General features: G+C 37.2%; 1 protein-coding gene across 1 annotated transcript; it reads left to right on the forward strand.

Moving 5' to 3' along the window:
* The first annotated feature begins 7,217 nt into the window (after nucleotides 1-7,217).
* On the forward strand, nucleotides 7,218-56,496 carry ZNF704 (zinc finger protein 704). Its single transcript, XM_070942177.1, has 9 exons — nucleotides 7,218-7,494; nucleotides 22,054-22,301; nucleotides 38,280-38,383; nucleotides 40,885-41,117; nucleotides 41,811-41,911; nucleotides 43,690-43,951; nucleotides 48,724-48,828; nucleotides 52,862-52,959; nucleotides 56,345-56,496. Exons 1-9 carry the CDS (start codon nucleotides 7,219-7,221, stop codon nucleotides 56,454-56,456), a joined length of 1,539 nt encoding a protein of 512 aa, XP_070798278.1. The 5' UTR covers nucleotide 7,218; the 3' UTR covers nucleotides 56,457-56,496.
* Nucleotides 56,497-72,089: the final 15,593 nt, after the last annotated feature.

Below are 72,089 nucleotides of genomic sequence, written 5' to 3' on the forward strand. Positions count from 1 at the left end.
ATAAAGAAATACTTTATATATTATCAAATATAAAATATATTATCAAATATAAAAATTAAAAATACCTAAGCATTCCATTCTATTATTATACACTATCATAACAAAGATGAACATACTGTGTCGTTTTCTGATTAGCTGAATCTATTGCATTTTCAAAAGGAATAAATTGCACATTTCCAAAATAAAATCCTTAATACCTACAATAATACCATCTTTCCAGTTTCTTAGAATAATTCTTTTTACTCCCTCATGCCTAATGCAATTTATAATTCCACAAAGACTGTCAGATTCCAAAGTTTGGGGATATAATTTAGCATCACATTAACATATTTAACATTTAGAAATTGCCATATAAATATACTTCTATACAGTGAAATGCTATCCAAAACAGAAGCCAACAGTTCATAATACCAGATCATATGGATCAGTGATTATTCAGATTTTTATATATTTAATAAAGAAATTACGACAGTGCCTGTCCAATGTAACTCACTGATGCCAAGGATGTCTATGTTTGCTCTAATAATTTCTCTTTTTTCAATTTTGAGTTTCCCAAAGAATATGCCTCTAACATTCATGTTTCAATTTTATGTAGCTTTATATATATAACTGATGTATACAGCAGGAGTCCCCAACCTTTTGGATCTAAGGGACCACCAAATTCATAATTTTAAATCCCGCGGACCACTAATACAAATCGAGTGCACCACTTACTGAAGCACCTGGACTCCCAGTGAAGGGATGGGGTTCTTTAGGCACTCTCTCTCCTCTCTGTCTCTCTCTCTCCCACTCTCTCTTTCTTTTTCTCTCTCCCCCCTCTCTTTCTCTCTGCCACTCATTCTCTCTGATTCCCTCTGTCTCTTTCTTTTTCTCTCTTTCTCTTTTATTCTGTCTCTTTCTCTCTCTTTCATTCTCTCTTTCATTCTGTCTCTCTCTGATTCGCTGTCTGATTCTCTTTCATTCTGTCTCTTTCTCTCTTTCTCTCATTCTCTCTCCTTCATTCTCTCTCTGATTCTCTCTTTCTCTTTCTCATTCTCTTTCTCTCTCTCATCTCATGGGCCAGCCAGTGTCTTGGGGCTGATAGGAAGTCAAGCATCTCCCTGAGAGACCAAGGTGCGCGGAGCACCAACAAGGGCCAGAATAAATGGCAGCGAGATCCAGCTTTGCTCCCGTTCTGGAATATGGAGCAAATCTCCATCCCCGGCCTTCCCCTTGCCAGACGAGGAGTGACTGGGAAGGGAAGGCAAGGGATGAGGACAGCCACTGGTGGGTACCTCATTCCGGCCAGCGAGGGCTGCGCTGCAAAGTTGCAAGTTACATGAACCTCCCTCTACGGCGGAGATTTACAGCCCCACCATGCCTGGCCAGTCCCATATTCCAGAGTTCTAGTCATAGGACTAGCCATTGCTCATCCTGGAGCAGCTCCTCCACCCAGGTGCGCCGCGGACCACCAACATTTTCTCGCAGACCACCAGTGGTCAGCAGACCACCAGTTGGTGACCACTGGTATACAGCATAGGCAACCTTTTTCATCATGGGTACCATCAGTTGTTGAACTTCTGAAAACTTTCCTCTAACATCATAAAAACCCTGATTACTAAAAGCTAGCCTTTGCTCTTCTTCAGTAGCTTTCAGGCTATCATCCAGCTGTTGGTATCCATATCTGAGTTATGTTGAGTTATGGCCCTATACTGTTCTGGTGACATTTTTTCCTGGATAATTCACCATTGCTTTTCCTAACCCTTCCCATTTATCTGGGCTTGAGACCAGGGTGGGTTCTACTTACCTTTACTACCGGTTCGCAATGGGACCACATGCACAGAAGCATTTTAATGACGTCGGGGTCAGTGGGCGGAGCCTCCCACTGGTTTTACTACCGGTTCTATAGAACCGATGCAAACCAGGGGCAACCCACCACTGCTTGGGACCGGCATATGGTTGATGAATCAAACATCAACATAATTTATATTTGAAGTAAATAAACTTCATAAAATAAAGTATCAAGAATTTGGCAGCTTGCTAGTTCACTTCAGGAAAATAAATTAATATAATTTATATTATATTAATATTCAGGAAAATAAATTAATATAAAGATCCAATATCTATCTGTAGTTCCTCAAAATAATATCTGGGACTCCTTTCGGCCTGTTCATTCTAATACAGAGTGTAGAGTGCTTTCAAGAATTTGCTCTGTCCCCGGCATGCTCGATTCTTGGCTTCTTCATTAGGTTGGAAGAAGTTATGATTAACTGGATCTGGGAGGTGATCTACATTTTCTTGTGGAAAGATATGTTATCCAGAGTTTTAAATCTGTGATGCACTTCTTTTTTAAAAGGCCCTCCTAGGATTCAATAGTTCTTGACAACTGTTTCCATGTCCATTTTCCCCTTTTGGTGAGAAGGTTGTTGAGGGTATTTTGGAACCTACTTCAAAATACCTACAGGAATTATCTGGACATTTTTCAATCAAGAGTTAGACCTAGGCAAGGGCTGAAACCACTCTGGTCATATTGGTACATGATGTTAGATTAGGATGGAAACAGTATGTTCATTCTGATCCTATTAAAACTTTCATTAGCATTCAACACCATCAACCACGATAATTTTCTGGATCATTTGTATAAATTGGGAATTAGAGGAATTCTTCTGTAGTAGTTCTGCTCATTCCTTAGTGGCTGGTTCCAGTTAGTGGTAGCACAGAAAGAGCATTTGTGCAATTAGAATGGCTGCTTTAATCTAGCATGCCATAGGTTTTGGTGAACCATTGTCTGACTTTTAACATTTACATGAAACCACTGAAAGAAGTCAACTAAGAATACACTCAAGTTGTCCTATTGAGATCTAGATGGGATGAAATATGCTAAAGTTGAACCCAAAGAGATGACGTTGCTGTTTCTCATGGTCTAACCTGAGAGTATCTTTCAAAAAGACAGGGCACTAAACCTATAGAAGTAGGTCTGAAAGTCTTCCTGGTTTACAGCTACTGCTGAATTAACAGTTGGACACACAGACTTTGCCCATGTTCAGTAGATACATCAATTATGGCCCTAAGCTGGAGGATACAGGTTGCAATAGTGACTCATCAATTCACGACTACCAAGTCTACTACAATGTGCTCTACATGGTGCTGCCTTTGAAGACTAAGCAGAAGCTTCAGGTGATGTAGTGCCTTGTGTTTTTATTATTTGGCATTCATCATCATGAGTACACTATGCTGGGCTTTCCACTGCAATTCCTAATGTTGGTTTTGAGCTATAAAGTCTTGTATGACTGAGGGCCCAGGACTGCCTCTTTTAAGCAGAACAACCCATCTCCCAATAAAATCATCCTAGGAAAAACGGTTTGTGGTTCCTTCATTTCACGAGGGATGTTAAGACAACATTTTTCAGGAGGACATTTAGAGTTTAACTAATGGATAACATTTGCTATGTCATAGATGAAAGCATTATCTATATATTATAATAATATATTGATGTTTACCATAGACAATTTACAGTTAACATGTTTATTATTAATACCGACTTTTTAAAATGAAAACTGCAAGGAATTGACTGTAAATCCAGTAATATAAAAATGTAATACATAAATGTATTTCTTAGCTGTTCCAGTAACACTGATCTTCTAAATCTGCAATCCCTAAGTACACATAATAGGAAAGAACTCCATTGGCCACAATGGAGTTTACTTCTAAGCACTGATGCATGCTGTGTGTAATTCTTAGTCTGGTGATCATTCTATTTTTATCACTTTAATTTTATTTATACTTTAAAGAAATCATGTAAATCATCATATAGGGTTTTATGGCGGAGGATACAAACATGTTGCATTATTTTTAACATTTTCTCTGAAAGTTCCCTGGCTGCCAACATTCAACAGTCTCAGCGTTTATGCCTTTCGTCTTCTAGGCACTGCTATTCGGGCTCTTGTTATTGTAACCTCAGTCCCAGATGTGGCGCCAAAAACTAGTGCACTCTATAAAAGTAACTGACAGCTCAGATGTGTGGCTTAGTGGAGGCCTGGAGAAGTTACACCAATGAGAAGCTGGCTTTTTCACAGAGCCACACATGTTTACAGTCTGCATTCTGCCGGTAGGAGGAACGGTCCAACTGAAAAGCCGTAATGGATTCATAGCAGGAATTAGGATTAATTTTTTTCAAATATCGAACAATCCAATTTCTCTCTTTAAGGAGCTACAACACAGTGAAATAGTTTTGTCAATTGAAATAAAGTCTCATTTGAATGAAATCCTGAATCTGACTGATATGCCATGGAAGTGCACAGGAAATTATGAAAGAGATTTTTTAAAGACAAAAATATCAATTTTCATATTCATATAATTTTTTGCTGAACATGAATTACCTCATGAAAAAGCCAATAATTGTCTATCAGAATATTATTTTGGAACATATTGCATGAATTGCAGCCTGCATGTCACAGAAATATTTATATTATTCTGACAACTATCAAGATATTGATTACTTCTTGTCTGCCCATATACAAATTAAAAAGTCAGGGTTCTCAGAAATTGGAAAATATTCCCACAGTATGCCTTTATCAAATTACAGCTAACTAATGCTGTACCATTATGTCCTGAACCTGATATCTCCAGATGTGTCATAATCCAATGTCTATCATCAAGTCTATATGGTCATGTTGACTAAAATAATGGTAGTTGGAAGTCTGGCCAGTGTCTAGGAAACTGATTTATATTTGTAACTACTGTGTCTTTGAAGTATATGAGCATTGCTTTCATGGAAGTCTCCTATTAAAGGTGTATGAAGGGTCATAAAATATGTATCCATGGATGCAGCACATGGTATCTCAACTAGTGGCCTGTTTATTGAAAGGTAATTCAATTTTGCTCTCAGGTTTACCTGTACCCTCATCTGAAGAATTTTTTTGACTCTGCCAATATTAATATTAATATTAATAGTAGGAATGCTGTTCATTTGGTGCATTTCCTAAATATGACAGATGAATGACAGTATTATGGTTTTAAACATAAGGAAGAATCTATTCTTGTTTGAGTTTGAAGAAAACAGTTCATTGATAAGCATCCAAACAAGTGTAAGAAGTTCTTTGATACATGTACAATGTATTTGCATGCGTGTATGAATATATGAGAGAAACCTAACCTAACCTAACCCTATACTGGAATGAGATGTGGAACATTTAAGGGCTAATGTGATGTGAGGCAAATGTGGCAAAACACACTTCATGTTTCATCTCTCTGAAGTGGTTTAGGGATGGTAAGCAACTATTATCATCCCTATCTTTAATTATCACAAAAACAGAACATTGGGTCTAAAAGCACAATTCAGGAGTGACTTTTGATGTTGTTTTAAAGGACTGAGATTTTTAAGGATGTCAATGTAGCTTGCCTCCAGGAAATCCTCTATTATAGGCGCTCTAGAATGACTTTTAAAATGGTTTGGATTCTATAGTCAATTCTGCAACTATGATCATGTTATAATAGGAATAACAGCTTTTCCTATCTGCGAACTTTTAAACTTTTATACTGATATAAAATATAGATTCTACAAGATTCTACTGGTATAAAATATAGCACCTGGTCATTGTCTATTTGACAAACATTTGGGATAAAAGTGGCAACAGAGCACAGGCTTGTACACTCGCTTGTATCGGGATAAATTTGGCTTTGATATAAAAATACTTAACAAAGCAACACTTCAAAATGAATACATAGGCATGATGTATGTAGGATTGTATAGCAATGGGAAACTGTTTTTTCACATTTTCTTCTTGAGATTTAAAAACAAATAAAGGATTCTCCATCCCATTAACCACGACAAGAGGTGAAAATTCCTTTATCGTAATGATGTAAGTCTGAAAGGTAGAGTTTATTGTGTTGTTTGGTAGAGTTTATTGTGTTGTTTGTTGTGTGGCTTCAATTGCTAAGCACTTTTCTTTGGGGAAGAACGTCAGAGTCATGATTATTCTATTGCAAATGTTTCATATTTAATGGTTGGGCAATAGGATAAATTATTATTTTATTCAACTGACTAATATAATCATTTTTATACACAGGGCAAGAGTGTCACCAGAGGCACATATGATATTGAAATGAGTCAAAAGGTCAAGTATCAAATTAAAAAACAAAAAACACTAGCCCTAAGCAATACAGGCACTGATTTCAGCCCATTAAGAATGGTTAAGGCATCACATTAGAAACAGACTGTCCTGCTTCAGGTACAAAGCCAGCTGTTTACCTAAGGCCAATCACTCTCTCAATCTTAGGAAGCCGGCAATGGCAAATCACTTCTGAAATGCTGCCAAGAAAGCTACAGGGACTTCTGCAGGAAGATGCCAGAAGTCAACACTGACTCGAAGGCACCACCATTGCCCCCAGCGCGCCAAAACCAAAAAAAGTTTAATGGGAACAAGACTGCAAGGCATCGGAATGTCTTGGCGTGTCTTAAATAGCGCTAAAAGAAGAACCTAAGAAGTCGTTACTCGATCAGTGCGATGCCTGCCTGGTCTCCACCAATCTGTCCTAGCAACTCTCATCCCTACCCTAATATGAACGGTGCCCGCAAGTGGCTTTCTCCGCAATTACGGAAGACCTCTCCCGCCTCAGCCCAAACCTGCCTTTGTAATCCGCGCCTCTTATTCCACAGCACGTTGTATTGTTGTCACCACTTGTTGCTTGGGCGCTTCAGGGCACTGGAGAGGCGAGGAAGGCCGTAGCCGGCGCTCCCAGCCCAGCAGTCCCTGAACCTACGCGGGTTAACTAGAGCGGCGGCGGGCAGGCGAAACTGCCGCCGTTTAGCATTTCAGAGGCAGTCGACTCCAGTCCGGGTTTTGGGGCTGAGGACTAGCGAGCCGCAGGGAAAGGCTAGCAAAAGACCCCGCTCTGTCCGTCCACCCAGCTCGCCCGCCCTTTCGCCAACATCTGGGAAGCGGCGCTGACCTGCAGAGGGGAGCTATCCCAGCAAGGTCCCTAAGTCCCCGCCGGGCCAAAGCGCCCGATGGCTGCAACGGCGCGCCCGGCCTTCCTGCCCAGCCCAGCGCATCCGCTGTAAGCGGCGGCGGCGGCTGCACCACCTCTGCTGCCTTGCCGCGAGTGCCTTGGCTGTAGCGGCAATAGCCGCCGCCGCCGCCGCTCCCGCCCCCTCGCTCAGCCTTGCCCACCGCCCAGCGAGCCGAACCGAGCCCACTCCTCCTCGGTGCGGCGCGCTGAGCGGTGCTGGGCGCGGCCATGCAAGCGCGGCGTCTGGCCAAACGCTCCAGTCTGGGCAACCGGCGCTTGAACACGGCGGGGCCGCCCTCGGCCGCGCAGCCTTTCCCGGAATCGGGCGGCCGCGGCATAGCCAAGACCGAGAACTCCTGGAGGCCGCCTCGGCGAGAGGGCTCGGCTGCCGCCCTCGAGGAGGAAGACGAAGAGGAGGACGTGGTGGTGGACGTCGAGGAGGACGACGACGCCGACGAGGCGGAGGAGTTGGCCGGGTCGGGCAAGGGCCACGCGGCCGCCCGGGTAAGCCTGAAGGTGCGTCGCCGTCGCGAGAAAAGCGTCCCCGCCGTCAGAGGCTCCGCCTGGCTCGGTTGTGGGAGGCGGGTGAGGGGCTCGGGGGCTGGGTGGGTCAGTGCGGCAGGTTATTGGGGTGGGGTAGGGGGGGAACCTTCCTTATTGATGACAGCGGGGTCCTTCCTCGGGCAGCCGCTTGGAAGTTGAAGGCAGGGTTAAGTCAGCTCCAAGTTGCAGTCAGGGTTAGAAAAGGGGAGGAGAGCGTGCAAAGAGCAGGAGGCGTCTGAGCATACCTAGAGTGTCTTTGCTGCGCGGAAGATTTAGGAGCCGTTTCCACCCCTCTTTTGTAACAGAAGAGCAGAGCTGCTTGATCCTGTCCTGGTGGTCGGGGGCAGTTGTATCCTTCGCTGATTTTCATTCAGCTAAAATGTCTAGGTCCGGAGAAGGGATTTCTGTGCGAGTCAGGTTGTATAACAATAGGCTTCATATTCAGTATTTATCTTATTTTGAGAAGAAATGATGTTCTGCAAGGCGGGGGCAAGGTGTTCCCATTTTTAATTTTTATATTTCTAAAACGCATGGTCAGTCGAATTTAAACAAGGAAAGAGGATAGAATGACAGGCTGGCTTAACAGTCCTGCAAGGTTGGCATTTGCCTGTTTTGTTCCCCAACTCAGACAGTTAACTCGTGTAGTGCAAATAAAGATGGCTGTTGTTTACAGTATTTTAAAAAAATCAACCCTTTTAACAAAGTCTGTTGTGCCTGATCAGATAATTTATCCACCGGATGATTGCTATGATTAGACCAAAATGGGTGTCCAGAATTAACAATTTTAATGGAATTAAAAAGGCTGGCTGATGGAAGAGGGCAAGATTGGAATGACCATTGGAGAGAATGATAAAAAAAATAGCCGGGATGTGGGCACACACAGCTTTGAAATGCATGCAGCTAAAGCGTATGTTACAGAAACAATAGTAAAGCTTTAAAAGGCCAAGGGGAATGCCAAAAAGGGAAGAAGGTAAAAATGACATCAGCCGGTAGAACTGCTGTAGTGCAGGAAAACCAACTGTATTTAAACGCTGTAGTTCTAATACATGCTTAGGAGTAGTTTGTGTATTACAGCACCCAAAAGGTAACAGTAAGTTCAATAAATCTTACTCTCAAATAAATACAGGTTACATTTTGGGTAGATGCAAAGAACATCTAATATATTCTATGGCATTAAAATAAAAGATATATTAGAAAAGCAAAAGCAATTAAAGCTTGGTTATTGCACGAAAGTTGGTGTGTGAGTGTGTCCATCAGAGAAACAAATCTGTGCAATTTCTGCAGCAAACCTGTGATTTTCTAGCTGGATCAATACTAAGAATTTCCACGGAGCATTTTAAAATCTTCACTATAATTAGATGCAGAAAGATCGGCTAAAGCATAGTTACATATTTTATAATTTAAAATATTAATAAGGATAAATGTATAAAGTATTTTGAAGTAGCAAGCATGACTCTTGAGTCAGCATCATGGATTAAATTTGGCCCCAAATAACTCTGACAGACAAAAGGTTATCTCTTGATCTTATTGATCCAAAGCTCAGTTAAATTGAAGATTCTGATTTTTGGCTTTTAAAACCATAACCTTGAGGTTCTGTTCAGATAATGAACTAAAGTAGTATGCTTAATTATAGCAATAGTTTTCCAGAATGAGTTTTTATTCGGAAAACATCTTTCACTGCTAGTTAACACTAGTTAACATTTTGCTGTTTAGAAATATGCTTAAGGGAAAAAAAAGCTTTCAGTAGTAGGTAACCCTGCTGAATATTTTTTTTAATTTACTTTTTTGTTTTCTTGCATTTTGTTGTGTAATTTTGAGACAAAACATCCTTCAACACATGTTATAGCGATTTGAATTTTATTGTAAAAGAAAAATTGGAATATATAATATATCTTGCTGGCATTTTACAGGGTTTTGATTAATGTATTAAATCTGTTCGCTCATATCTTTAAATTAGCAAAAATTAGAAAATTCAATGTCAGTGAGTTTTGCAAAAATAGGTCAACTTAATTAAAAGTAGAAAGATGGCCTATTGTTACAAGTTTGGTAGATGGCTATATATGATTGCTCATTATGTGATTTTTTTTTTTTACTTACTATTACGAATTTTTTGATGCGTAATAAGTTTATATATGGCATTTAAGAAAATATGCCTTGTTTGTTTTTGGCCTCCATTGTGAGTAGTAAACTAAGGGTCTTTGTTGTTTTTCCTCTAAACTATGAGAAGCTAATATTATAACCAATAATGATTTAGAATAGAATAGAATAGAATAGAATAGAATAGAACAGAATAGAATAGAACAGAACAGAACAGAACAGAATTATTTATTGACCAGGTATGATTGGACATAGGGTACAAATAAGCAATCAAATTATACTAAGAAACAATCAATATAAATCGTAAGGATACAAGCAACAAAGTTACAGTCATGCAGTCATAAGTGGGAGGAGATGGTGATAGGAACGATGAGAAGATTAGTAGTAATAGTAATGCAGACTTAGTGAATAGTTTGACGGTATTGAGGGAATTATTTGTTTAGCAGAGTGATGGTGTTCGGGGAAAAAACTGTTCTTGTGTCTAGTTGTTTTGATGTGCAGTGCTTTTTAGCAAAGTGTGTGAAATTAAGCTCCTGTCTTAAAAGAGCAGTCTAAGACTAAGCATAGCCATGTTATTAAAACTGTAAAGGGACAAGTTGAGAAAAAACACAACCTGTATTTGGCTTCTTCACAGACTTTTCTCAAAGAATTATATTGGTAGTGAATATGCCATATTTTTATGCAAGTTGCTAAATACTTCCTGACACATAGTAGTTGCTTGTGGAGCCAAAACTTTTTGCTGTCATCAAGAATAATCTTGACCAAAACAAGAAGTAACAAAGTTTTTGTGTACAAAAACATTTTTGTGCTAAACTATGTAGCATATAGAAAAGGGTCAGATTTTCATGGTGCAAGAAAGGAAGTAGTTCAGTAAACTTAGTATCCAGTGGAAATGCTGATTTGTCCTAAACTGCTTACAGCAGAATTTCCTCAATATATTTATATACATTTAGGACATTAAAAAAAATAAAGTGGGTATTCTGAGTAAACAACTAGACTACTTAGAGAAAGCTGAAGAAGATATTTGTTAGCAAAAGAACTCGGTGTATGTGTGTGTATATTTTTAACTTCTGGTGATTGGACTAGTTCAGATACTATTTTCTGACATCTGAATTAGAACTAGTAAAAATTTAAAAAATCTATGGAAAAGCGGGGGGTGGGGGGTGGGGGGTGGGGGGGAATAGAAAGATTTTATCTCCATGATGCTTTCCAAAGGCATTCATGGAGAGATCAAAAAAGTTTGAATGGTAATCACAACTGCATGACTGAAACTCCACCCCTTTTGTTTATGAATTAATAAACATACACAAAGTGATAGGGCTTCAGCTGCACAATTACAACACTATCTTGGCTTTTTACCCCTTCAGTTTTACTCCTTCATTACCCCTTGCAGAAGTTCCTGGGGTTTTTCTGATGTACAAAAACCATGTTCTATAGCAAAATTGTTTTTTAGAAATTATTCTGGTTAAAGAAAAGGAAAGGTACAATAAATAGTACTACTTACTTAGTAGAAAAATATACAATTATAGAAATAAAAGCAAGTTCCTATTTTTTTTTTTTTAATTTGATTTATATGCCGCCCTTCTCCGGAGACTCAGGGCGGCTTACAATGCGCTAAGCAATAGCCTTCATCCTTTTTGTATATTTATACAAAGTCAGCTTATTGCCCCCACAACTGGGTCCTCAATTTACCTACCTTAGAAAGGATGGAAGGCTGAGTCAACCTTGAGCCTGGCGAGATTTGAACCTGCAGTAATTGCAGACAGCTGGTCTTAATAACAGGGTGCTTTAGACCACTGTACTACAAAGGCTCCATTACATCCTTTGCCACTAGTTTATAGTAGTAATTTTTACCGCTATCTTACATTTAGGAACTAAATCTTAGTTTCAAGTAACCTGAAAAGAAATGCAAGTAGTTCTCGACTTATGACTACAATTGAGCCCCAAACCTCTGTTGCTAAGCGAAACATTTGTTAAGTGAATTTTGCCCCACTTTAACAACCTTTCTTGCCACAGTTGTTGAATCACTGCAATGTTTAAGCTAGTATGGTAACATGATTGTTAAGTGAATCTGCCTTCCCCATTGACTATGCTTGCAACAAAAGGTGATCACATGACCCCAGGACACTGCAACCTTCATAATATGAGTAAACTGCCAAGCATTTGAATTTTGTTCACATGGCTATAAGGATGCTGCAACTGTCATAAGTGTGAAAAAAGGCCATAAGTCACTTTTTTCAGTGCCATTGTGACTTCAAATGATCACTAAATGAATTGTAAGTCTATATACCAGTGATGGTGAACCCTTTAGACACTGAGTACCTAAACGCGCATGCCCAAAAGGTGTGTGCGCATGCATGCGAATACGCACATGCACCAACATGCATGCGTGCATGCGCCAATGTGGGCATGTGCAGCAGAGACCCAAAGATCAATTGGCGGGTGGGAGGCAGGGCATCCCAACACCAGCAGCGCGGAGCTTCTGTTTCTTCGTTTGCAGGGAAACAGAAGCCCACGAAAGAAATGCCACAGAGATCTGACCTGGGGTGACGGCGCACATGTCAGCAGAGCGGGCTCTGTGTGTCACCTCTGGCACGCATGCCATAGGTTCGCCATCATGGCTATATACCAAACTATATACTGTTTGATAGATGGTGGAATACCATTCAGTGGTGGGTTGCTACCAGTTCGCCCTGGTTCAGGCAAACCAGTTGTAGCGCGGCGGGAGGCTCCACCCACCCGCCTGGATGTCATCAAATACCCTCTGAAGAGGCACGCAAGTAAGCGAAGCAAGTGCGCATGCGCGAGTGAAGCAAGTGTGCATGCGCGAGCGAATCAGTAAGTGAAACCCACCACTGATACCATTCACCATTTATCATAATAGAAAAATGGGAGCAATTAGGGACTAGATTGGGCATATCACTGAAGATCAGTGTTGTTGAATGTGATTATTTTGGGTAGTAAATTGCTTTGAAAGTCTTTCCTGATACACAACATTGCAGAGAGGGGACAGTTTTACTTACAAATAAGTCTCTCTTGAGTTGAGCTTAACCCTCGGTTGATCATGTGATCATGTCTATGTGGTTCTCCTTCTGAAATATGGAAGGGATATATTGCCACTGCTTTTGATTTTTATTTCCCAGCCTAGACTATAGTTTAGATATTTCCTATGATGTCCCTGCCAAGCACTAACCAGGTGTCACTTTCCTTAATTATTTTATGAAGCAACCAAAGTTAGCTGAGGGCTGTAACTAGTTTTCAGATACTTATTTGATATTTTCCCAGAACTGTTAGTTCTGAAAGTACATATCGTAATAGATATGTAGATGTCTTCCTCATTTTGTATGCATATATATAACACAAATACAATATAAAAAACAGTTTGTGTAGAACAGTTACAGTGATTAATTATTTTAGGTACTACTTTTAGATACAACCCTTTTCAGATGCTTTGACCATATTTAATTAATATATTTAATAAAGAATTATTAACAATGTAAAAAATAAAATATAAATTAGGTTGAGTTGCCCCAAATGTAGCAATATATGAAAACTCAGAATACCACTTTTTCTAGCATAGAAAATGGCTTAGGACCTGGGTACTTACGATATTGCCTTCTGCCACCGACGGCCTCCCACTGGCCAATACGCTCGCACAGAGAGGGACTCCTCAGGTGCCGTCAGTCAAACAATGTCGACTGGCGACCCCCAGGGGGAGAGCCTTCTCTGTGGGGGCACCTGCCCTCTGGAATGAACTGCCCCCGGAGATTCGTATGATCCCTGAGCTACGTACCTTTCGCCGTGCCCTTAAGACTCTACTGTTTCAACAGGCTGGGCTGGCTTAAGAATGGATTTTAATGGGTGTTTTAGTTTTTAATATAGGGCCAAATCATTTAATATGTTTTAAACTGTTTTTTAAATTAGATATACATAGATATACATGTTTTTATATGGCTGTACACCACCCTGAGTCCCTCGGAAGAAGGGCGGTATAAAAATGTAAAAAATAAATAAATAAATAAATAAATAAATAAATAAATAAATAAATAAATAGCTAGCATGATGACCACATTGTGGCTCTTTTCATGAATATTGTAGAGATTTACTGGTGAGAGGATTTTTTGATATAATTCTTCTCTTTCAAACTGCTTCATCCTCAGGCAGGCATAAGAAATGAAAGAATATTTAAAAGTGGTTGGTGTTGAAGAAACATTTTAAGAAATATGTACAGAAATTGATTTGTTTTAAAAGAGTCTCTTAGCTGTTTATTGTTTTAATAAAATAGAATATTTCTACAGTTTCCATTGCTATTAGTAAAGATTCACTGTGAAGTATAATCCACAATTACAGAAAGAGTTTATTGGTGCTAGTAAAACAGCTCAGGAAAATCTTGTGATATTTTACATGAAATATTTCTGAAAGACTCATTGTATGTTAAACCCGTACAAACAAATTTCATTCATGTCCATTCTTCAAAACTGTCATTTACCACCAGTCTTGTATCTTAAATTGACTTTGTAATGTTTTTGCTTGGAAGTTTCATTGTCACCTACATTCAACTGAACTGTATCTTCTGAGCTGCATTCTCATTGACTGCCAGCAATTGATCCCCTTTATTAGATAGATGCTTTGTTTTGTCTCAAATATTTCCTTCACTATATAGCCTGTTAGCAATATAAGCCATTTCTTCCAATATGGTGTAACAATAAATAAGAAAATAAATCCAGCAGTTTTTCTCAATTTATGTTATATTTATATTTATGTTTGTGCTTTACTGAAGCTTTGTTTGGAACGCTGTAGCTTTCTTTTGTGTGATTTCCCTTGTCCCAAATTATGGAATTCTTCCCAAAATTCTGTATTCTGAAACCTCAAATCTCAGTTTGTGTAGAGATGAAGGTGGAATATCAAAGACAGACAGGCAATGAATATGGTTTGACTATTCAAGCCCCGGCAAAAAATAGTTGTCAGCTAAAATTATTAGTTCTTTTTATGGACTATGTAGCAAAGCAAATACGTAGAGGCAAAACATCATAGGTTACAATAGAGCATATTTCTTTTATTATTATCATTTTGCACTGTAAGCGACCTGCGGAGTCAAAGACTTCATATTTGATGCTGTATTGGATGGTAAGGAAAAGTAGAACAACTTCATTTTTTATCTAAGATATTCAATCTAGAGCATGGGTGTCCAACTTTTTGGCTTGCCTGGGTTGCCCTGAGTGAAAAAGAATTGTCTTGGGCTGCATTTTTTTTTTTTTATAACTCTATAATCCCTTTTTATTGGGGTGGAGTTGGGGCAAATGAATGGAGCTGAGTGTTTACTGGCCAGATGCCCTTCTTGATGCCAATGTGGAGTTTGCAGCAGAGAAACATCTGTCACTGCCTAGGATTGAACTCTCAACCTTCTGAGTGGGAAGCGAGTGTCTTCAGCTCTAGGCCACCACACTTCTGTCTTGGGCCACATATAATATATATAATATAATTAATGTCTATAAATCACATAATATTGTTAAAATATTGTTATAAGTTTATGTCTTGTGGAGCTGCATTACTAACTGTCTAGAGCCATATGCAACCCATGGGCCACCAGTTGGACACGCCTGGTTTGAAACATTGACACTAAAGATAAAATATTTATTAAATTGAAGGCATTTCATTTCTGTTCTTTCTCTACTTCTGAGTTAGTTATCAGTTATGAAGGTAGAATAGGTGATGGCCATATTTAGTCTAAGACCAGAGCTTACAAATGTGGCAGGGGTGAAATGCTCCCGGTTCAGACCGGATCGCCCGATCCGATAGCGATGGCGGTGGGTGGTTCAGAGAACTGGTAGCAAAAATCCCTGTCCCCCCCCCCATGCCCAGCTGAGCCGATCATCAGAGGCTTTATAAAAAAAAACTTTTAAAAGCATTTTTTTCTACAACCTCTTCTGACGAAAAAATGTTTTTTTAAAAAAAAAAGCCTCTGATGATCGCGCGGCTCAGCTAGGAACGTCAGAGGCTTTTCAAAGCATTTTTTTCTGCAACCTCTTGGCCGAAGAGGTGGTAAAAAAAATGCTTTGAAAAGTCTCTGACGATCGCAGCTGAATTGCCTGATCGTCAGAGAGGCTTTTCAAAGCATTTTTTAAAAAGCCTCTCTGACAATCCCAGCTGAGTTGCCTGATCGGCAGAGGCTTTTCAAAGCATTAGAAAAAAAAGTTGGCCACGCCCACCCAGTTACATTACCCCACCACCACCAAGCCACGCCCACAGAACCGGTAGTAACAAATTTTACATTTCACCACTGAAATGTGGGCTTCTGTTCTGAACATTTCAGGTAAGGATAACTGGAAAAAAATGAAATAGTTATATTAAGCCTATTGAGATTTTGCATGCCAATTTTGTTTTGTATTTTTGTTTTTAGCACTCTGGAAAATAGTGGCACTATACTTCGTGATGTTGAAATCTAGTGACAAAACACTAGTAAAAGAAGCATAGAAAGGCGGGTTCTGCTATATTTGAGTTGTCCATTATGATGAGCATCGTGATGATATTTGAGTTGCTCATCATTTAATGAGAGTTTAGAAGTTTTGTCTTTTAAAACTTTAAGCTTTTGTTCTAAATTTGATTTATTATTTTGGCCCATTTGTTTTATTAACCATCATATTGCATACACAGCTATTCCATCTTAAAGTTGTGCTTATTGTTGTTACAAATGTAACAAAATATTTGCCCTCTCCCATAGAATTAGTAATCTTTTAATGCATCACAACAGCAAAGTCAGTGAATTGTCCAGTAGTACCAAAAGATTACAGGCAGATTTTAAAAGCTTTATTTAAGCAGTACAAGAATCGCACATTCAGTCTTTTAGTCACACAAATCTTATGAATCAAGAAACCTATTTATCATTGACCAAATAACAAAACAGGCATGGGAATTTCAGGAGAGCTTTCTGAACGTACCTTTGATGGAATGGAAGATGGTACTTCCCTGGTTGTGCCCCAACCTGACACTATCAAACCCCCTCAGGAAATGTAAGAAACATTTCAGGATTATCAATTCAAGAATCTTCTGTTCCTTCATAGCCTGGTACATCTTGACATGTTTCTGAACATATTATGCTTAGGTATATACAATATGTCACTTTCAGTGAGTACAATACTCTTTAATGTCTGGCCTTTAATTTACTTACTTCCTGAAACACTGTAACTCATGCGCACATACAGAAGAATGGTGCTTGGTTATAAAGAAAGACTCATAACCTTCAATTCCATGAAACCAAGACCTCAGGTCTCAAGGCACATCAGAAGTTGTAGGCAATACATTTTTTTGCATAGTTTATTTGCCATTATTGATTATTTCACCTGAAATTATTTTGTAAACTTGATAGAAAGTTCTGAAAACTAGCAAAATTACTCAAGATGCATTCAATCATACTTCTCATTCTACCCTGTTTCCCCTAAAATATAAGACATCCCCTGATAATAAGCCCAATCGGACTTTTGAACGCATGCACTAAAATAAGCCCCCCCTGAAAATAAGGCCTCCCCAAAAATATTTAAACACATGCGCAGCTGGTCTCCACCCTTTCCTCTGGTTTCCTCCACGTGCCCCAAAATAATAAGACCTCCCCGAAAATAAGGCTAAGCGCTTATTTCGGGATTCAAAACAATATAAGATAGGGTCTTATTTTCAGGGAAACACGGTAACATATGGTAGGGATTTTACCATATATCATAACAAATTTTAGTAACATGCATAAACATGTTGGCTTTGTTCAGTGTTCTTCTGATTTTTTTGTGCCATCAATTAACATGACTCTCCTCCAGTGGTATATGGTAGAATGCTTGGGACTTACAGTCAAAAAGTGAGTGTTTTTAAGAATTCTCAAAAGTACTTTAACTTGTGAATTCTGTCTCCTGTAATCTGTCTCCTGTAGTGTTTAATGATCTGTGTGTTGAGGTTGGTTACTTCTTGAAGGACAATGGCTGTGTTTAATATCTAGAGTAGGCCTGAAGCCACAGAGTGGGTGGACCCAAATCACAAGTATGGGGATGGCAGGATTTGAAGATGGGATTGAGAAATTTTCTTTAATGTTTAACTGTGGCGCGCCTAACTCATACTAACACTTCATTTTGTTCCCATTCTCAAAGCGATTAGAAACTATGCTTCCAGTTTACAGCACCCCTGTTCTGACGGGCCTCTGAGGGCTGTGTGCAGGTCTCAGAACATTTCTCTCTCTTGTAGTGAATTGAACCAGGAAGGCAAAAACACATAAATTGCAAAGTCTGAGAATATTTAGTGTTGAACCATTTCTTGCAATCATGATACTAGATTTGGACCAAGAGCTAATAATATAACTTTAAGACATGTGGACTTCAAGTTTCAGAAACTTCCCAGCCAGTAGGAGTTGAAATCAACACAACAAAATTGCCAAGTTTGGAGGGAAAAAAAACCTGCACTGAACTATTTTAGCCCAAATCAAGCTGACTTGTTTTTTTGTCATCTAATATCTCTTGACTGTAACCCTCTTAATGTGAATAAGAAATTGAGTGCACTATCCCAGCATGTAGCAAAATATGTGCATCTGCATTATAAAAAGTAGCAGCATAATCCCAAGTGACATTGCTGCTTAAGGACGATAGTAAATGATCCTCCTCCCATCCTGCAATCCACAAATCTTGGCCCGGATCCTAAATATGTACAAATCTGGCTTTAAAAGGGCATTATATTTCCATTCAAAAAATAAATAAAACCTGTTGGAAATCAGGCTCTACTCATGGTGCTTTCTTTGCAGATCTGTGTAGGTTTTTTTGACAACAATATAGAAGTTGTTTATGATTGCCTTATTTCAGGCAACTTTCCTAAAAAGGTAGGAAAAGTTAGGAAAAAGCTAAGAGGGCAGGGATAAATAACAGCTGGACTACATTGTGTTGAATTAATTCATGAGAAATTATTTGTGCCAGTTGAATGAATTCAAGTCACCCAAGACAGGATAGGTAATATGAGTTAAAAGGAAACCATGAGAGGAGAAGTTGCTGCTATATCCCATCACCGTCGACTTGATGCATCTGCCTTAAGTTATTTCAATACATTAACAATATAGATTTTATTTATCAAATGTATTGCCTGCCCATCTTTACACATGGTAAATCTGGGCAGCTTACAACATTAAGAGGATAAAATTAAATAAAACCTATTCACAATACAAACAAAACGCAATAAAAATATAAATACTCAACTTGTAACTTTGAACAGTCAGTCACTAAATGAATGGCTGTAAGTAGAGGACTATAGTATTACATAGATAAGCCTTCAGATCTGGAACAAGCCCTGATAATATTGATATTTGAAGCAGAATTTCTGAAAACATGGTTTTGAAAATATTTATTAAGTGATTTACATAATTCAAAAGCATACTTTAATGTTAACTTATTTTCAAATATGGTGAGCATATGAAATAAATTTGGTTTGGGAAACATAATGGATTTCACAAGGCTTTTGAACATATACAGCGCTGTGGTGGGTACATTAGCACAGCGCACTAGACGACAAATTGACTAACTTTTTTTAGCCTAGATATAACCTATTGCATAAGGTTAGTTTATAATTCAGCATATCATGTAACAGCTAGGTTAATGTATCATGAAATAGTAGCTGATTGAAGTACTTAAGCGGGCAACTGTCTTTAACCAATTAATTGTGCTGCTATCCAAACACTGATTAATTTCTTTTTGTGGTATTTTGCATGTCCCAAAAAAATGGATCCCTGATTATGTATAAAAATAAATATTATGCTTTCTGAAAGATAGACACAGCTAGCTAACCACCATTAGGAAGACATCTTATACAAAGCTGTGTTAAATCATTATCTAGTTACCCAGATTTAGTGAATTGTCTCAGAATTAGCATCAAGTTTCTGCAGAGCTAAGTAGTTGAAAATCAGCTTCTCTGTCAAACAACTTCTCTTCTGCCATTTTTCCTTCAAACATGTTCATGATTATTCAGTGAAAGTTTTACTTCTGAAAATAGAGTTTATTTAATATTATGAGCCTTTTGCTTTACAATATAGGAGAAATATGTTTTATTAGTCTTGTGTCATCTGGCTGTATATAAAAAGATAAAAAGCTTGGAAATCATTTATATTCTTAAATAATTGTTCTAGTTTTATTTATGAAACAGCTGCTGGATTTTTAAAATATTTTTAAATAGTTTTTGCTTGTAATCTTTAGATGTGCATATAGGGACTTCTATAGTGTTTTATCATATAGAAATTAATGCATCTTTCTGTATTGCGTACCCTTCTTTTAACTACCAGATCTTCAAAAATGAATCTAAACCTGATTGTAACTTCAATTATCTAGTACATTATTCTGCTGTTTGGAGAATGTAAAGCACTATGAACTTTCCCTTCAGTCCAGCTCTGCAAACAAATACTTAAAAGAAGATACAGTACTTTCAAGTCAGTTGCCCAAAATCTGGAAGGCAAAGAAATTGACAAATTATCCCCAAGCTCCTAAACTCACAAAACTGAAGTACATGCAGTTTTTCATGATGAGAAAGTTTTAGTTATAAATACCAGTATATAGAGCCTCGGTGGTGCAGTGGACTAAGTGCTGTTAAGTGCTAGCACTTAGCTGCCAGCTGCCTGCAATTAGTGCGAGTTCAAATCTCACCAGGCTCAAGGTTGACTCAGCCTTCCATTCTTTAGAGGTAGGTAAATTGAGGACCCGGATTGTGGGGGCAATAAGCCTCCGCTTAGGGGGCGGCCGAAAGTCCTAATAAGCAGGTATATACATAAAAGTATGCAGGCTATTGCTATAATGCATTGTAAGCCACCCTGCGTCTATGGAGAAGGGCGGCATATAAATTGGACTAATAAAAATAAAAAAATAAAATAAAAAATAGTTAACATGAAGTCCAATTTTAAAAGAAATTTTGGGAAAGAAAGAAAAAAGAGACTTATCAGTGAACATATTCACTTTCAAATAAACCAGATCTACATAATCATTGTTGATTAAATTTGTTTGCCGCCTGGACTGGTGATCTCAGAGCACAAGCAGAATCCCATGTGGTAAAATAACCTGAGAAAAGGGATGTTTGAACTTTTAATTAGACATGAAGAAAACTCAGTATTAGCGTTCATTTGTTTCAGATTAGCAAAATCTCCTATGAGCTTTATTTATTTGCTTGCTTTCAAAAAATTATATAAGCACCAATCCTATGGGACTGAATCGTATATAACAATGTACTTCTCTTGAAATACTGTGCATAATAACATTCAAAAGTAAACCCAAAGATGATTTTTCAAGAGGCAACTGGACTTTCTGGTTTTTCTTTGAAATGTTTCACTTCTCATCCAAGAAGCTTCTTCAGCTCTGACTGGATGATGGGGAATGGAAGGATTTACTATACTCCTTGCAGACAGCCAAAAAACCCCCAGAAAGTCCAGTTGCCTCTTGAAAAAGCACCTTTGGGACAACCAGGACATGGATGACTGAGAATCTCCATATATGTTCAAAAGTAAAATAATAAATTAAGATGGAATTCTCAACCTCTACAGCTCGGCATGAAAACCACTATCTTGTTTTATAAGAAAGGTTTTGGGTAGGTTCCTGAAAATTAGGAATGAGGGCCTGATGGTATCTTCAAGTGCAACAGTTTCCAGAAATTGTGTTACCTTCAAAAAATCCTGCCTTCTGACTCACATTCCTCTGAATCTCAAGTGTAAGGGGAAGTTGTGATGGTGGTGGAGGTAGTAAAAGATCTTAATGAGGGCCTCTCTACATGTCCCAACTGGCCAGGGAGGATCATTTTGGATAAGGCGGTGCCTTCTTTGTCTAGTACGGAAGAAAATATCTTCTGAATATTTTCAAAAATATTTTCAAAAATATAGAAAGCTGATTAAAATTGTTTAGAAGCTTCTCCTACCTGTCTAATGACTCCATAGTTACATCATAAATGAAATATAAACAGAAAATTAGACAGTTTCTTTCTTTGCTAAAAAGTTGTTTTTAGTGGCAAGGTATCCTGTTCAAGCTTCATTACGGAAATATTTTTACTATAGCAAGTACTGTTCTGGTATCAAAATATGCTGGCCACAGCTTTGGCCAACAGCGTTGATTTTTACAAGAAAGATCTATTACACACCCTAATTTTGTAAGTACAGTAAAAAAAATTTCCCCAAATTTGCAATAACATTTATTTATTTGCTTTATGTGACCACCCATCTCACATATGTGACTCTAGGCAGGTTACAGTACTGTAAATAAAACAAATAAAATACATAATATAAAATAAAAACACAGAGAAACTGAGCATCACAAAATAACCATCAACAAAGTCAATCACATATCCAGTTCCCCAGGTCAGGGCTAAAACCCAGTCTGCTCACTCTTTTAAAATGAATTGTGAGAAATCTAATAATGTATGTATTTTATTTTTCAGGTAACCAGCATAAAGCGTGAAATGACCTTTGCAGCATTTCAAAAGGAAGACCTAAAAAGTGATCTAAATCAAAAACATTCAGATCAGCAATTTTTTGTGTTGGCTATGAAGGAAGAAGATTCAAAAACAGCAGACACCAAAAAATTTGGCAGAATTCATGATCATGAAAAAGAAAATACTCGTTCTATCTGTCTTCTTGAACAGAAGCGCAAAGTTGTATCTTCAAACATTGATGTGCCTCCTACAAGGTATAGAAATTTAAAAAGTAGAAAAGGAAAGAAAATTGATAAAATTCTGAGTTTATTTTGTGTTTTTCTTTCTGTTGTTTCAGCATTAAATAATTCAGATTCAGGTCATTCTTGATTTATTACCACAATTGAGCCCAACATTTCTATTGCTAAGCAAGGCAGTTGTTAAGTGAATCATGTCCTGTTTTACAACCTTTTTCCCATGGTTGTTAAGAAAATTGTTACAATTGTTTAATGAATCATACAGTCATTAAGTGAATATTTTTCACCCATTGACATTGCTTTTCAGAAACTCCCTAGGAAGGTTGCAAATGACAGTCGCAGGACCTTGGGATGCTGCAAATCATTGCATATACATGCTTGTTGCAAAGCATCCGAAGTTTGATCCTGTGACTGTGGAGATGCTACAACAGTCGTAAATGTGTGAATTGGTCATAAGTCACTTTTTTTCAATACCGTTGTAACTTTGAACAGTCATTAAATAAATGGCTACAAGTTGAAAACTTAACAGTTTTGGCCGGCAAAGTGCTGCAGGAGGCATCCGTCCTGTCTCTCCCCCACCCCACTGGTCTGCGAAGAAGAACTACAATGTTGATCCAACCCTTGAAGAAATCCAGTTTGACACCCCTGCTATAGGAGATACAGATTTATTGGGCAACCTTTAGTGCATCTGGTCTATGTCAAACAGGAATAAATAACTGTTGTAATTTTTAGTCCAATCTTCTCTTACATTATGTGAGGAATAAATAATGGGAAATCATTAATAAAAATAGCTGTAGTTAAGCATATTAAGCAATGGCCTTCTACATGCATCGCAGGCAGGGAAACTCCCTAGACTCATGTTGTTCAAGTTGTTCTCCAGATGTCTCAATTACAGACCCTTCATTCTGCATTCTGGTGCAGAAATAGAACAAGGAATTGGGAAAAGCTACTAGTTCAAGGCCCATTTCAATTGCATAATTTAATATATCATATAAAGTCAGAATTCCCCTGATCTGATTTTGGTTTCCTATGGCTTTCCTGTTTGGGTAAAGTAGAATACTTTTTTAAAAATATCTAAACTGGGCATATGAAGAATGGGCAATGTGAGCAGACAGCTCATTTTTAAAGCCATGGTTTATTAGAATAAAATATAATATCGGAATCTAATTAGGTGCAACAGTGTGATAAATGGAAAACCTTTTTCTGGAAAACTATCATAAATTGCAGTCATGTGACAACGAGTCACTGCAAACAGCCATAAATATGGGCCGGTTGCCGATCATGCAAAATGCAGTCATGTGACCACAGAGGGAGAGGTTAGAACTTTGAAATCGAGTCGTAAGTCTTGGAAGGGAGGGTTCTGTCAGAACTTCAAAAGATCACTAAGTGACCAGTTGTAAATCGAGGATTATACATACTTGCGTTGGGGCATTCACAAAAGATTGTGAAAATATGCTAAACATACATTATATGTATGTTGCTACTGAAGACATTCTGTGTGTTCTCCGATGGAGGCACTTTCTGTAGTATGCATAGAGACTCATTTCTCAGAATTTGTATTGGTTGTCTCCTATGAAGTTGGTGTAAAAGCAAACACGGTGGCATTTTTGGAAATGATATTCTCACTCACTCATCTACTCACTGCTAAAAAGACGTGAGCGATTTGAAGCCTTGATATTTCACCATTAAACACTTAGAGGTGTGAAATCTCTTAGTGATTTATAATGACATATCACTGAAAGGGGTCATGTTGCTCATCAAGCATAATGCCCCACTCAGAGCAAAAAAAAAAATATCATACATTTATTTTAGCCCTTTAATAAAATTTGCTAATTAGAAAGATGCTACCAGACTCCTCTTGATTTTTTTCTAAATGAAATGAAGAAATTTAGATGTTAAATGTGTGTCTGTGTAAAATAGGAGAGTGTGTATAAAAAAGATGTATGCGCACATATAAAAGAAATACAAAATCTTAAAAGTAGAGTAATAAAGACTGTTTGTTAAAAAAATATAGGCTTTGTACCTGAATTGCAGTGATGCAAAGAAATTTTTAGAGGTTTTAAGTACCCAGTACAGTAGATGATTTGGAAGCTATTTAGGGGTTTGTGTGAATTAGTCTGAGGAATGTGTTTTATTTGTTTTCAGGGCTTATAGGCTACTTCAGTTAGCTGACTCTGAGTAGTATGAAATTCCTCAGTTATGTAACTGAGATTAAAACATTATGAATTAAATTAAAAAGCATTTTTGGTATTATAACACCAATAGACATATGCAGAAGACTAAAATAAATTCCTCCTCAGAAGGGATCATGGTAGTTGTAAGATCCGGTGGGCAGACATAACAGTAGTGAAGCAGTCTGCATGCCTTGATGAAACAGCCAGTGAAGGACTCCTTGGTGCTCTCTGAGTTTGGTTGTTTTCTTGCAGCCGTTTCATTACCCCAAACTAGGTAACATCATCAGCATGTAGTTTTATTTTTATTATTATTTTATTAATCATATTTCTATGCCGCCCACTCTCCGAGAACTCTGGGCAGCTTACACCAAAGACAGTATACTAAATAGCATATTGCCCCCAACAATCTGGGTCCTCATTTTACCCACCTCGGAAGGATGGAAGGCTGAGTTAACCTTGAGCCGGTGAGATTTGATCCGCTGATCTGCTGAACTAGCAGTCAGCTGAAGTAGCTGTAATACTGCACCCTAACCACTGCGCCACCTCGGCTCTATCTTTTCATTAACTCAGTTTGGTTAATGAACCAAACCTAGTTTGGTTAATGAAATGTCTGCAAGAAAACAACCAAGTTCAGAGAGCACTAAGGACCCCACATTTCAACCTTGAGCTAAAAATATTCTCCTTTTTTTGATAAAACAGCCAAATGTCCATATTTCCTGAAGGCCAGGTAGGAAGAGGGCATTTCAATGTCAGGGCCTATACTGTTCTATAGGAAGGGGAAGCACCTAGAAGACATAATTCCATGGCAGTTGGCAGTTTGATCAAAGAGGCATGTAAGGAGCCTTCTCTGCTAGATTGTATTGAGTGGGCAGATGTTGCTAAGTGAAGGCAGTCGTATAAGAAAGCCTGGTCTGAACTGCTTTAAAAAGTGACAACAGCACCTTGATTTCTACCCAAAGCCAAAAGTCAACCAATGCAGTATAAGTGTTATGTGGGTATCACAAGATACACCCATAACTATTTGAGCCACTCCGTTCTGGGCCAGTTGTGGCTTATAAATGCTCTTCAATGGCAGCTATATATGAAACACATTGCAATAGTTCAGTCAAAGAGTGACTAAGGTGTGAATGACAGTGAATAACATTTCCTGTCCAGGAAGGATCACAGATCTCACACAAGGCCAAAACTCTCTTGACCAGAATTCCCAATTACTCCTTGAGCAGAAGCTGTGACTGCAAGTGAACCCTCAAGTTGTGAAGCATTCTGTTTGAGGCAGTGCAACTTCACATTGGCTAACAAGAATCATACTGGAATTAATAGGTCTTCAAACTGGACATCCTTAATATTTCAGTCCTCGAGATAGACAGATGATATCTCATTCAGAAGCATCTGTACTCTTCCTATCTTGCTTCAAAGTCCAATTTAAGAGTATCACAGAGAAAAACTGTCCTATGTTGATTACTAAATAGGCGGTTTATATCAGATCCACCAGATGGCACTAGAGAGTGTTTACAACTTTGATATACAAAAGGGATTATTTCATAAAAAGAGAAACAAAATGCATATTTTATCATATACAATCTACTTAGTTGAATTTATTCAGTTTCATACACTTGAGTTTCAAAATAGTTATCAAAATAATATTCTTCCAGATCTGTAACATTTTTCCATGAATAAGATTGATGATACAACTGAAGTCCTCAGTTTTTTCAAGTACCCTGAACAATGCAAACATTTTCAAAATATGCATATATATGTTATGTGTATACTTCTAGAAGAGTGAAGTTGTTTTTGGCAGCAATAAAGAGAATTGTACATAAATGTCCTTTTAAATTTTTACTCTTTTTTTTCTACTAGTCAAGCTAAGACATTCAGTGTTCTGGAAGTACCGTATTTTTCAGAGTATAAGGTGCACCGGCGTATACGCACCTTAGTTTTTGCGGAAGAAAATAAGAAAACAGATGATTGCCAGGTGGATCAGTCTCCTGGAATACCCCCTATCAGCTGTTCCCAGAGGTGAATTTTAGCAACAGGTTCCTTGGTTGTGAGCTCTATGCCTTGCTTTTTTTTTATTTTTTTCCTGCCTCTGAAAGTTCTAAAACTCCGTTTCAGAAAAAACTTTCTTTTCTTGCCTCTGAAAGCCTCCGAAACAGAGCTTCAGAAAAAAAGCCTCTGAAGCTCTGTTTGGGGGCTTCTTTTCTGAAGCTTTGTTTCTGATGCTTTTTTCAGCCTCTGAAACCTCCATTTGAGAAGCTGGGCGGGGCTACATTCAGCGTATAAGACGCAGCCAGAATTTTACCCTCTTTTTTGGGGGGAAAAAGGTGCGTCTTATACTCCAAAAAATACAGTAATTTGTGATTTGTTGGAGATAGCGATAAAAGATCTGAAACTATTTACAACAACATTTAAAATTCTTCTTAATTATTCATCGTTTAAAAAAATTCATGGGCAGAAGTTTTATTGGTGCTAGAATCTTCATGTTGTAACAACTAGTGTATGTTAGAAGTGTAGTCTTGTCAAAGTTGTCAAAGATGTTGTGGGTTCTCCATCACTGGATAGATAGATTGATTGATTGATTGATTCGATTTATATGCCGCCCTTTTCCGGAGACTCAGGGCAGCTTACAATGCGTTAAGCAATAGCCTTCATACTTTTGTATATACCTGCTTAGTAGGGCTTTTGGCTCCCCCTAAGCGGTGTCCTTTTTTATATAAAGTCAGCTTATTGCCCCCACAAACCAGGTCCTCATTTTACCTACCTTGAAAGGATGGAAGGCTGAGTCAACCTTGAGCCTAGTGAGATTTGAATTTGCAGTAATTGCAGGCAGCTGGTGTTACTTAACAGTGCTTTAGTCTGCTGCGCCACCAAGGCTCTTGGTAAAAAAGAATTTACAAAAGAGAGTTTAAAAAGAGAATGAACAGCCATCTGTCAGAAATGGTATAGGGCCATGATGGCGAACCTATGGCATGGGTGCCATAGGTGGCACACAGAGCCATTTTGCTGGGCACGCAAGTGTTGCCCTAGCTCAGCACCAGCGCGCATGCATGCACCGGCCAACTGATTTTCAGGCCTTCCGGTCCCACCGGAGGTCGGGAAACTGGCTGTTTCTGGCCTCTGGAAGGCTTCGGGGGGGATGGGGAAGGCTGATTTTGCCTTCCCCAGGCTCCTAGAAAGGGGAAGGGGAAAAACAGGCCTACTGGGCCCATCGTGCCATTGCGTGACAAAAGCAGGGGGAAATGGGGGGGTCGCATGCGCGGGAAGGTGGGGCGCCTTGAATTATGGATGTGGGCACATGCACCCGCGACACCCCCCACTCTCCCCGCTTTTGGCACACAACGACAAAAAGGTTAGCCATCACTGGTATAGGGTCTCCTGCTTGAGCAAGAGATTGGGCTAGAAGGCCTTCAAGGTCCCCTCCAACTCTATCATTTTATGTTTTAAAGATAGAGGCCTCTGGCTAGATGCTGTCTGATTTTGACGTAATCAGGCTAGGGAAGACAGGTGGAAAGTCCTCAGCATAGCTATTGAAAAGGGAGACATTGTAAATCAGGAGTGTCTATGGCTACAGTGCAGTCCTCTAAGGCATCAGGGACTGGTTTCATAGAAGACAATTTTTTCATGGACTGGGAGGGATAGTTTCGGTGTCTCTTGTTTGCTCGCCTCCTTCTGTGTGGCCCAGTTCCTAAGAAGCATGGACTGCTACCAGTCTGTGGTCCATATTTTGGAGATGCCTGCTTTAATCAACTGGAAGGTTAGAATGTGTTTCTAGCAATGCCACTAGAAGATATCAAACTTTTACTTTTTGTCCAATTTTGTCCTTTGAAGGAAGGTATTGGAACAAAAGATCAACCCCTCCATTTCTAACCATAAACCCTTTAGTTTTCCAAAAGACCCCCAAATTATGCCCTTGGAATTCATTTGCAAAAAATGGTCAAATTTTAGAATTCAATTTGAGCCAGGGAGAATGAATTACGTTTGAGAATGGTGTCTTTCCCATTCCTATTCCCACAAATTTTAAGGAAAAGGAATGACAATGCCAAAATCCAGCCATTTCATTGCCAAATTTTGCAGGTTAGTTTGTGGATTTTAACAAACCCATACAGCCAGTAAATTGCCTATTCCCATTGTAAATAGATTATGAGTCCTTTATCTTGATAGAAAGTAGTGAAACTCATTGTTCAAGATGCCTTACTTGCAGTTATTTTTTATATAAATTTATGTCTAATAATTTTTTACATTTAGAATAAGCTGTGTAATCAAAAGCAGAGATTTATTTAAGGCATACCCAAGAAGTTCACATTGTAGAGAGAACCAACCATAGTAAACCTTGTAAAGGAAAATATGGTTGTAAAGTTAAGTTTTGCTATTGCCATTCCTGTCCTTATTCTCTAACACCTGTTTTATTGCACAAGATTAGCTAGCTATGCAGCAGCAAAACATCTGAAATATCTGAGCACCGATTCTGTTTTACCTAAGTTTAAAGAATCCTTCAGATCATGCTTAGTTACTAGTGATCAAATAGATGTATCCATGTGGTCCTGTAATGGGGCAGAATATATAAATGATTCTAAATGAATACATGAAGTTAATGTTGACATTATAATAGTGAAATGGTTTTCTACTTCTTTCTTCCTGGATTTTTTTAAAAACTAGATAGTCTAAACCAGGGGTGAAATGCTCCCGGTTCGGACCGGATCCCCTGATCCGGTAGCGATGGAGGCGGGTGGTTCGGAGAACTGGTAGCAAAAATCCCTGCCTCACCCCATACCCAGCTGAGCCGCACAATCATCAGAGGCTTTTTTTTTTACTTTTAAAAGCGTTATTTCTACAACCTCTTCGGCCGAAAAAAATGCTTTTAAAAGTAAAAAAAAAAACCTCTGATGATCACGCGGCTCAGCTGGGATTGTCAAAGGCTTTTAAAACCATTTTTTCTACAACCTCTGAAGAGGTTGTAGAAAAAATGTTTTTAAAAGCCTCTGATGATCCCAGCTGAGTTGCCTGATCGGCAGAGGCTTTTTTTCTTTTAAATGCCTCTGACGATCAGGCAACTCAGCTTGGATCGTCAGAGGCATTTAAAAGAAAAAAGCCTCTGCCGATCAGGCAATTCAGCTGGGATCGTCAACCTCTTCAGAGGTTGTAGAAAAAATCCTTTTAAAAGCCTCTGATAATCCCAGATGAGTTGCCTGATCAGCAGAGGCTTTTTTTCTTTTAAATGCCTCTGACGATCAGGCAACTCAGCTTGGATTGTCAGAGGCATTTAAAAGAAAAAAGCCTCTGACGATCAGGCAATTCAGCTGGGATTGTCAACCTCTTCAGAGGTTGTAGAAAAAATGCTTTTAAAAGCCTCTGATAATCCCAGCTGAGTTGCCTAATCGGCAGAGGCTTTTTTCTTTTAAATGCCTCTGACGATCCCAGCTGAGTTGCCTGATCAGCAGAGGCATTTAAAAGAAAAAAAGTCTCTGCCGATCAGGCAACTCAGCTGGGATCGTCAGAGCCTTTTGAAAGCATTTTTTACAACGTCTTCGTTGAAGAAGTTGTAGAAAAAATGGTTTTAAAAGTAAAAAAAAAAATGGCCATGCCCACCCAGTCACATCCCCCCCAAGCCACACCCACAGAACTGGTAGTAACAAATTTTAGATTTCAACACTGGTCTAAACCAACATTAGGATTTCTTAGTGGTTTTCATTCAAATTCTAACCAGATTTAACTCTAGTTAGTTATTTCAAGACCATCCAAGGAGTTTAGGCTAAGTTAAATATACAGTAGATCACAATTTCTTCCTGAATTCTGTTATTTGCTTACGTCAGCCTTTGGCTTTTTAAAGAGCACTGAATTAAATAATAATAATTCAGCAGGAGTTTTCGAATGTAGAAGCTGCCACAATAAAGTTTGAGTGTATCGTTTCTCTTACTGAATGCTCAAGTTCCATCTGAGCAACTTCTACTTGTTTAGTAGTTTTGTCACATAGCAACTTTGAATGAGTATTTGAAAGTCTCAAGCAACTAATATGTGTAAAAGAAAAGGAGAAGTGACAGTGCAAAGAATCCAGCTTGAATGTACTTTGAGCTAATTCAGTTCATTTTGGGTGTGTGAAATATAGATTACCAATAGAGTAAATTAGGAAAGAAATTAATTTATCCAGATACATTGGTTTAAATGACCTATGTTAACTCTGCATCAAAAGAAAACTATACATTAGTAAATACAGTATGTTTCATATATTATCTCAGAATCGTAATGCTATCAAGGGGCACAGCTCCATATTCAAAGAAAGGGAAGAATGTAGTGGTTTTTTTCTAATTACTATTTCTGTCCTGTTACTGTCCTGATAAAATACACTAAAATACTTCTTCAAATGGAATGGACTTGCAGATATGGTACTTAATTAAACACAGTCCACGGCATCCATATGAGCAAATGTTGCATATTTTACTGGTGGTGTTTCAGAATGGTCTCTGAATAACAGTAATCAGGTTTGAAAAGGAAGGTGCTATTAAGGATGCCTGCCAAAAAGCATAATACTATTTGCTAGATTAAAAACGGTGACACCTGCTAGCCAGTGTCTATCATACTATGACTGCATTCACATTACATTATGCTGTGACTCGTTTTAATCATGTTTGTTGAACTAGCCCTTGTGGTTATTATGTGACCTTTGCATGTAGAAGACAAAACTCCTGTCCAGTTTATTTTTCAAATAATTGGCTCCAATTTTCTATCCAATGTAATCAATAATTTAGATTTGAATCGTGACTAGACTTATCTCATTCACTTAGACAGATTTAGTAACCTGCCTTTGCAAACACTAATTATTGATATGGAAATAAAAACAATCACCTGTGAAGAAATTCAAACTACTGTACTTGCTGTCTGTTTATACTTCTAAATTTTCAGGGAGGGAGGAGACAAAAAGAACACTGAGAAGTGTTTGTTAAATACCTTTTGGAAGGGCTCATTCCAGTATCTAAGTCTCAGGCTTAGAGATGGCTGTCCTATATTGGGACAGAAAAAATATAAATCCCTTCCTTTAATTTAAGATTATTGCTCCATTTGCAGTTTTAGAAGTGTTTATATTAAATATTATTAAAATCCTAAGCACATTAAGCTGAGAGAAAGTTTCATTAAACTTACTGGAGTTTGGTGATTAGTATATAGGGTTTGTTTATTTGTTTGTTTGTTCATTCATTCCTTTATTTATTTGATTTCTATAGCAGCATCTCAACAAATGACTCTGAGCAGCTCACAATTCAAAACATATATTACAATTAAAATTTTAAAAACATTTTAAAACAATAAAACAGTAACAAGCATCAAATATTTTCTTAGTATGCAGACTTATGCTTACTTCTTGTGAAAAAAATAGATAATATTCTGCATTCCATTTGCTCTCTTTAATGATGCTCTTTGTATAAATTCTAGAACAGGCCCCTTTTGAGTCTCTTAAAAATTATTAAAAATTAAACATTCACATTTTTATAAATACCACTGAAGTATGCTAAGTACACAGCCTATAGCCCTAAGGGGTATTTATGCTCCATAGCCCCTCCAATAGTTGCTGGAATTTAATTTTCAATGCATAGGAAGAATCGTTTTGATTCATTAATTTCAGTGGTTTGTTGACTCATTGTATATAAGTGAATGCTTGCATTAATATCTCTTTAGATAAGGACAGATAAGTATTTATAATACTTATCTGTATTTTTTGCAGACTCAACTATGCCAGTGGAAGATAGTTAATATTATATGTTCGTGATATGTTATTTTCATTAACCAAATTTATGATACAGTATATAAAGCAGTGATTTATAGCTTTGTACTACATAGTAACCAGGGGTGGGTTCTACTTACCTTTACTTACCTTTATAGAACCGGTCTGAACCGGGGGCAACCCACCACTGATAGTAACATTTTAAGGGTACAGTTTGGTGTATTAGGAGAACTGGGCAGCCTCAGATGGCTTTCGTGTCTAAATGTGATATCTGGACAAAGATCTTGCCAAGATTTTCATATCTGTCTTCAGTGTTCCCTAGTCTAAGATCACAACTATAAAGTGTGAAATCTAGGCATAGTAACAAGCTTTCCTTTAAAAAATGGCTCTTTTTACTTTTACAGTGTTACTATTACAATGCTTTGATGTCTTTGTTAAAAACAATTAAGGTAATGTGGCTGTTTGCATGTAGTCTCTTTTTCTCCATCCTTTTATTGTGGGAGTAAGTTTGGAAAGATAAATGTTCTTATTTATATTTATATTGCCAACAATACTGTGATCACACCATCAAGCAGTGTAATATGTTGAGGGGATAATTTTGCCAAGTTGTTTTATTTGGACAAATGCACTCCATAGACATGGTAGCATAAAAAGATAAGTTATACTTCATTTTCAAGAATGAGGCTTGAAGAAATGGTGACAGATTTCAGGAAAGGATTCAAAAGCAGCAGCAGCAGCAACAACAGTAAAATTATCTCTTTTGTGCCATTCATTATATCACAAATATCCTTTGTAAAGTGTCAGACACCTGTGCTGGTGAAACCAGAAAGGGGAAAAATGTCATCTTGTGTATGTTTAATATGTGTGTATCATGACAGTATACAAATGTACTAACATCAGCCTGTAGAAAAGCTTACTGGCTGCACAACCCTTGTTTCTTTCACACCCCACTACTTCCATCCACATTGTTGCTAATACAGTTTGGGAATTAGGTTTCCTTATGACTCATAGACTGGACCCAAGTCACTTAAGGATTTGCAGGTTTTAAATTACAATTCTCTTCATCCTTGCCCATTAACAGGCTGGGTGGGGTAGAGAAATGTTGGATGCCAATTATCTTTGGATTTTTTTTCGTACATGATTTCCTTTTATGGAACAAGGAAGGAAACTGTGCCTATGAGAGAAAATTAAACAGTGGCATCATTAAAGTAAATAGTACAGAAAGTAAATACTATCTGTTCTTCAGAAAGTAAGTGGGCAAAGGGGAGGATTATTGACATACCTCTTACCCAGGATTCTATAATGTGCTTCTGGTTTGTGTATCCATATGCCTAAATTCCAAACATATGAGTGAGGCCATTTTCTATTTATGAGTGGAAACTTTTTCTTTTTCTTTCTTTCTTTCTTTCTTTCTTTCTTTCTTTCTTTCTTTCTTTCTTTCTTTCTTTCTTTCTTTCTCTCTCTCTCTCTCTCTCTCTCTCTCTCTCTTTCTTTCTCTCTCTCTCTCTCCCCCCCCTCCCTCACCCTCTCCCTCTCCCTCTGTCTCTCCCTCCCTCCTTTTGTTCTTTCTTTCATCAAGAATTGAATTATAAATCTTTTTATTGTAGTCAGCCACTTTCAAAATTATAATAATTATGATGAAGATTTAACCCAATTCTTCCATCCAACTCTCCCATGGATGCAACAATAACCCCTCCAAAATTCTTATGAGCTCCAAATGGGAAGTTTCTATTAATTGCTCTCTCTGCAAGGAGCAACACTAATTCTGAATTTTGACTGGCACTTAAAATGGAGCACAGATTCCTAAGTATCACATACAGTTTTAGTTACAAGTTTTTAGTTTTTGGTGCTGCATGGAGACTTATAAAATGGCAGCAATACTGTACAGAGACTGCCTTCCTTGGCTTGAATGGCTTCCAAGCCCAAAATGTACAGTATAGTAATTTCCTGAATTCCACGTGATCTTTATTCTAGTAATGCTTATTTAGATGTTTTTAGATTAAAGGACTTGCAAGAATTTTGCATTTTCATGATTTTGGGGTTAACGAAATTATTACAGGAGGTCAAACAAGATTGAAATTGTTGGGCAGCATTGGGCTTCAGAGTTTTGTGACAGTGGTCTAGAAAACAGATTTCCTAATGTTTCACCAGCAAATGTGTCTGGCATCTACAGAGGCAAGGTAGTCCGCACAGCCAGCCACAAGTAACTGAGCAGGGACTTTTACTGAATTCCTGCTCATCAGAGTTGCCTCTGTGGTCTTGAAGCCCAAAACTGCCCAACAGATACCGGCTGCGAATGCCTATATCAGTGTACATTTGAAATCCTTAACTGAGAAGCACTTGACTTTAGTGAACAGTACAATACATGTTCTACAAGACTCAGGAGATAGCAGTGGCTGGACTGACTTGGATTAAGGTTTGGGCTTGGTTAACTTTGGAATTTGCAGATGGAGACTCCAGCCAAGAAATTAAAAGACGCTTGCTCCTGGGGAGGAAAGCTATGACAAATCTAGACAGCATACTAAAAAGCAGAACCATCACCCTGCCAACAAAAGTGCATATAGTCAAGGCTATGGTTTTCCCAGTTGCAATGTATGGCTGTGAAAGTTGGACCATAAGAAAGGCTGAGCGCCAGAGAATTGAGGCCTTTGAACTATGGTGCTGAAAAAGACTCCTGCGAGTCCCTTGGACTGCAAAGCGATCAAACTGGTCAGTCCTAGAAGAGATCAACCCTTACTGCTGTTTAGAAGGCCAGATTCTGAAGATGAAGCTCAAATACTTTGGCCACCTAATGAAAAGGAAGGACTCACTGGAGAAGAGCCTAATGCTGGGAAAGAGTGAGGGCAAAAGAAGAAGGGGACGACAGAGAACAAGGTGGCTGGATAGAGTCACTGAAGCAGTCAGCGTGAGCTTAAATGGACTCCAGAAGATGGTAAAGGACAGGAAGGCCTGGAGGAATGTTGTCCATGGGGTCGCAATGGGTCGGACAGGACTTTGCAACTAATAACAACAACAAACTTTAGAATGAAAGGATCACGGACTAAGCTGGGAAGTTGAAATACACCCCAGAAGAAGGAATCATTTCTTTACTATATTGTTGCCAAGAAAATTGCATGGACAAGTCAGGAAGCCTCCAGGAGGTGGGCCTGAAGGAGATGTTTCCTTTGTCCATGTTGCATAAAAGCTCCATATTTGTACTTTGGTTCCCTTCTCCCTCCTTCCCTATCCAAAGACTTACGTAATCTCAGTTTTCTTCAGATACAGAAAATACATTATTGTTGATGTTGACCTAAAAAAGGAAGACGGGGAGAGGAGAATAGAACCGATAGGAGGCAGATGTATTTCCTGCTGCAGCAGCTCTGTATGTAATCTGCTTCCTCAGTCCCCCAGCGTGTAATGAAATAATGAAATATCTTACTAGGAAAAAAAACCCCTTTTGAAAAAAGAAAAGTAGCTATGGCTGGAGAATGAGCTCTACGCATGTTGGGCTTCAGAGAAGCATTATGTCATTCTCATTTGCACTATTATGGGATGATCTCATGGAGGAGGGGTTGCTGCAATTTACAGCTCTGCTATTTCAGCCATGTGATGATCAGCGTTCACTGTGCTCACCAGCAGAACAGAATGAAAGGGGAAAAGAAGAAGAAATGGCATTGTAAATTATTGAAAATCCTGAGAGGTTTTAAAGAACAAATGCTGGAATGGACAGATTGACAGTAACAGGAATGTGATGCACTTGCTCCTTTTTCTGTTCCTCCAGAGGAATTTTATCTACGAGAAGAAGAAATCACTCAGGTTGATAATTTTTTTTTTTTTTTTTGCAGTCCCTATCAACTTTTCCCTTGCAACCTTTCCCTACCATTCTATGATCCCCATTTAAAGACTCCTTAATTTTTTTTTAAAGAGGAAAAGCATATATATTAAACCTATTGTATAACTTGAAAACTGTGCCCATTAAACAATGCATCTGTGCCATGGTGCTTATTGTGATTGATAATTCCCAAATTGCTTATTGTTAAATTACTTACTTAGGGTACAAATCTGTGAAAAACAATTTGTACTTAAAAAAAAAAATTCACAAGAATTGAAAAATGGCAGTCGGAAGACAAAAATGAAGATTGTTGAGTACTAGAAGTAAAAACTGGCAAACCTGTATCTTTAAGCAACAGTATATAGAATGAGAAGCCAAACCAATCAATTAGGTCATCCATATCATAAATCGGAGACAAATCAACTTTTTTCAGCCAGTAATCCATCCTCCTTCTCCTCCTCCTCCCCTCCTCCTCCTCCTCCTCCTCCTCCTGCTCCTCAGGAGCTTATATTAAAATAACACCTGTGGGGAAGAAATTTTAACATTTCTTCCTTTTATTTAAATTATACAGTTAAATATAGTTTTATAGGATTTTTGTTTCAAAACCTCTGCATTTGCCATCCATTTAACAGATTTTTTAAAAAGGACTTTAGCAGATCCATATTACCTCTGCTATTCCCATAGAATCCATATACTTCTCTCAATGGCAGTCCTATGCATGAGTCGTTGTGCAAAGAAAAACGCTGAGACTATCAGTTGCAATGCCACGTAGTTGAATTATAAACATAGTGGATTTTACAATATTATTAATGTGAATAGCAGTGCTAGAAAAAAGCACCATGGCACCATAGATGGCATACTTTAAATGAGGCACAGTTTTTGACTTAGTTTCATGAGCAATTCATATAAAATGTGTTTTTGTAAAAAAAATAAAATAAAATCTATGACATATTGCAATGCTTTAGCAAAGAACAGAAAACACAACAAGATGTATAACCTTTTGCCTCTCCTGTCCACTGCTTAATTTCAGGAACTGGTTATTCCTCTGTGTGGCTTTAAACTGTAAAATACAACAACTATAATCCACATAATCCACAGTTTTGCTGCCCACAATAGTAGAAATTGTTGCCAAATACATGTCACAGTTTGAGACAGAGAATCTTTGGAAGTATTGCTAAACTGCCTTGTTTGGACTGCCATGTTTTGGCATGACTACCTGGTAGACGTAACCGCCTTAACCTTTAACTAGACAGTTTTGAAGCACATGTTGAAAGTCAGTACAGCGAGCAAATACTATCCATTGAACAGATACTGGCCAAATTGTTCTTTTGCTTGAAGCTTTTAAAGAGCAGCTAGACACCCCATGCCCCAATTGGGGCATCATTTCAGGGATATTTCTTTATCTAAACAGAGAAATAGAATCACCAATGGCGGCCAAAAAATAATGTGAGCAGGAGTGACTGACTTCCTGCTAGCATTTTCATTGACTTTCCTTGTGGGAATCTGGCAGGAAACATTGGCGATTCCCTTCCCTTCCTTTCCCTTCCCCAGGAAGCAGGTAAGTGGCTGCTGCTGGATGGGGGAAGGAGTGAGAGTTTGCAAGAGTGGCTGGGAAATTGTCTCAGAACACTGAAAATTAAGAACCACAGCAGTGTAGAAGCAGCCAGTAACACTGAAGCAGCCATAACTTCCCCAAATTTCATTCACTCTGGAGTCGTGGTCACAGATTTTAGACACTTTCTGTAAATTAGTCCGTTTGAGGTAGCTTAGTTTAAAAATGTTGCCCTATGATGCACTGTTTCACCCAGTTAAAGGTCATGTGAGAATTTTAGTACAATTCCTTGACTTACAACAGTTTGTTTAGAACTGTTCAAAGTTACAGTGGCACTGGAAAACATGACTTATGACCGTTTTTCACACTTATGACCATTGCAGCATCCCCATGGTCATGAGCTCAGACTCTTGGCAACTGATTCATATTTATGATGATAAATATGAATCAGTTGGAGTAATGTTATCACCTTTTGCGATCTTCTGACAAGCAAAGTCAATGGGAAAGCCAGATTCACTTAACAACGTAATTTAACTGCAGTGATTCACTTAACAAATGTGGCAAGAAAGATCGTTAATGGGGCAAAACTGACTTAACACATGTTTCACTTAGCAACAAAAAGCTTGGGCTCAATTGTGGTCGTAGATCGAGGACTACCTGTAATATATAGATTAGAATTTGGAATATTAATAGCACATTGCTTTCTAACTCCTTTTTCATTTGTTCCTGGTTTCTAATCATTTTGTTTCAGAAAATCTTCAGAAGAAGTGGACATGGATAAAGTCACGGCAGCTATGGTTCTAACTACTTTATCCACCAGCCCTTTGGTTCGCAGCCCCCCAATCCGTCCTAATGGTGAGCATGTTTCCAGGAGAGATTGTGAAATAAAAGTTTGGGGAAAGGATACACCTAGCTTCATTTTTCCTTCTGCCTGCCAGTAGGAAGACAAACCACCAGTCATTCTCCCTAATGTGGGGTGAAGTTAGTGATTGTAAACAGATGTTTATACTAGGGCAGGCATGTCAAACTCAAGGCCTGTAGGATGCAGTCCGCAGGATGCTTAAATCTGGCCCATGGGGCCAGCCTGGAAATAGCAAAGGACTGGCCCACGGTGCCTCTGGCAGCCAAAATGGGGCACCGGGGGCTGCGTGTGCCCCCCCTGCTCCATTTTCGGACTGGACGGTCTCCAGCACTCTCCTAGCCAAAATGGGGCAGGGGGGCCACACGCACTCCCCTGTGCCCCATTTTGGCCAGCAGAGTGCTGCAGCAGGCGTGCAGGCCAAAAATGGGGCACAGGGCAGCCATGTGCGGCCCCGGTGGCCTCATTTTGGCCAGCAAAGTCCTGCAGGAGGTGTCCGTCCCATCTACCTTCCCCTCCCGGCCAACCCGCAGAGGAGAACTACAATGCTGATTCAGCCCTTGAAGAAATCCAGTTTGACACCCCTGCACTAGAGGATTTATCCACTTGTTTAATTTTCCAACTAACAGAATGAAGATGTGGATGGTTTCATAATGTGAAGCAGAAGTCAGTGTCTTCCTGTTCAGTTCTTCTACACAGTACAATCCCTTCTTCGTGCTAATGACTTGTCAATTAGGTTATTTCTGACCATAGGTCTAAGGCATTACTTCATATGATAGAGCATGTTTTGAGATGTAGACTGGCTGACAGATTACAGGCACTGATTGAATAGGAGACAACAAAAACAAATGCTTATTGATTGCTTCTGCAAAACAGTGACAGTGCTGGCAAGGAGTGACCAAGAAATCTAGCTCTGACCTTCATAGCTGCCAGTGATCAAGAGGAGTGAGGGGCTACCATTAACTACAGTCACTACTTAGCATCTAGTGTTGCCAAAGCTACAATTGAATAGGCAAAATGGTGTGGGTTTTTTTCTCCCCCAAGGTAATAAAAAGTATCAAAGCTATAGCCATGTAAAACGCCTCATCAGGCAGAAGCTAACCTGTAATGCTTTCAATAGAGACATGCATAGCAAAACACAGCTGCTATAACTTGATTGCTTTCTGGTTTGAATTGACTTTTTGTGCTATTTAGAACTGGTGCTTACTTTTAAAAGAACTAAACCAATGGTGGGTTTCAAACATTTTTACTACCAGTTCTGTGGGTGTGACTTGGTGGGCGTAGCATGGCTTCGTGGGCGTGGCTTGGTGGGCATGGCAGGGGAAGGATACTGCAAAATCCCCATTTCCTCCCGATCAGCTGGGACTTGGGAGGCAGAGAATAGATGGGGGCGGAGCCAGTCAGAATTTTTATGACCGGTTCTCCGAACTACTCAAAATTTCCGCTACCGATTCTCCAGAACTGGTCAGAACCTGCTGAAACCCACCTCTGCACTAAACCCATATTTGGAAGACATATCAGAAGATCTCTTTGTAAGCAGTCTGCACAAGACCCAAGAAGTGCTTTACAAAAGACTATCAGGCATTGTATGAACAGATACTTCTATGGAAGCTGTACATTGATCTTCCTTACAGCAAAAGTCAAAAGGGCTATGAAAGGCGGTTTCCAGCAACCAGGAGGAAGGGAGAAAGGAAGGATCATAGCATTTAGAAAGAGATGCCTGAACAGAATTGCGTTTCTCGAATGTGCGAAGCTTTGTCTTAATACAGAAAATTTAGGAGATATTCCTGAATGGGTTGCCATAGATGCATCATTTGGGATAAGATTTCAGTGAGATTCAGCCAGATGCTTTTTGTGAAATTGTATTTCAGTAACCCACAATAGCAGCAATTTTATGCATGGACATTTCCTCCCATAACAGTTATGTTACAGAGGAACGCATTATACTTCCCCAAAATTCTGGACATGTTTTCCCACTCAAAGAGGAAGAAAAACCTTGGCCTAATCAACTGTCCAGCTGCAACCTTAGTGGCTTCTCAAATAGATAGATTGTCTAGAATAGGTTCCTGGCTGTAGCCTTCTTTGAGCATGGCATGGTAGGAAAATATGACTAAGTCTTTGTTTATATCAAGTATAGTTTGTTTATGGAGTTTGGAAGACCCCCAAAATATAGAACCATGTATATTCCTGGAAAATCTCTATGGTGTGTATATATGTGTGAGTGATATGTACTTCTTCTATCTTAGTAGACAATAATTTTATTTTCAATTCGTTGTATGTAAACTAGATGCCCCAGCACTCTTCCTAAATACATATTTTTAGTTCTATTGCCCCAATTCTCTTACTAAAAATAGTTTGTTTGTTTATTTATTTACAGTATTTATTAAATTAATTTGCCTCCCATTTTGTTTTGAAGTGACTCTGGGCATATTACAGCATTAAAAACATTAATATCCAACTTGTAGTTATCTTTTTTAATGCTATTGTTAATTTATAGAATCCTTAAATGGATCCTGGAAAGAAGGAGGATTTGTGCCTTCCAGTACCAGTAGCAGTGGGTATTGGAGCTGGAGTGCTCCAAGTGACCAATCAAATCCATCCACTCCATCACCTCCCCTTTCTGCTGACAGCTTCAAACCATTTCGATTACCATCTCAAACTGATGATGGCATTGACGAAGCTGAAACTAGCAGTCTTCTTTTTGATGAACCCATTCCTAGGAAAAGGAAGGTGAGCTTGATATTAAATGTGCCAATATTCTTTTATAATGTTATACCTGTGTTTATCAACCTTGTCAGCTTTAAGATGGGTGGACTTCAATTCCCAGAATTCTGCGGCCAGCATGTATATTATGATGTTATATGAACAAATACCTGTGTTTACTTATGAAAGACTCCATCATATATCATTTTTATCTAAAGCCAGATGTTTACTTGTTTCATTTTGCCTTTATTTACTCTTCATTTTTTAAAATATATGGCAATTGGTTTAGTCCTCTTAAAAGAAATCTTTGTCTGAAAAGCCCTGGAGTTGTTACAGATAAATTGCTAGTAGATTAAACATTAGAAAATTCCTGCGTGTGTTACTGTATTGTACTAAAGTTGCTACTACTTGTCATTCTAATATGAAAACAGAGTGAACTCATTTCAGTGTTCCAAATTAGCTTTGCAAGATTATTGATCAAAAGATCAATATTGTATAGTTCTGTTTATGAATGGTGAACTTAAATTGCACTCAAGTGCATGTTTCTCAAAAGTAAATCCCCCTAAATTCAGTAGGCCTATCTCCTTAAATGTATGTGTCCTTGAAACATTAATTTTAATTTACTTTAGTATTAATATAAGTAGAATACGGTAATTTGAAATCCATGCTTGTTAAATGAATGTACTGTGTACAGATTGTGCTCCCTGTTTAACTTCTCAGAACTCCATGAAAGTAATGTTTAAATGCCTTTGGAAAAACTGTGGAAAGGTCCTAAGCACTGCTGTTGGCATTCAGAAACACATCCGGACTATTCATCTAGGGTGAGAAGACTACAGTTCTTTTTATTTGTGAAACAAATTTTATCTCAATGTTAGCATTACTTTGAAGCGAGTTCACTAAGATTTATAACCAAATGAGCATGTTTGTAATCTAGCTATTACTGGTGGTAATCCCCTTATTTCTTTTTCAGTATCAATACAGGAGTTTGCATATAACACTGAAGTCTGTTTTATCAGTCCTTTGAGCTAGGGGAAATGAATCAGCAAGAATTCAGTTTCATATAAGCAGTGTCCTTGCTTTTTATTATGTATAAATTTGTTTCCATTAATGAGTAGACATACCAGCCAATGACAAATCTTAGATTGTTTTCTTGATTTGCTAAAGAAAGTAGAATTTATTTTAAGCCACAGTTTCCAATGCATGCATAAGTATCAAAACAACATTTTCCCTAACATGAAACAGAGCGCTGATTTATTTTTCCTTTTTGGCCACTCCAAAGAAGGAACAGTCAAAAACTAAAAACCAGGCACTTGGGTTCATTTCGTTGTGTGCCAATGAACTAAGCTTAATTTATTAAGTTAGTAATTATTATAACTGAAGCTACTGAATCGCTAACATAAATTTGATAAAATCAAAAGTTTTAGAAAGATTTGGGGATTCTTTTTGGAAAAAAGAAACAGTTTTTCTGAAAAAGATTCCTGTTATTTGTGGAAATAACATCTGGATGATTTACACAACTGCAACAAGCTGCTGCAGATCTTTGGTTAATGTGTTTCCCCTTATCTCTCCTCCATCTGCATGGCCATGATAAACTTAGGCAATTTTGCTTCAGTTTTAGATTCACAGCAGTTTGTTTCAGTTAGACCCAACCAATTGTGGTAAATCCTAACTATAGTTTGTTTAAGCCAATTTCCTTGAGATGAATTCAAATTACTTCAATGAAATATATGTTTTGAATACAATTCTGAAAAATGAATAATATTCTTTTTCTTAAAAAAAGAATGAAAGAATTCTTTAAAAATAGAACAAAACCTTCCATTTTCCTCTCTGTTGCAACACCAATAGAAAAACAAGGACTAAAATGAACCCAAAAGATTTTTAGTATTTAAAAGCTCTCCTGTCAATCACAATAGGAATAATTAAAAATTAAACTCACTGAACTGTGCTGTCATTTCTCATGATATCTTTTTCCCATTAATTCAAATCTGCATTTAATATTTTTTTTAATAAAATAGTGAGTGGGTGGGAAAAGTGAATTGAATCTCACTCATTGCATAATCTAGGTACAATTATAGGCTTTTTCTTTCTCCCAAATTTTCTCCTTTGCCTCATCAAATTGTTGTGAGAATAAAGGGAAAGAACATGCTGAAGGTTTTGAAGGAAATGTCAGATACAAATATGAGGAATAAATGAATTAAAGTCTCTGTCTACTTTAAATAATCTATGTTTCCACCAGCCTAATTTATAAAATGTGAAAAATAAAATTCTTTTTTATTCCAACATTTTTGAAGGTATATTCTGTGCACATGAAATATAAGAATATTAACTGATCAGTGGATCTCTTCTGAAGAGATAAAGTCTTTTCTATGTAACTGTGTATTTATATCTTTCCAGTGTCCTATGTATAGAAATGCTAGTGCAAATATTTCCCCAACGTGCACATGAATATATTAATTAAAATATATATGATTGGTTTTAGTGGTAAAAGTATTAAACAATTCTGGTTTTTTTTTTGCAAAGACTCATATTAATATATTGGAACTTCTTATTGTACTGAATTTGGTACAGTATTGATAACTTCTGACTGTCATTTCTTTAGACGTGTAGGAGAATCTGACTACAGTGATGGAGAGGAAGATTTTTACTACACAGAGATACGTCTCAACACTGACTCAGTAGCGGATGGATTAAATAGTTTATCTCCAGTTTCACCCTCTCTAGCATCTCTTCCTTCTTTTCCATCCCAAGATGGGAACAGAAGTGAACTATCATGTGCCAAAACAGATGCTAAAGGGATGACGCCTCTAAGCCGTTCAGCTCCTACCAACCTCTACCTCATTCACTCTGACCACGCTTACCAGGTGAATATTTTCTTTGATTACATTTCATTTATTTTAGTTTACTATCCATAAATTAGTCTAACTAGATTCAGTAGTAATAAAGTGGAATTGAGCTGTGATTGACTTGTGGTTACATTTAGGGTTTTGTTTTGTTTTTTTGCATCCTACCCTCTTTCTCTCTTTCTTGCTGCAAAGTTCTTGGAAAATCGTTTAAAGTAGGTATCTGAAATTGCTGAACAATTTTTACACTATGATTAATAACACTAAATTAGGATTATACTTTGCATGCAGGTCATGTGCTATTCATTGTTTCAGAATAATAAGACTTCTGGTGTTGAAATAGTAGAAGAATGTGTTACTCTTTCATGGAAAGGAGGAGAGGCGAAATGGAAGCACATAGTACCCCTCTGACAAAATTGCTTCATTTATTTATTTATTTTCCACCTTTATTATTTTTATAAACAGTGTGGCAAATGTACCTAATTCTCCATCCTCCTCTTATTTTCCCCACAACAAGAACCCTGTGAGGCAAGTTGGGCTAAGAGAGAATGCTTTTCATGACTAGAATTCACAGTCTCTGGATTTTTAGCCAGGTGCCTTAACCACTAAGCCAAACGGACATACTTGTTGCCTTTAAACTAGCAATTATGTTTTGATGCTAGTTTGAGTATCATAATTCATTGTATAAATTGGATTTGTTTATCACAGAAGCTTTGGAAAATATTTTGAAAATAGATTTAGATTTGCATATTTTTTATAGATATAAAAAATTTATACTAACTTTAAGTGTGAGAGGAATTAATAAAATATGATAGAGTCTTATTTTAACAGAGAGTCTTATTTTCTTTTGACCACCCCCTGAATAAGAGCTTGGCCTTATTATCGGGGGGGGGTGTCTTATTATTTTGGGGGTACAGGAGGCGACAAGTGTGGGACTGGATGTCCCGTCACTGCCCTCGCCTCCCCTCCCTGTTCTTTGTGCCGGCCAAGCAGCCCAACACGTCCCACCCCAACCCAATGGCAACGGCTGCTTCCCTTCCCCGCCGTCTCTTTATTGAGAGGGGTGGCAGCAGGAGTGAAATCTAAAAATTTTCCCTACTGGTTCTCTGGGTATGGCTTAATTGGTGAGCGTGGCTTGGTGGTCAGGTGACCCCTCCACATGGGCGTGGCTTGGTGGTCAGGTGACCCCCTCCCCCGGTGGGCTTGGTGGTCAGGTGACTGGATGGGCGTGGCCAACAATAATAAATAATAAAAATAATAAAGTACAGAAAATAATAAGAGGTACCAAAAACCAACTTTCACACTTTACACACACACAACACAACACAACTGACTCACACACAATCTAAAATCAGCTGCACTTCACCTAAAATGGCCCTGCAACAAGCAGGAACCCCACAGAGGCACAAAAAGCTCAAAAACCAACTTTCACACTTTTTCCACACAAAATGCCACATACAGCTTTGTGAGATTTTGTGTGTTTGTGTAGAGTGAAACACTACAGAAAGACACTAAATCTAATCTGCAAAAATATTTTATGTTATTATTTTATTTTATTTTATTTTATTTTATTTATATTTTTAGATAAAAGCAGCTAAATTTAAAACTTCCTTAACTTTAAATTGCTTTGTCTAAAAAAAAAAATAAAACTCCTAAAAAAAAGCCCTAATTAATTATTTTTTTAAATAATAACTTTACTTACCAAATTGAAAGCATAAGGCAGGCGGATTGAGTTGCTCACCGATTGGATTGATTGCAGGTAGGCAGATTCAGTTGCTCACTGATTGGATTGATTGCAGCAGCCAAAGCAAGGCAGGAAAAGCGAGCCCAAAAGAAGCAGCAAGCTGCCAAGTGGGCAAGTGGAGACCAGGTGATTGGGTGGGCATGTGCAGGGATTTTTGCTACTGGTTCTCCGAACTACCCGCTGCCATTGCTACTGATTGTCCGATCTGGTCCGAACCGGGAGCATTTCACCCCTGGGTGGTAGGTGGGGCGGAGGAGAACCGAGACGCATGGAGCGAAACGTGGCTCCCCTTGTGTCTCTTCTCCCCTCTTCGCTGGGCATGACAGGGCTCCTGCCCCTTGCTTAGCCACCCGCCCCCTTTAGGGATGCAATTTGGGGGTGGCAGGTAGGGCAGGTGAGAAGCAAGATGTCTTACCTTTCCAGCTCCATCATGTTCCTCGCCGTTGTGTCCAGGGAAACATGCTATAAAAGAAAACCTTCTTCAATCAAACTTCTTGAACTCACCAGAAGGTTTTCTTTTATAGCATGTTTCTCTGGACACTACGGCGAGGAAAGTGACAGAGCTTGAAAGGTAAATCCTGCGCTCTGCTTCTCGCCCGCCCCACCTGCCACCCCCAAATTGCATCCCTAAAGGGGGTAGGTGGCTAAGTAAGGGGCAGGAGCCCTGTGGCAAGAGGAGCCACATCTCACTCCACATGTCTTGCTTCTCCCCTGCCCCACCTTCCACCCCTCTCAATAAAGAGACAGGGGGAAAGGAAACAGCCAGGCTGCTGTTGCCATTGGGGTGGGGTGGGACGTGTTGGGCTGCTTAGCTGGCACAAAGAACAGGGAGGAGAGGGCATGTCCCCCCCTTCGTCCCCGGCCTCGCCTCCTCAACTCATTTTGGTTGCACAGCAAGCAACCAGAGGTAATGGCGGGACTGGCTGTGCATGCGTGTAAGTGTAAGTAGTTGATTTTATATGTTATGTTTTACCATGGCTGTCGACCGCCCTGAGTCCTGTGGGAGAAGGGCGGTGTAAAAATAAAATAAAATAAAATAAAATAATAAAATAAAATAAAATAAAATAAAATAAAATAAAATAAAATAAAATAAAATAAAATAAAATAAATAATAAAATAAAAATAAAATAAAATAAAATAAAATAAATAAAATAATAAAATAAAATAAAATAAAATAATAAAATAAAATAATAAAATAAAATAAAATAAAATAAAATAAAATAAAATAAAATAAAATAATAAAATAATAAAATAAAATAAAATAAAAAAATAATAAAATAAAATAAAATAAAATAAATAATAAAATAAAATAAATAAAATAAATAAAATAAAATAATAAAATAATAAAATAAAATAAAATAATAAAATAAAATAAAATAAAATAAAATAAAATAAAATAAAATCCATATAAACCAACAAAAGCTATTGCTTTTTTAATGAATTTTAGGCTGGTGGGCCAGGAAGATGGCCTTCTCTGCCATTGCCCCCACTCTCTGACCTATCTTCTCCCTTCCCCAACATAAATCAGGCCCCCACTTTCCTGGCCTTTCAAAGAATGTTAACGATTTGGCTCTTCGATTCACATAAGGCTCCCAGATACCTTGATGGCCCTCCTGCTGCCTTTTAATTTCTAATTTATTCTAATCCTGTTTTTACTCTGTCTCTTTTTTATTGATGTCAAGTGTTTTTAATCTGGTTTTAGGCTTTCATGTTTTTACTGTACACCACCGAGAGTCACTCTGTGAGCAAGATGGGTAGTATTTAAAATTTGATTGATAAATAAATAAGATTTGAACTTGGCATGCCACCACTTGGACTGATGCTTATAGAAGTATCCAGTATCACCACTAAAAACTTTTTTGAATTTGTAAAGACATCCAGAGCAGGCATATATCAAATTGCATGATTCTCATGCAGTCTCTCATATAGGAAAAGACTGAGGGCGGCAAATGCAATTTCTCTATATCTCTCCACAACTCTTAATGTTGTTTATTGAAGAAATGTTTACAGAACACAAAAAATACAAATACGAAAAAGAAAAATGATAAATAAGTAAGAAATAAAGAAGGAAAAACAAAAAAAGATCTGTCTGCAAGAAAGAATCTGCAAACTTCAATAACTTTAAGGTAGAAAAGACATAAGAGAGTATGGAGTTCTTGGTGCATTCTGAACATGATTGTTTGTTTGAAGATGTTAACCTGATGAGGTAAAATCATCATTAGTAACATCAATGGGCACTGATGGTGTTGCCCAGTCAGGTAGTAAAATGTCTGCAAGCAAACAGCCAAAGTCAGGGAGCCCCAAGGACTCCACGATTCAACTCTGAACTATTTATCTATAAATATCTATGAGTTCTGTTTCTTCAGCAATTGCTGTTAAATCCTGCAACTGGCTCCTGGCTGCCATGTCTATTTTTTCTTTCTCTTCATCTCCACTTTTGTTTTGCAGTGGCTGCAAAACTCCTTAAAGGGCTAATTCCTTTTGATATCCAATGTTACATTTAATACCATGAAAGCCGTATATGCTGTCTTTAGCCTGTTATTGTTCTTTTCATCATTATCTAATATTTCACCCTGAAACTGGCAAATATTTTTCCTCCAACTGTGTTATAATTTCCCTAAAGCTATCTTCTCCAGTCGGATAATTCCAGATTAGTTGCTTTGTGACCTCTCCATTGTTACCAGCAATAGTCTTTTGCTAGTTGGGAATGTTACGAAGGATGCTATAGTTTAAAATATCTGAAAGAAACCACATTGGGGAAATGAAAAATTGCCCTAAAATGCTTCTTTTGTAAGAGCTAAACTTTCAAATAATTTTTTTGGATATCTGCATATATTATGAATTCTTTATCTTTCATTTCTTTTAGTGACCGCTATAAACATCTTCCTTTCAGTGGTATCATGTATTATTCACCCTATTGTCTTCAAGAGAACTGAAAAATAGTATCAAAATGAGACCAACTTACTATTTTTCATAGGAGATAATCAAACATTTAATTTGGTAACATGGAGATGTTCCTTCTTAACTGACTTCCTATTTTTTGAAACAGGCTACAGCTCCTGTGAACATTCCAGGTTCAGCCAAGTTCACTCCCAATGGAAAAAGCTTTAGCATCTCTTGGCAAACACCCCCAGTTACCTTCACTGGCCTTCCAGTAAGTAGAAAACCAGCAAATTAGGAGGGGGAGGTTTGTTTCCTACATAGGATGGCATGTGTGAGGCAAGATCCATACTTGCACTTTATGCAGGTAATGAATTTGTTTCTCCCTTGCCTGTCCCATTCCACTCATGGATGCATTGCAGCAGGCATGCATTATACAGTTCATGGGCTGCATGTGGGCCACCTCATGCAGCCCATTGGCATTTTAAAATAAATAAATAAATCACCACCCCATCTCCAAAAATATACTGTGAGTACCCCAAGCCTCTCTGCCACCAGCAGTTCCACCGTACTGCTGCATCTCTAGCCCCCAAACTGCTGACTGGTGTGCTAGTCAGCTAGCTCCTTTGTGGCCTGCAGTGATTTTTGATGTATCAATGGGATCCTTTCCTCTTTAGCCTTGTGTAAACCTGCATTACAGATTTCAGTAGAGGCATTTCAAGCATATTTTAAACAAAATAGCAATAGCACTTCAATTTATAGTATGCTCCACAGTGCTTTACAGCCCTCTCTAAGTGGTTTACAGAGTCAGCATATTGCCCCCAACAATCTGCGTCCTCATTTTACTGACCTTGGAAGGATGAGTCAACCTTGAGCCGGTCAGAATCAAACTGCTGGCAGTTGGCAGAATTAGCCTGCAAACCATTGTGCACCACTACTCCCATTTGAAAAGGCCTTCAAATGAATATGCTGTATATGTCATCTGCAAATCAGCTTGATGTTTGTTAATATACTATGCAGTGTCAAAAGGCCTTATGACAGTGCTTAATCCTATAGAGATAAGAGCACATTTTGGTCAAAATTAATTATGGATATTCTCCAATTCCATTGGATTGCAGTGATACTGCATGACAGTTTTTCCTCTTTCCTTAACTTTCCTCACAGGGATGTTTTCATTGACTTACTATGATCTGTTATCCCATAATGCTGTTTAGTTGCTTATACCATCTTCCATATGCATAACATATCTTTAATTTCACCTAATATAGTTAACTACTGTAAGTAAACAATATTTCATTTTTTATTCAAATAATTTTTCTAACTTTTGAATTATCATTATCAGAGCAGATATCATGTCTTATGTCTTAGCATTTTACCTAAGGCTATATGTTCCAAGTTTTCACACATATGCAAGGCTGTTTAAAAACTCTGATTTTTGACAGGGTGAATTAGAAATTGATAAGGTACTGCCAGCTATTTCTCATTTCACAACGTGAATCACAAAAGCCTCTTATTGTCAACCTTTAGAATTTCTTGGAGGCTTTCTGTAGAATCTGGGCTCTCCTGCTGAGCTGATAAAAATGAAAGTAACTGAATCAATTACATTGCATTCTGCCAATGAATATTTATTAAATTTCATCAAGGAACAGCTAGCAGTGCAAGGCATCCTGCTGGTTGTAATTTGAACAAGAGACTCTTAACAGAACATGCTGTGCATGAAATACCCCAAAATTTGATTTCATGACAATATGGTAGAACTGGAGTAATTTTAAAAGGGGGGGTTGCTCTCTATGGCACTGGGATAAATTGACACTAGTATTGCAAGAAAGCCAAAAGTCTCATTATCACAAAATAGGTAGATTAGTTTTCCTAAACTTGTGCTATCTGGATATGTTGATACTACAACTCCCATTGTTCTCAGTCAACATGGGCAACCAATATGCTGCCTATAGCTTCTGAGAATTATAATTTCACTATAGGCTATAGGTAGTTATATAGGTATTAAGAATTGAGTATGAATTCACAAAGATTCATTATCCCCACACAGTTGGGAACACAACTGTTATATATCATAAGGTAATTATTTGGTTATAATCTCTTCTTCCTAGTTCAGTTCTGACCTCTGGCCTCCAAGGCTACCTTCAAAATCACAGAGAGCTATAACTTGAAGACTTGAAGGAGCTATTAGAAATATCACTGTTTAGAGCATTTTTCAGTTTCACTGCTGTTTTCTCAACAAATTTATGTATAAGCAGTTCAGAAGCTAACAAATAGCTATAGTGAAAACAAAACTCTATTATTAGTCTCATTCCAAAGAGCCCTTTTGCTGATTTTGCCAGTAGCAGCTGTTGACCTTTTTTTCTATACTATTTTATATAGTTTGTGCTAAAATTAGTTATTCTGATGTTGCCATCATTCACTGCATAAACTAATGAGATGGCAGGAACGTGTAAAGTATTGATGAACCCGTTGAAGCTCTTCTCTGAGCAAACTGTCTATCACCTCAGTAGCAGCAGCACTTTTTGTATTATATTGAATATTTTGCCCTTCTTACCCCACAAATGAGAATATGCTAGGTAAAAACGAGTGCCAGAGATACAAGTACAAAATCAGATATCCACTTAAGCTATCCATGCCAAAACATAAGAGGGAACAAAGGATTAAATGAGAGAACATAATCATATAAAATTTTGTAAACCAGGAAGATTTTCCAGGAGAGTATTATATTACCTGATTTGTTTAATGTACATATGTACTGTACATATTCCCATGTGAGCACATTCTTAAATAATTACAATTCTTTTTCAAATTAAACCAGATCAACATACCTGAAGCTTCATGAGATTTCATGGGACAACTTGGAGGGATTATAGCCATTCCTGTTTTTTTCCCTACAAAATGAAATGTGGAAAATTATGTAAAGGGACCTGAGACTTTGTCTGTCAATCAGCAACTTAATGCTGTGACTTCCTCCAGTCTATGTCCCTTCTCTCCTGGTCACATGACCCCAAAAAGTGCACTCCTCCTTTCCCACGGCACATATACATAGTCACACAGATGCAACAAGAGGGAACCCAAAAAATACAAACACAGACAAAACACCTGTGCACCAGTGTGATTAGATCCTTATACCAAGGGTGAAATCTAGCAGGTTCTGATGGGTTCTGGAGAACCGGTAGCAGAAATTTTGAGTAGTTCAGAGAACCAGTAGCGGAAATTTTGAGTAATTTGGAAAACTGGCAAATACCACTTCTGGCTGGCCCCAGAGTGGGGTGGGAATTGAGATTTTGCAGTATCCTTTCCCTGTCATGCCCACCAAGCCACGTCCACAGAACCAGTAGTAAAAAACGTTGCATTTCACCACTGCCTCATACACAGTATATATGTGTGCCACATGACTGGCCTTGCCCCTGGGGTGAAAGTACATACATATGCATAATATGCAACATGCTGCTTCATTACCTACATATCCTTTCTCCTTGAAAGAGGAGATCGCTTCCTCCTAACTGACATATCACCAGATGCTTCTAGAAATGTTGCAAATTTTGTTATAGCTGTTTATAGCTATTTAAAATTTTGATGACTTTATTGATTTGGTTCACATGCACATTTTATTGCTCTCTGATTATTTTACTATGATTTTTTTTCCTTTTCCTTATGGTCCTTTGATCTTTGTACAAAAGTAAATATAGATATTTCCCATATCCCCTGCTGGTAAAAGGGTTGGAAAGAATTCCAGAAACTATGGTCTGCATAGTTAATTTAATTTCAACCTTAATTTTAAATCAAAATTGAGGGAAGAATCTATTCCAAGCAGACTCTTTAAGAAGGAAAATAAAGCCAATTTGAGTACTAAGTAGTTATTTACTGGCACAGAATATAACATTTTCTTTCTTGGATGCTTTTGAAAATGGTCCATAAGTAAATGTTTGCAAGCCTAGGCAGGGAATAGTGTGATATATTTAATCATGAATTCTGGCAAATTTCGTTGGTTCATTTAAGCCCTTCTTGTAATTGAAAACTTTCCCTGATATCTGGAGCAGATAATCAGCAAGAATGACAACTTGTCCGCAAGAGTATTGTATGCTTAGAATACTCCAAATCGTTTTTCTTTCATATCTCTGCCCTGCATTATTGAGATGGAGCCCACCTTTGAGTCTTGTAATATGTCCTCCATTGTGAGAAAGTCAATGAAATTAAGGTGATGAATCCACAGATTAAACCCAATACAAGATAATTTAGTTTTATTACCCATATTGTACCTTTTAATTCTGCAATTAGAACTCCATCTTTGTTTCTCTTGCTAGCTTTCACCAACTCACACACGGCATGTGGGGATCGGAGAACAAAAGCACCAGATCCATGCTGTTCTTTCATCACCACCTAGAGCGTCAGTTGGTCTCAGGTAGGAGGCTTTTTACATCGGAATGAAGTGAATTAATTAATGAGTGGAGGGTTTCTGTGGCCAACCTGTTTTTTTAATCTGAATTTCTTTTCAAAATAAATGCAGATGAATTATTTTTAACAATGCAATTTATCCTCAAGTGGCAATTACTTTTTTTCAGTTCATCACAAAATAAGCCACATTCAATCTCTTTTAAAATTAAAGAAGAAAAATTAGTAAGGGCGAACTAGGAAATAGAGATAGAAAGAGGGGAAAAAAAATCAGAGAAATATATAGTATAAGTGTTTTGTGAAGTTTGGAAGAGGCTATAGGAGTGTAGATAAAAAAGGAATAGAAACATACCATATTAAAAGAGTGGCATTTTCATGTCAAAATATTGCAGAAAAGAATGTTTTATTTGTAAAAGCATTTGTAAACTTTATAGAAATATTATTCTAAAGATATAACAGGTTTGTAGTACTCCGTCTTCTTATTACATATTTTATTACCACCTAGCAGAAAATTATAATTTTCCCTCAAAATTTTTCATACCTTGAAGGATGTTTTCATTGTGTCCTCTTGCATATTTTTCCTATCTATTTTTCATTCAATGAGTGGTGTGGTGACCTAGAGGTGGAACTCTCACCTCACAATCAGGAGGCTGTGAGTTTGATCCAAGGTAGAGGCAGATATTTCTCTCTCTGGGCACATTGAGAATATATCTGCTGAATACAACTCCGCATTAGCGACAGGAAGGGCATCTGGCCAGTAAACACTCAGCTCTATTCAGTTGCCCAGACTCCACCCCACAAAGAATTATGGGGTCATTAAAAGAAGATGATGATTTTTCATTCAATATTTGTAAACTTTGGTCTCCAGAATAATCCAAAGAATATAAGGAATTCCACAGTTCAACCCTGAACTATATAGTTTCTCTCCTATTGGGATTTTAACCTTATTATACCATAAAAACCTATGCCAATGAAACTTCAAATTATGATCTTCTAACATTCTTTTATTTCTCAGCAAGACTTATTCTTTTACTAAAAACAAATAACAGCCTGAAAATTATAGTTTAAAACAGGATAATACTAGCCCTCCTCTGTCTTTGTATCCTGCAGAATTTTATATTTAACCATTGGTTACTTATCTCTGCCGTACAAATGGCTATTACATATTTTTGCCTTTGTTTAAAAGGTGCATCATTTTTCACAACTGATATTATTTGAAATAAAACACCATTGTAGGTAATATAGTCATTTTTATCACAGAAAATTGCAATTTTTCCCATCTTGCATATCTTAACATAATTATTCTGAAATAACATACAGCAGATTTTTTATTGGTAGGCGTATATCTAGATGTTTTACCTTTTATTCATATCTGAAAACTAGTTTTTCCAAGCAGTTCTTTTTGATCTTTCCCATATTGTTTGTTAAAACAGGCTCCGACTCAACCCTTCCAAGACCGAGTGGCTGTGGCTTTTGGCGTCCCGATATAGCCAGCTGGTGCCATCGCTGGTTATTGGGGGCGAATCACTGGCCCCCACGGAGAGGGCTAGCAACTTGGGCGTCCTCCTGGATGCACGGCTGTCTTTAGAAGAGCATATGACGGCCGTGGCCAGGGGGGCTTTTTATCAGGTCCACCTGATACGCCAGTTGCGTCCCTTTCTGGATCGGGACTCCCTACGCACGGTCACTCAGGCACTCGTCACTTCCTGCCTGGACTACTGCAATGCTCTCTACATGGGGCTCCCCTTGGGGTGCACCCGGAGGCTCCAGTTGGTCCAGAATGCGGCTGCGCGGGGGATTATTGGAGCAACGGGGCGCTCCCATGTGACACATCTCCTGCGCGAGCTGCACTGGCTTCCAGTGGTCTTCTGGGTGCGCTTCAAAGTGTTGGTGACCACCTTTAAAGCGCTCCATGGCTTAGGGCCGGGGTATCTACGAGACCGCCTTCTGCCGCCAATAGCCTCCCACCGGCTAGTTCGCTCACATAGAGAGGGCCTCCTTAGGGTGCCGTCGGCCAGACAATGTCGGCTGGCGACCCGCAGGGGGAGAGCCTTCTCTGTGGCGGCGCCTGCTCTCTGGAACGACCTACCCCCAGAGATACACACGATACCAGACCACCAGACTTTTTGTCAGGCCCTGAAAACTCATCTATTTCATCTAGCCGGGCTGGCTTGATCCCATCCTTTCTGTTTTAATGTGAAATTGGTTTTAACTGGGTTGTTTTAAATTGAGGGCCAAAATTATTTAATGTCTTTTAAACTGTTTTTTAAATTTTATATGTTATGTTTTATCTCGGCTGTTCACCGCCCTGAATCCTGTTGGAGAAGGGTGGTATAAAAATCAAATCAAATCAATAAATCAATAAATAAATAAATTTAGTCTTTATTCATTTTAAATTCAGCTACCACGCCAAATTCCTTCGGCTTTTCCATTAATATATCTATTCCTTCCAAGGAATTTTCAACTATTAAAACTAAATGATCTACAGATGGCCTTAATTTATATATTTCTTTCATCTTCAGGCTGGTTATTCTCTCATTTTATTTTCTGTCTCTATTAAGAACTTCCAAAGTCAAAATAAGCTCCAATGGTACCAGTAATCTTCTCTTGTCCCTTTTTGAATCTCACAGGCATTAGTATATACTATATCAGTTTTATCCATTTAATAAAATTAACCTTCAAAATCCATTTTTCCAACATTTTAAATTAAAATAAAACAGGGTTAAATTGTTAATTGCTTTCTCTGCATCAACAAATGTCAGTGTGGCTGATTTTCCATTATGTTGTTTCAAATATTCTAGTACAGTACATCAAGAATATTTCTTATATTATTTTTCAACTGTTTTTTAAGCAGAAAGTCACATTAATCTTCATGTATGAAGTCCTGCAAAATATCTTTAATTTTTTTCAGCTAGAAACATTGCAAATATTTTGTAGTCATTCTTTAGCAAAAAAAAGATGAATGATAATATTTTATTTTTTTGTAAAGTAGGAACGTGTGCTTTTTTAAAGAAGTATTTGCTCCTATCCAATATCAATCCCTTTTCCAAAATAGAGTTCATCGTTTTTTGCAAGATTGTAATCACTTCAATGCTCTTTTATAAAGTGCACCTGTTTTGTTCTTTTTTTTTTATTGCTTCTCTTATTAGTAAAAGTCAATTCATTATCTGCTACCACTGTTCACATTTACAACAGGAGTAAAGAGTTTACTGTTCTGCTTGCCCTTTTATAGTTACTGATAATTTTATTAAAAGTAATATTATTTGAGCTGCTGTTTTACGTCTTTTTATGTATCTGTATGTGTGTGTGTGTGTTTATGTGTGTGTCTATGTGTGTACAATCTTCAACCTCATCATCTTACCTTAATAACAGTTTTTCTTTCAACTTTCTGGCAGAAAACCTAGAGGAGAGGGCAAGAAATGTCGCAAAGTGTATGGGATGGAGAATAGAGATATGTGGTGTACAGCTTGTCGTTGGAAGAAGGCCTGCCAAAGGTTTATTGATTGAAGCCCAGAAACAATACGGAGTTGTGTATAATAGGGTTCCCTTGCTGCAACCGTGTAGTGTGACTCTTCCCACCTCCTTGAGCGCTGACATCTGTTGAAGACTGGCACTCTAAAGCAAATATATTCATTTCAAGGGAAAGGACTTCTCAAAAACCTATACGCAGCAATATAGGAAAAACTTAAAAATCTTTATCAAGTTTTGAATCAGGAGCAGCTATATGCATCTTTCTTTAAAAGAACAGGACAAAATCTGTTTTTAATACCTTGAACAACTCGCCTGTCAGGACATTTGTCTTACATACTACATCATGATCAGTATTTCACCTTTGGAATCACTTAAAGCCAAGATTGAGTGATGCTACTTTTCTTAGAATGAAGTAAATAAAACACAAATACACGCGTGCATACACAAGACACACTAAACTTTAGAAATAAGCTACATTTTTCTCAAGAGCAGCTCTCCCAAAAGTGGTAAATAATTCTGTTGTGAACAGTCTTGATTCAGCGTCTGGTGCTTGTCCTTTAAGGATAATGGAAAGATGCTTTGCTAAAGGGGCAAGAAATTTAAGAGTGATCTCAAACTCAGACCTGAAGGTTGAGCACCTCTTGTATCTGTCCCAAAGAAGGCTAGTTGGGGTACAATCACCAGCAGTCCTACGCAAAAAAACAAAACAAAAAAACCCACACACGGGAAAGGAGTCTGATTTTAAATGAACTTGGATTGAAATCAGCATACATACCAACAAAGTTTGGGTTCCAGGATATCTTCTTAGATGCAAGTACTGGAAAATGTTGTACATCTCACAGTGCTAAAGGCTTCGCTCAGACTAATGGGCAGCCCAGTGGACATCATCAACATTAATTCAGGGATGTGATCGACCCAGCAGCTTTTCCCCTGCTTTTTACGCCATTTCTAGGTTAACATTTTAGTTCAAAGAGCAAATTAACACTTCAGGGGATAGAAACTAGAAGGACAAACTGGTTTCCCACTTCCCCGACATGTAAAATATGAGTGCAGCAAAGCAGATGTCTGTATGTAAAAAATCCCATTGATTATAAAGTTCTATCAATATCAAAAATAAAAGCCTTCACGATGGCTTGCACTTTCATAGGTTTCTGTGCTTTAGTGTAATTTAAACTTCATTTGGCCCATGACATAGACGTAGCTGTGGTGTAAATTGAACTAATGCTTGAGAATCAGTAGAAAGTTTGGACATAGGTTACTGGAAATAATGTCTACAGATTGCCTATTAAAATAAAGGAATTCCTATAAGAGCACTACCACATATTAATATAAATACGGCTTGTGCTCAAGACTTTCCTGGTGGATTTTGTCCTTTGATATTAACTCCAGTGGGATGAGATAGGTATCCCAAGTTGGGAAAACAAGAGCAAGATTGGGAGCCCTTGATGCTGTTGTATGATGACAAGTCAGAAATAAATTTTATTGGGGAAGGGGGGTAGAGGAACCGCTGATGGACTATATTATAAATCACTATTATCTAGAGTGTCTACCTATAATAAATATAAAAAAGCACAAATTTTAATTAAAACACAGAATATTAAGCTAGGGATGACTCTTATATAAACTTCAGAACAATTAAGTTAGCTTTGACGCTATGATAATATTAAAATAATTCAGGTAGACCTGGAACTGTCTTCCAAAATAAGGCTATCTGGTTGAAAACACTTCTACTGTACTGATAAAAGGCTTCTTGTACTAAGCATTTTCATCAGATACTCATCCAGTTTTCTCATTATCTTCAAAAAGCGCAATTTTATAGCATGTTATTCTGCTCATAACTAGCAGAGAATAGGAAATTTCTTTCTTGAGATTTGGTAGGAAAGTAAGAAAAAGGAATGAAATCAACACATTATTTTTTTCCTTTATAGTTTGGTCTTTAACTGTACAGCTTAACTATCATAAGATTTAGGAAAATCTGAAGTTTATGTGCTTATCTATTTATTTAACAGAAAATTGTATTTGTCAGGGATTTCTTTAGATCATAGTATTTACAGGCAGCTGACAACTAACTTTGAAAGTATATCATATAATAATCACATCTGCATTCTAACTTGAATGTGTTATTTTGCAGTCTTATAATTGTGTTGAAATATATCTCTGGCTACATGCATGGTCTGTCCAAAATTCACTGATAAATTGTTCTGACCTGCTGCTTTATGGTCGATATATATCCTGGAGGAAATACTAAGTATGGCTTTATGTATTTTTTCCTAATTTCACATACAGAAAAGTAATAGAGTTTATATTTTCTGGCATTCCTGTTTAATTGATATGATAAATGATAAATGATAGGGCTACAGGCAGAAGGGGTCTGCTTGAAAGCACAGAAGATTTCCACTGTAGTCAAAATTAGGCTAAGTAGACTAATGGTTTGAGCTAACCAGACAGCTTAATAAAATTAAGCTAACATTCTTGATATAGAAAAAACAAACTCAAAATCACCTGGGAAGCTAGAGTGCTATAACAAATTACTAATTTTTTCATACATTGAAAGTATGTGTGCATTTACTTTAACAAAAGTTCAGGCTGATTTTCTTTCATTGGGGTTTATTTGCATCTATTAGTTTGGTATTTCTTTTCACAGGATGTATGCCATACAATTTTTAAAAAAATATAACTTAATTGAATCAGCTGTTGGTGTAAATTGTGATCACGTGCCCTAGAGATACCAAGACAGAAGTGGAAAAATTATTCTAAGATGTATGGGTTGGTTATTGTTGGAAATAAGTGATTTATTGCATATGTATTCAAATTGAGATAGAGATTATAATATATGCCAAATAATATTGGTAAATTTATTATTCGTACTTTATGTTATGTTCTCAATTCAAAAGTAAATACATGCTATTATAATCAGACTCCGCATTCACAGGAATTTTAAACTTAGTCATTCAGTATTTTTATTGCACATTTTTCTAATTAACTCTGCACTCTTGAGGGCTAGAAATTTTTAAAGATTGAAAAATAATCATAGGATAATAACTGTTTGCCAAATATTGTTCATCTCTGTGCAATATAGCCTTCGTAAGTTCATTTATTGCTTATTCCTAGCTTCAATTTTTGGTTTTGCAGACTTTCACTGCATATGTTCAACTTCGACAGTGAAAAGGTTTTTATCTTTATAGAGATATTTGAACAACTTTTTCCCATAGTTAGATTAAAGGCAACTGACCTAAGATAGGATTTGCTTGTTTATACTTTAAATGAAATTACTGCCAGATAGTTCTGTTGTATCTGTACTATAAAGAGACAAACATAATTTGGCAATAGAACTGCTGGAATTTGCCTTGTTCTACTTAATAAGTGTTCTTCATAACATTGATTGCAACATAATAAATTCTTTTTATTGCTGGAGAATTTCAATAGGGCTTTAAACTTACCAAAAGACCCAGGAAATAGGTGCTAGCCAGAACTGTAGCTTAGAATTAGAGACATAGTAAACTAGGGGGTTACACTTAGCTTTTCATAAGACCTTTTTTTAATTGTTGCTTACTTAAATATTCTTTCATCATTATTTATAAGATATCACTGAGGTTTTGAGAAATCTAAAATGTTTTCCCAACTCTCCCTGATGCTTTTCTTAACATGTATGCATAGATATTTTAAAACTCTTATCAGAGGTAATATTTTGAGATCATTATTAGCCTGATTTGACTAACAATGATGTTGTATAGCAGCTTCAGAGTGAGGGCAGAAAATATTATCTCTGACTGCTTGTTAGAAAAGAGTTAATAAATCCCCAACCTTTGCTCAGGACTAAATTGAAAAGCTCTCACCATGCCTATTTTGACATTTGAATACTGTTTTCAAACCTCTTATGTCCAATCCAAGACTTCTTTCTGGTGAGTCAAAATAATTTTGAACAGATGTTAATACATGAGTTTTATGTATAAATAATTATCATTTTAGAATCAAACATGAAAAGCTGCCATTTTTTTCTTTTATTCAGGTTTGTGTGTTCAGATAAACCTGTTTAGATTGTGCCCAGTGTGATTAGATTATCATCTGTTTGCATCATTATTTTAATTGACCTTCCAATCAAAGGAATATACTATATACAACATGCTTGGACAGCTCCCTCTAGATTTTGATTATTTATTTTTCTGAATTTCAAAATGTGTTTCCCCTGATTCAAGATTTAGCTAAAATAAATGTCAATCACCTTTGCCTCTATAAATTCACTTAAGATGAAAGACTAAGAATTTTTGTCAGTATGTTTAACTGTAAAAACCAAGAACAATGAGAAATTAAGTCTCATATTAGGTATATTTTGTGGTAATCAAAGGAATGAGGACATTTCTGACATTTCAAAACTTTATTTTCTTTATTTTAAAAAATCTACAATATGAATTTTTTAAATGATTTAAATATTGTACAGTCTGGATTTTGTTTCCAATGGGGCAGATACATGGTTCTGGAAGAATAAATAAGCATTCCATTATAGTTACTGCTGCCTTCAGTTTGTCTCAAGCAATGTAGGAAAACATCTGTTTGCGCAAGAGTTTAGGTCCTGACTGTTAGGGAAATGGAAATAGAGTCTATTAATTATATGCAGTTTACTGGTGGACAAATGCCATTGGGTTTCACCCTCTATTTCCTCTGAGAGGAAAAATGTAGAGTATAGTGATATAGATTTACTAAACAGATTGGTAAACAGAGAGAGATTGTATTTTTTGACCAAAGTTATTCAATAAAATTAAAGAGGAATGCTCACTTGAGATTGGTTAAATTGGACTTTAGCGTATCATAATCTTACATATTTGGAAATATTAGAGGAATTTGTAGCCAGTGTAAGAACTGAAATTCAGTAGGACATAATCTATTGCTGCTGAATACTTATTAGCATAAAATAATGGGAATTAAATTTTAGAAACACCTTTCTGTTTTGAAGTAAGTACAGTGACATTTTATGTCACTATCTGTGACAGAATTACTGCCCAATAAATTATTTATCAAATGAATGCTACTTATAGATTAAAATCTTTGGACCTAACCAGGTTAGTCAATTATATCCTTTGACCACATTCTTACCTAGAAATAAGATGTTCCGAAGCTTCTGAAATTTAATATGATGCATCCAATATGGCAAAGTGTTGTGTGAGAAATAGGCCTCTGTGACTCAAACTGTGGTTTAAAAACTCCTGGATTAATATAGACAGATAAATGTGGGATGCTCAGATATCCTTTGACTGTCCTCTTCAGAGTTCAGTCAGTCCTGGCCATATTAGGACATTCCTGACCTTCAGCTCTATTATGGTAACCGATTTCGAGACATTAGGGGGAAAAAAGGGGGGGGGAGATTGCAGCCTGTGTAATCTTCATTAGTGTTTCTTATCCTGCAAAACAAACATTGTAATTGTATTTCCAAGGTGTTTTATTTGAGTTAGTGGAATAACTAGATTCATGTCCATGATTATTATTGAGATCACAAAGTATAGAATTAAAAACACAATTGGAATCTAATGTAGCTACACAACCATACATGAAGAAATTTTCTGAGATTAAAAGATTCCAATTCTGAATTTGAGAATACTTTTTATAATAAGTTTTTTTATACACTTAAACCTCAAGGCCACTGTATTTTATATGACTCTTTTTCCTGAGCAAAACTCAGATCTTTTGTGAGCTGCTTTCAGCAAATGAATATTGAAGTCTTTCCAAAGGTCGAAAAAGAAGGATGTTTCTGTATTCATGTAGTCCTCAAATTATGACCACAATTGGAACCAGAATTCCATTCTTAAGCAAGGCAGGTTTATGTGAGTTGTGCCTGATTTTATGACCTTTTTTGTCCCAGTTAATGAATCACTGCAGTTGCTAAGTGAATCATGTGGTTATTAAGTGAATCCAACTTTCCCCAATGATTTTGTTTCTTGGAAGTTGGCTGGGAAGGTTGCAAGCAGCAACCCCCTGGTCCCAGGATGCACAACTATAGTAAATACATGCTGGTTGCCAATCACTTGTATTTTCATCCCATGGTTGTGGAGATGCTGCAACAAGTGTGAGTGTGAGGATCGGTTGTGTCACTTTATTCAGTGCTGTTGTGACTTTGAACAGTCACTAAACAAATGGTTGTAAGTCAAGGACTACCTGTATTCCAAAAGAGTGTTTTGAAGATCCTGGAGTACCCTGGTGTGCATATCAATAATGACCCTCAAGATGATGAAATGGCAGTTGTTTTTTTTCCATCTTTCCATGCTGTGTGCATTCTGCAACCTGCCATCTACATTTAGCAGGTGCTTCAGCATTGTTAGATTGCAGACTTATCTTCCAAAAACCAAATTTTATTGGCAGACAAATTAAGGGATTATGGATTTATGAGTAAAGAAATAACTTCTTATCTATTACGCTCAGATTCAGCCAAACATTTCCTTGTGTTTATCTTTAATTGGGTCTTCTTAGTTAACAATGAGTTCAACCAATTACACTATAAGAGTATTAGAATGCGCAAATTGCACTTCTAATCTTTCTGGATTTATATTGCATGACAATCTGGGTTGTTTTAGATGTCACACCATGCCCTCTGGACACAAAATACTATTTTTCTCCCTCAGTTAAAATATAAAAAAAGCAATTTAGACAAGCCAAGAATAATACTTTGAGTTGACTTTTTAAATAAAATATTTAAACTTAGTCTAATTGATTAGATGTTTTAGTTGCTTTAATTTATGACTGTTGAAGATTTTAATATTTAGAATATGCAGTAGTTTAGTCAAAAGGAAAAAGAGACAATTGCCTTATTGAATGGTGCAATATTGGTTTTTACTCAAAAAAGGGCTAACTTTTTGAAATAGGATTTAAGCTACTGTGAAGAATATTAATTCAGTGTGTATTAGAAAGTCTGCATAGACTAGAACATTTATGATTTTAAATCAGTGTAATAAACTTTCCAAAATATAGTCTTTCCTAAAAGATGTGACTAACTTTTGAATATAAATACAATTTGCAAACCTTTTTTCAAGACAGAGTTTTACTTTCAAATTTTAATTAATTTCCAGCAAATTTTTCTTGAATGTGCATATGACACAAAAGGAAATTTGCTAGAAACTGTATTATTGTTAAAATAGGCAGATATTCTTATACTATTTGTTAAAAATGCTTTTGGTCCAATTCTGCTGTTTAGGCAATGTGAAATTAGTTTAAACTTTCCTTTATTTTTTTCTAAATGTACATCATAAAATGAATCTTATACCTAGGAAATCATTGTTATACTTTAATCATCACAGTGAATTAATCTCAATTTCGGACCTGACATCTGGATTTTTCTCTATTTTCCTGAAGAAAGAAACAACAAAACAGTCTTTGTCTACAAAACCCATAAATTAACTAAAGATTATAGGACTTTAGGTTTTTAAATTTTTTTTAACCATGATTATTCTCTGGAAATCAAATACCCTTCAAATGTTTTGGAGCAACTTCCATCATTTCCAAACAGTTTGGTCAATGTTAATTGCTTGTACCTATGATAGATATTTCTTTAAGTTATCAAATAACAAGATATTTGGCTTCAATTTTGGATTCCCATTGTAAACTATGATTATGCTGCTTCTTTGTAGCCCTTAAGCACTTTCAGTGTATATATTCATAAACTTTGAGCTGTGAAATTAAAATGTTCTGTAGTGTGATGAAGATGGCAGAACTTTAAGTAGGCTACTAGTCTGGCAGTGATGAAACACAAAATTTAGTGTTCCTGTAAGAGATTAAAAAATCCTATGAACTAGCAAAGCATAACTGCACATAGTGGTAATTTGCAGATGATAGCAAAAAGTGGCAAACTAATTCCCTGCCCTCTCCTATGTCTTCTATTAAAAGTATTTTTATGTTATTTTATGTTATAGTTTGGTATACTATTATAATCTAAAATGTATTGAGTCATCACATTTCTTTCTTCTATTCACTATCCTTTAGGCCAAAATTAGTCCAGGATTTAATTTGGTTTGTAGTTTATCTGTATGAGTACAGTAAATTGGTGAATAATTGTAATGAAGGACAATATCAAAATGTTATTTCTTGAAATGGTTTCTCTGAGATATTTGTATATAAGAGAATGTGTCCTCAGATCAAGTTAGTTTCAATAGTAGCACCAGTCAACCTTGTGGAACTTAGTAGACATAGATGATCATGTTATTAGCAGCTTCCATGGGATTTAGAAAGGGAAGAATGTGTTTTTATCCAAACGGCAACATTTTTTTACTAAAACCATCTTTGTTAGTGTTTAATGTGTATCTGTCTGGAACTAGCATGAGCAAGAATTATTATTAGATCTTATTACATACATACAACAAATCATGATGTTTTACATTAAGTTTCAGTAGCTATGTGTTTTTCCAGGCCAAAGATCAGTTGGCATGATGGGGTGTTATTTTTAATAAAAGAGGTAGGGTCAAAACGAATATGTCAGCAGGTCAAATTAAAAATTAAATTCTCCATGATTTAAATTTATATTGAAATTTAGTTTTATTTAATATAGATCAAATTATTTAATTGTTTAAATAAAGTCCACATGATCACTTCTTATGTATTTCATAATTTTCCCTATCTATGTAGCCTACTTTGGGAGGACTTCTCTAAGCTACATCCCACTTCATAGAAGTTTGTGAAGCCAGGAAGGAGTTATTGGATCATAATGGATTCATTTCACTTCATTCTTGACTAGTTTTAAATTAATGGTCTTTATTATATACAAAATGGGAAACTTTGGGTGGATGATTGTTATTCTTTGCTAGTGTTAAAACTCACCTCCCAGGGTTATTGCTGTGGGGAAGATTGGAGCAGGAAGGAATATTAGGTATATTTGTTGCCTTGAGTTATTTATAAAAATAATTCACATCACCTGACCCAAGTTCAGTTGCTTTTTTGTTTTTGAAAGACATAGCAGATTCATAAACATGGACCAAGGTTGGACCAAGGTTGAACCCAGAGGTATCTGCAAAGTGATCAAAGGATTATAGATGATGAAAGCTTTATGGCACTGTTGAAATTTAAGCTTGGCTTCTTCTGTACTTACATTTTGACCTTCAATGTACATTTTAAAAGGGCAAAGCTTATGTTGCAAGACTGCTATGCTGCTTTTATCCATTTGTTGAAAAAATTGCATTCTGCAGATACATATGGTTGAGTCTCTGACAAGATCAATGGACCATATAGATGGTGTTAAATAGAATAGAAAAAATAATTCTCTATGTGGAAGACTAGTTCTGTTCATTCATGGCTTGCTTTACTTGTTTGCAAAAGTTTTGATAACTTTATGAAATTAGAACCTAATTTTTGTTGAAAACCCTGCATTCTAATGTAGAGGTTTATGTCCATGTCAGATCTATCCGATATTTGTAAAATCTTTCCTACCAAAACTGCTGTTTATTTAAAACTGACACAGTGATAATGAATATTACAGAGGTACCTAGGGCACCTACAAAGAAGTCAAAAAAGTCATAATTGTGACAGTGCAAAATACTGCCCCTTTTTCACATATGTGACACACATGAAAAGGGTAGAGCACAGAGTCATGCCTAACAGACTCAGCAAAAATCCCACATAAATTGGTTTGAGGATCTTATGTTAATTATTACATTCTGAAAACAGAAGCACTTATTTCAACATATTAGACTAAGACGTTAACTGTAGCCAATATGATTCAGTTACTATTTAAATCTGCAGATATTTCAAAATGCAGTTCTACAAATATGTATTACATAGTAAGTATTGGATTTTGTGAATGAATGTATCTGCAACTGCACCTCACATATTTTCATTTTTTACATGCTTGTTTTGTACCAGCTTGCATTTTTCTAAGAATCTATTTAAGGAGATACTTACTCAAAGTTAGCTTCCAAGCAGAAAAGGCCTAGGTGTGGCATTTTGTTTTTAGATAAATTAAAAGCAACTAAGGATAATTACTAAATACATACCAGTATATGTGCAATTTGCTTTAAGTCCCACTGTTTATGATAGGAGACTAACAAAACGTTTCCACTGCTTTCTATCCTTGCTGTTTCACCATAGCTAGCATACTAGGCAGTTCTATATTTTATCCGTTCTTCCCACCGACTCTAATAGAATGCATTTAAATTTGGAAATTCCTAGGCAAGTATTGGACTATTTTTTGTGGATGTACTTGAGGCTCTGGATGGGGAGATATACAGCCATTTGCATTACCGCTGGTATTCCTTAGACTCCTCTAGTCAGGAACTGCCAGGAGAAAATCTGAATTGGCAGCCTGTTCCAGCCTAGTCTCAGAGGACCCTCTCAGAGAATATCTTGCAGAGATTTGGCACTCGAGGCTGATTAGCCTGCCTCCCAGGAGGCATGGATTGGTTTCTTTACCTATATGCTGAAATCATTCCTCTAAAAACCAGGCACTCTATATTTTGGTTGAATTTTATCTAATATTTGTAATGAATTGTCAGCTGCTTAAGTGCATCCAATTGTAATGGCTGTCAAACTAAAAGTGATTATGAAACTTCAACTCTCTGAGCTATTCCTTAAACTCAGTCAAATTAAACTTTTCAAATGCCTCAAGCCAATTGATTTATAGTCAATGCCTTCTATCTAGATAAGCCTGAGAGTTGAAATGCAATCATTTGAAGAGTGGAGCCTGGAGATAATGATTTTCCTGATGTAATTATTTTTCGATTAAGCAACAATCCTACCGTGCTGCTTTATTTTATATACAATTATCTAATATTTTGTTAACCTGATTTTTGAGAAATACTCTTTAAGAAACCTAGGAACTGTCCAACACAGGAAGAAACATCTCTCTCATTCTACTGTTACTCTAATTCCACATCATAATTCATTTGTTTCTGATGGTTGAGAGGAATCTCATTGCACATAATGCTGTTGAAGGGCTGGGTGTTGAGATAGCATACAGACATCCCCATCACTAGAGGGCTCTTTCATAATATATTTTACCCCTGTTCCAGGGGAGTGATTTCTAGGTTGGCCTCGAATTAGATTCAAGCCTACCTCGAAGCAAAGACTGGAAGTGATTAAGTAATATTAAGTAAAAAAATCTTGGGATAACAGCAGCCTACCTCCAGTACGACATGAGGACAGATGGCAACTACTCTCAGTATGAATGCTGCAAACTTGTGGTATGTTTCAAAGCTTGCAAGGCTGTGTCATATCTTTGGGGTTTCCCTTTCATTGGAATCAGTGGAACTCCATCCAAAGAATAGAAGGAAAGTGAGTTATCTTTCAGGAGAGTTTCTTTTCTTATCTGTTTAATATGGAAAAATTCACTTTATAAATATTTGAAAGAGAGCTTCCAACTTTGGCACTAATGGAAATACTGGATACTTTTCATATATATTTAGAAGGTTATTTGAAAAAGAAATGTTCTGTCTTTTTTATATAATTTTTAATCAAATACAGATATTCTGATTACTACGTCTTGGTTTCCTATCAGACTGTACATGCAAAAATAAAACTAGTTCAGGTCTCAGAATCTCGAGTTGGGGGTGGGGGAACCAACCGTTTGAAGTGCTTTGCCAGCTTTTGGTATATTGTGCATTTTGTGTGTGTATATATAATATATGTAAATTATAAATAGATATATAAATAGATTCATATGGTTAAATGTTTAGTGTTTTTTCACTGTTCTCCAAGGAAATAAAGGTGTTTTGTATTGCTTTATGAACTGATTTAAAAGACTTCATAGGATGACTAAAATATTTTACAGCTATTTCAGCCCAGAAATGGGTAGTTCTGCTCCGATGTAAATCTCACCATTGTTTTTGAAAGCAGAATTTTAGGTTTTAAGCTGGCCCTACTGAATAGTACCAGGTAAAATGCACTTTCTCGTGGCATGCAGTCTATTTTCTCTGAATGAGCTTTCCAAACTAGAGACCACAACACGTTTACATTTGTGTGTGTGTGTCCTGTTTTCTTCCCTGCCTAACAAGAGTTGCAGAACTTGAAATCTTTAATCTTTTGGGCGAAGAGGATGGAAAGAAAAACAATATGCTACTGAAGTAATAGGACATAAGATCTATCATTAGGAATAGATTATTAGTCCATCTGTTAAAATCCATTGTAGTGATAGTCTCAGTAAGTGAGCTGTACTTTGTAATTCTTGGCTGTGACAAATATGCCTTTGCTTTACTTGTCATAAAACTGTTTTACTGTTAATGGCTATTTCTTTGGTTGCATTTGCTTGAACTTAGTCGGAAGACCTTATTCAGACTGTTATGATGTCCATAAATGCAATTTAAATGCATTTAAAATTGATTTGCTACCATGGAGTGTGCTGAATTATTTCATTTAATAAAAGCTTTTGTGTAAGTGTTTTCATGTGTGATTTGTTTCTGTTAGCTTTTGCTCTTATTATAGTGAAACAAAAGTGTACGAGTGTTTTAGGAAGAGAAAATCAGTTATGTCTATTGTGCTGCATTAAGTAATCCAACACTGGAAGTAACGGAAATAATTACTTATCAGAATGTTTAAAATTCCAGCATATTTTGAAGTAAGATCCTTTCATTATGAGAGAGTTTAATATAGACACAGGACAGAGATATGTTTTCTATAGCTAAAGACAAAAACATGGTGCTACCACTGAAGTCTTTCAACATTACTACCATGTTGCCATTCATTTGCATTGTGCCATATCTGTAGTTAGAATTGCATTTCTCAATAATCCAAATATTTAGTCAGAAAGCAAGTTGCACTTGTCAGTGAAAGCATCGTTATTGTTTCAATTGTTTCAGCTCCCAGTTGAAATTTCTAAAAGTCAACTATTTAAATGTTGGACAATGTTTATTACAGTGTGCCCTCCTATGGTGACAAGTATGGCTACAGTCTTAAAAGTCACAAAACTGCACAGGCTGTTTGGTGGTGGATGAGTTGGGCTCAGATTGTGCTTTCCCGTTGCAAAAGTTATATTTGGCTCTTGACGGGTTTGCCAGAAGCTGCTCTCCCTCAAAATATTAGTTAAAAGCAGGACAAAAGTGGTATGGTTTTATTTTCAACTTTAATCAATATTAAATACAATTAATATGATTATCCATCTATGCTTTTTATTCTCAGAGACTGCCTGGACAAGTCCCTGGATGGACATGACAGAATGGAAGAAAACTTTTTTATTATTATTTTTCTCTTCTATAACATTAAATGCTACAATTTGCTACTTTTTGGGTCCACAACTGGAATTATTGGGAGTCACATGCATGCTTGGAATCTTTGAACAGACACAATATTCACATACGCAAGTTCTTTAACCTGGAGTGGGATGATAGCAAATGATGGGTAAGTTACATGGCATATTAGTCCAGATATGCATAACAACATTACTTTCCAATTCATTTTCCAACAAAAAAGGGAAGGAATTTTACAATTTGCCCAAATCAATATCTCTATATGTTTTAATCACATTTTAACTATCTTCAATGTATTTATAGGCCATCTAACACCATTATGATTCTAGGCAGGTATAAGATAATTTAAAACAACGAAATACAAAACAATACAGAAAATAAATATCCAGTAAAAATAGCACAAGACTAACAAACCCATCTTCTGTAAGAGGTGCACCATTCACTCCACCCAAGGCTTGTGGGAAGAGCAAGATTTTGAGGGCTCCTTTGATTAAAGTCAGGGTGGAGGCTCATATAGATTTCAGGAGAGGTATCATTCAAGAGGCAGGAGCTGTAACACATTATACTCCATTTTCATGAGTCACACAGATGTCACTGTTTATCAAGGCACCCAGAGCATTCCAACTTCATTGCATCATATGGGATGAGTAGAAACTGCAGAAGATAAATGATCCTTTAACTAACTAGACCCAATGTTTGATCAAAGACAAACAAAACATAGTAAAACGTTATGCAAAAGTGGGGATTATTTTGGTTCAGGGGGTGACTGATGCTTTGGGAGAGTTAAGGGCAGTGGTGAAATCCTCCGCAGTTTGCCACCGGTTCACTGTCTACGCATATGTGGTGCGTGCCAAATGCAAGCTTTGTGAGTGCATGTGCACTGCACACCAAATGCACGCTTCATGTGGAAAAAGGAGGTTTAAGAAGGTAAGTAGAACAGCAGGGGGGGGGGGAAATCAGCTGTGCCATGCGATTTAGATTTGCTAGAAAGCAGGATTTCTAGAATTTTTTTGCTACCAGTTCACCCAAACCAATAGCTTTTATTACTACCGGTTCGCCAAAACTGGTAGCATTTCACCCCTAGTTAAGGACCATCAAAGAGAGAGTTATGGGGGATAACGAATGAGGCTCTCTCACATGAGCTGGTCTGGAACCACTTTATCAAGTCACAGCAATTTTTAATCAAACTTCAACACCATGATCAAAAGGAGCACTAGTGTAGGTGTACTAAAAGTGATTTCAGGAGCCACTACTTTGTTTGCCATGATGTGTCCCTTCAATATAACCAATAGAGGGGTAAAACATTAAAACAAGGTCAGTGTTCAATGCTATAGCAGATACACTATGTGCGCAATCCCTGGGATTTAGAAATCTGGCTTGAACAGTCCTGTCTGAATCCATGGATAACCGTTGCCAATCGAAGTAAATAGGATTAAGCTAACAGAACAAGGAAGCTTTCTAGATGCCAACAAAATCCACCTAAAGCAAAAATAGCAAATGTGACCTTCTAGATACTGTTAAACTACAATTGCTATCATTCCCTTATCATTGGCCATAAATTGATGGAAGTTGGACCTCAGCACCATTTGTTCATTTCAAGCTTAATGAATGCTTGACAAAGTTAAGTTATTTATTCCTAACTTTTTAATGGGAGCGAAAACAGATTTTTGCATTGTTCTCTTGGTCTTTATGGTATACATTTATACTATAAGAATTATATAGCATCCTTAAAAAAAAAAATCCTCTTGATGTATCCTTTTTGTGAGATGAGTCTGTTGTGAATCACCATCTTTGCAGATGGAAAATGGAAACAGCATCTCTTGGTTCAGAGTGAAATAAAACAGGATAACATAGCAAGAAGATTCAAAATATAGAATTTCAAACACAGGAAATATCTTGATGGCCCTACATAAAATCCAGTACAAAGGCTTTGTTGTACATCTTTGCAATTCAAGGTCCATAATTTGGGATGTATTACACATTTGGGTTGCAAAGCTCCAGACAATTACTAGAAGGCAGTCTAGAGACAAAAAGTTAACTCCTGTCATCTAGTGGTCATCTAACATTTTTGCATCCTCACTGTCAGCCTGATTTGAGCAGCTCCTTAGGTGATAACTTTGGAGATCTTTGCCTTGCCATTATTTCCAGTGTTACACTATTATTGTAGTGTATTCATATTAATAAGCACAAATAGTTGCTGGTTATTGGTTACCAGCCTGAGATATACACACATAAAATAATAATTAAATGCACACTTTGGAAACAGGAGCAGAGATAAATTTCATTTAACAGAAACATTGATTTTGCAAAGTCAAATACTTTGGAGAGAGAGAATTGATTGCAAACATAGGAATTCTACATTTCTTTTTAAAAATCTATTGAAAATTCTTGTTTGAAGCTAAGCCTGCATCTATAGAATGCATTGCATTGCCTCTATAGAATGCATTTATAGAATGCATTGAATTTCAGACTAGCTAACCATATTTTATGAACCCAATTCATGTGGTCAATTTATGATTCA

Source organism: Pituophis catenifer, unplaced genomic scaffold (genome assembly GCF_029215685.1).
Source record: "Pituophis catenifer annectens isolate HBS135680 unplaced genomic scaffold, rPitCat1.0.hap2 SCAF_3, whole genome shotgun sequence".
Taxonomy (NCBI): domain Eukaryota; kingdom Metazoa; phylum Chordata; class Lepidosauria; order Squamata; family Colubridae; genus Pituophis; species Pituophis catenifer.

Bases quoted from the DNA above. Each gene is read 5' to 3' on its own strand.
- ZNF704 (XM_070942177.1), top strand. From the start codon at position 7,219: ATGCAAGCGCGGCGTCTGGCCAAACGCTCCAGTCTGGGCAACCGGCGC. The intron at 22,302-38,279 runs GTATAGAAATTT...ATTTTGTTTCAG, and splicing joins ATTGATGTGCCTCCTACAAG to AAAATCTTCAGAAGAAGTGG. The intron at 52,960-56,344 runs GTAGGAGGCTTT...ACTTTCTGGCAG, and splicing joins AGAGCGTCAGTTGGTCTCAG to AAAACCTAGAGGAGAGGGCA.